The sequence below is a fragment of the Protobothrops mucrosquamatus genome, unplaced genomic scaffold (assembly GCF_001527695.2).
Source record: "Protobothrops mucrosquamatus isolate PMUCROS unplaced genomic scaffold, P.Mucros_1.0 scaffold_290, whole genome shotgun sequence".
NCBI classification, from domain to species: Eukaryota; Metazoa; Chordata; class Lepidosauria; order Squamata; family Viperidae; genus Protobothrops; species Protobothrops mucrosquamatus.
In genome coordinates, this window is record NW_015386366.1 from 425,525 (window position 1) to 489,052 (window position 63,528).

The window sequence follows — 63,528 nt, forward strand, 5'->3', positions numbered from 1 at the left end:
AACAAAATTATAAAATTAAACATGTAGGTGACCTATTTATATACTGCTATAAAAGTATTTTTTGAAGAGAAATATGCAATGAAGCTATTGCCTACATGAAATGTATATTTAAAGATTTTTTTTCCTGAGGATCAGGAATATAACAAAGATGTATTTAACTACAAAATACTGTGATCATCAAACAGCACAAACTTTCATTTCATGGTGTTAATTGGTTTAATTTAATTAAACCATAATTTTATCATGTGGGAACATAAGTTATTTGGTCAAAACTTAGACTTATATTTGTCTTTTCTGTCTTAATATATTTCTTTCAAAGTGCTGCCAATTGAAAAGGGAAGCATTATGTTTACAAATCTAATTTTTTTTAATGTTTGCCAAAAATTTTGGTAGTATCTTTAATAAACTTGTCTTCAGCATCAACTCTGTTGTCATGTATTGCTTACTAGAATATAACTTACAATAGAATTTGAGTTAGTGTATTATTTAATCTTACAAAGCAGCACAATTCTAGCCACCGTGTTTCCCCCAAAATAAGCCCTAGCTTGATTTTTGGGGGTGGGTCTAAAATATAAGCCCTACCCAAAAAATAAGCCCTAGGTAAGGCCCCGCCCACTCACCCATCTCTTCCCTTTCACTCTCCTTCTGAGCCAGATTGCTGGTGCTTTCGGCCCCCTGGCCCCCTTTGCAGCTCTGCCCACACAGCCACTGAAGCAGCTGGTGGAGCCCTGGAGGGTTGGAGAGGGTGCTGAAGCGAGCGGGTATCCTGCCTACAGCACCCATGCTGGCTGGTCCTTCCCTGCCAGAGCCAGAATGCCACTGCATTTCAGTAGATGCCGGCCTTCCATCCGGCGGGCCTGGACAACTGCTGGAGAGACAGGCCCGTTTTAGCGCCTGGCCCCCTTGGATTTGCCTTGACACCTGCTTTCCAGCTCCATCACGTTTCTCCACCACCACAGAGATAGCTTGCCCCACCACCACCTAGATGCCCTTGCTCCCCCAAGCATTTCTTCATTAACCTGCTTTTCAGCTCCGTCACATTTCTCCATTGCGTTTCTCTGCCTCTGCGTGCAGGAAAACAAAAGTTTGTGGGACTAAAAAAAAAAAGTTCGATCAGACCTTCTAACTTCTCACAAAAGATCTTGCGAAAGAAGGTCTGATTGAACATTATAATGGCTCACATTTGAGAGGAAGGTAGCAGACTTCATAATATGCCAGTTCTAAGTTTTTACCGAATCCTGCAGTGTGTTGGGTAGGCAGAAGAACGCAAGCACACCCACACAACCATCCAGGCTCCTGGCTCTGCCCAGGGAACACCAATGGAGATTTAGACAGGTATGTCAGGGCATTTTCAGCACAGAATCGTTCTGCAGGTATCTTTCCACTTATGCCATTTCTTGAGGCCTCCCTTCTGGGTAAGATGAGGATTGAAAGCTAAATCTCTGGTATCTTTCACTGGCAAGAAAGTAACATGAGGGAAAACTTGTAGCCCATTACAAACAATTGTATTTTTCTCTAATGAACATCTTGTTAAGAAATCACAATTTTCACAGCACATATTCACAATAGAAAATACAAAATATTTTCTCTCCTTGTTCTTTCAGTACCAGTCCCCAGACAATGTTTGATTTGGGAATAGGTTTGACTTAGGTATCCTTCCCTGATGCACAGTATGATACAGTATGCCAAATTTTTTATATTTTATTTTGTTAAGAAAAACTTTGATATGTAAGCTGCCTAGAATTACCTGGGTGATTGAAATGACATACCAGTTGATACAACTGATAAATGCATTTGTCTATATGATTATGAAAGTATAGGATACCTAAATTAGTAGGATAATAGCACTTTCTGATTATCAGATTGACAGTCTTCCTGTATCAGTATCAGTGTAGAGGTGAACCTATATTTATGACATTTGACTGAATTTTTGTTGAACTCAATCCATGTCAGAAACTCCAAATTAATGTTTTATTTAGGTTAAATTTTCTTGGTAATTTGTCATTTTTTTCTAGTATCATTTGAGTCTTGCTACAGTTATTGCTTTTAAGTTAATAGAATGGTATAAAAACCCAGATTTACTATTAGTTCAACTTCACAGTATTGAAAAAAGTAATTCCTTTTGCAAACATGTCCTGTAAAATTTATTGATAATCTGTTTTCTCATTGGTGGCTTTATTTTTCTCATCCCAACTGCTGGCTTCATTTGTTGTAGCATTCTGATCCCATTAAAGGGAAAACATAGCTTAACATTTTCACAATCATAGCAACTCTTATGATAGGTCACACAGATGTTTATACTGGATTTGGCATTTTTATCCCCCTACTGACTCCTTTCCAAAGACCTGGAATAGGCAAATATTGTTGCTTGATAGTGTGTTAAAGGTATCATCACAAGATTTAAACTGTTCGAAGTAAAGCTGTCTATTGTAATTGACAGATGGTAATTTTGTCAATTACTATTCTGGTGACCAGGCAAATGTACACCACCTGCATATTCCACTTTTAAGACACACATAATGTATTTGAATAATTTTGATTATAGAGATCTCTGCCAACTGTTCCTGTAAGCCCTATAGCCCAGGTGATGGAATCAGGTAACATTCACAAATGGCTTAACTTTTCCTTAAAATGCTTGAAGTGTCACCATCTTACCACATTTTTATTTTTTAATTAATTTGTTTTGTTATGAATCTAATTTTTATAATTTTATCTATTGGTTATTACTTTTTTTCATTTCATAATATAAACTTTGAAAATAATAAAATCTCAGAAAGATACAGCAAAAGAACTGTCCAAAGGACTACCACCACCCCACTGGAACACTGCTTTATATCTAATGTCCTAAAATGCTACTCAAAACGCTTCTAGAGCAGTAGTCAAAATACCCTGAGCCAATGGAGCCAGAATTGAAAATGGCAATCGTGCAGCAATTCATTATACATTTGCTTGGAACATGCTACTTTATTTCATTTAAATGACCAGATCTCAAGTTTTTTAACAATGGTATATATTAAGGCTGTACAGTGTTTTGATTTAATTTAGCTGAGGTATTTTAAAAGACATGGGAGTACAATGGCAATATATACGCAGTCATTGAGGCTGCTACATTTGCTTCTAGCATGCCTGCTATTGAAACCTCCCTACCACAGCTGCATTGTTGTGAAAAAAAGCACAGTGCTTTCATGACTTGCTGACACAAGCCGTGTTTGTTCACCTGCACTTTCAAAACATATCATCCAAATTAAATCTAAAGCATTGCACAGTCCTAGGATACAGAAGGAGAACGTGATTGATCACTAGCTCTTACTTGTCAGATATATTATCTTTGTCTCTTGCTATTTCCATCTCAGGTCCCCAAATCCTAAATGCTGCACAAACAAATTATGATGTTTTATGTATACTGTTATGATAGTACTATGTCTGCTTCATAATGAAAATACCATACTGGGTACTTACCATATGGGAAAGATCAATAATTTAATTACTCATTTTAGTGGTTTATGAGAAAGAATTTTAAAACTCTAGTTAAATTGGACTACCATCCTAATTCATTTATACAATAAGCTTTGAAGTATTGTGGAAATAATATATCTTATTACAAGAGAAAGCAAAAGAAATTTCATAACAAGGTAACTTTCCTGTGCTGTCCCCGTCCTCTAGATTCCCCTAAATAACAACTCAGCAGAACAGAAAACCACATTATGAACTCAGTGAAGAGATACATCACATTGTTTAACTCAGAGTTGCTCTTTTCTGCTTTGGTCTGATCACAACTAGAATATTACATCCACATCTAGGCACTGTATTTTAGAAAGGATATTGACAAATTGGAGCATCTCCAGAAGAAAGAACCAAGATAATCAGAGGTTTAGAAGGAAACTATGAGTTTAGCCTGAAGAAAAGAAGACCACAGGGAGACATGATTATCTGTCTCCATAAATCCAAAGGATTTCCATATTATAGACAGGACAGACTTGCTCTGCATTGTTCCAGGAATTTAGACAAGAAAAAAATGGTTTTAAATTATAAGGCAGGAGATTTTGAGGGACATCAGAAAGAGTTTCCAACCATAACAGCTATTTAACAGTGGAGCAGACTGTCTCATGAAGTGGTTGACTTTCTTGTGCTGAAAATACTTAAACTAAGACTGGATAGCCAATGACAGTGATTTTTCATGATCTCCAAGATGCTTTCCAAGCCTTGCATTCTAGAATTCTCTGAGCACAAGATAAGATATAATTCCTTTAGAGAATTACAGTCAAGAGCTATACTTATATCCCCACACATTCCAAAATATTTTTAGAAACACATTCTAAAGTGTTCTATATTATTACAAAGTATTATCAAAGTTTTAACAGAATTAAATGAACTTTGCAATTTAAAGCAACTTAAGGTAAAACTGTCATAGAAATCGCACCAATATTTGAATGCCTATTTCCCACATACAGCTAATGATGACCAGAATTAACTGCAGAAACAGAGCTATCCAAGAATGATAGTCTTCTCCTGAGGAGACTATTTTACAGCAGAGGACTATTCCCAATGTGCTTTTCCAAGCAATGTGACTTGACACTTATTTACTACCTGCCCTTTGCTCTGAATTCAGCAGCACCATTGCTTCCTCAGTTGTGGAGGCTACAGTATATTATGTCAGGTCAGAGTCTTTGGCGCTAGACTGAAGGACCAATAAAATTAGTTCTATTAAGATTTTTGTGCCTCTCTCCAGTCTATATTCTTGTTCCCACTCAGAAAGGATACATCTGGGGCCAAGACAATGATGCAGTCAATAACCAAGTAAATGTCTTAACTGGACCTACCTAAGACTATTTTGCTAATAATATCAACAATAATTGGGATTCATCAGACCATGCATTTTTTTAAGCTGGATTTAATTCTTTTTTAGTGATATAAGTAAGTTTAAATACTTTCTCCCTATCCAGCAGTCTCCAAATCTAGCATTGCCAGGAGAGAAATGAGAAAATAGAGTCATCTGTCCCACTTTTACTGGTGATTTTTTCCCCCAGAACAATTTCTACAAATGAGATTAAATCAGTTCTAGACATGGCTTATGTTTTGAGGTGTGGTTGCCCTGTTTCCCTTAATTAACCTTCTCAACCATAGGATTTTACAAAAAAAATCAGACTGATTGTTTGATATGATTTTTAGACTGTCACACTCATCAGTTTTTTAGGAATAACATATCATGGTACATATAATATGCTAATAAATGCCATTAAAGTGGCACTCTTCTTCAGTATAAAACCAGAAAAATATAGTATGTAAAGTATGCTTCCTTTGTAAAAGTATGCAGATTTTTTCTCCTGTAATTTCTGTCCCATAGCTGGATTCTTATATTTCCTGCTTCCAATTCCATCTTATTTACAGTAAATTTTGCATTGATTGTGTCCATCTACAATATTAGTGTTTTGAACAGTAAAGTGGAGTCGTACAAGATTCCATGTAATAGTATTTGTGGAGCATAAATTCCAGAGAGGTTTTATACAATGTTGCAACGGTGCTGTTTCACAATCTGCTTTTTGTTCAGTGAAGTTTACCAGAACTTTCTTAGTGCATATATATTTGTGTCTAGTCTGCTTTAGGCGCTATACAAATCAAAAATTTCTTACTGGTGCCTATTTACCTCTAGCATTGCCATAGAAAAAAGGTGTAGAAGACTTAATTGTCTTTTCATAAAGCCTGACAATCAGATCGCTAAACAGCAAAGAACCTGGTGCATACAGTACTGCTTACCAATTAATGAAAAACTGGCCTCATGCAGACAAGCTGACTGGCCATATATAATCTCTTTTTCCACCTAAAAAATAATCTTTAGAACAGAAGGACTTTTGTTACAAAAAATTGTATTCATGGATAGATTTCTCCAAAAACAGGGTTTCCTTCCATTACTCAGGGCTTTCCTGCAATACATGCCATTTTTTCCCCTTAAAGTATATGAAATAGGGCAGAAGCTTTTGGAGGCAGACAGTGTGGTTAGCTTGATTAGAGATCAAGCACAAACTTCAGACATCTTCCTGAACTTCCCTAGTTGCCTATCATAGTTGCATTAATTGTACTGTGCAATTGCATTAATTGCACTGAATTTTTTTGTCTTTCAAAATGAGCATCAGAGATGGATGTGTTGATAAAAATAAAGCAAAGGAAGGAGAATTTCAGATTTATAGATGTTCTCTTAACCTCCATGATGCAAATAATTTCAATATCTGTAATAACAGCAACCTTTATAGCAAAGTACTAACCTTGTACTAAGTGCTATACATACATTAAAATCAAGATAGTGTCGACTTGCAGAATTGCGGTTTACGAGCATACATAAACACAAATTGATGGAGAAAGAAGAAAAGAAATTAACTGGGACACAAGATTTTAATTCTAATTTGGCTTAACTTGGCTTAGAAGAAACTTGGCTTAATGCCACTAACTGTGAGAGGGATCTTGGGGTCTTAGTGGCAATTATTTAGATATGAGCCAATAGTGTGCAGCAGCAGCCAAAAAAGTTGATGTAGGCTAGAGGGAAAGATAGATAGATAGATAGATAGATAGATAGATAGATAGATAGATAGATAGATAGATAGATAGATAGATAGATAGATAGATAGATGGATGGATGGATGGATGGATGGATGGATGGATGGATGGATGGATGGATGGATGGATGGATGGATGGATGGATGGATGGATGGACGGACATAGACAGACACACAGACAGAGGGATAGTATCAAGATCATGTTAAGTTCTAGTACTGCTTTACAAAGCCTCGTAAGACCACACGTGGAATACTGCATCCAGTTCTGGTCACCATAATATAAAAAAATGTTGAGATTCTGGAAAGAGTGCAGAGGAAAGCAACAAAAATGATTAGGGGGCTGGAAGCTAAAGCATACAAAGAACTGTTACAGGAATTGGATATGTCAAGTCTAATGAAAAGAAGGAGTAGGGGTGACATAATAGCACTGTTCCAATATTTGAGGGGCTTCTACAAAGACAAGGGGGTCAAACTATTTTCAAAAGCACCAGAAGGTAAGACAAGAAACAATGGTTGGAAACTAACCAAGGGGAGAAGGAACCTAGAACTAAGGAGAAATTTCCTAATGGTGAGAGCAATCAAATTACTTGCTTTCAGAAGTTGTTGGTGCTCCATCACTGGAGGCTTTCCAAAAGAGGCTAGATAACCATTTGTCTGAAGTGATATAGGGTCTCCTGCTCCAGCAAGAAGTTGGACTAGAAGATCTGCAAGGTCCCTTCCAATTCTATTATTCTATGTTCTAACTATGGGGAAGCAGTTGAGATACTGTATCAAACCCTCACCCTCTCCTTCCCTCCCTCCATTCCCCTAACTTCACCCTGGTTTTCAACACTGAATACAAAGAGCTGAAGAGAGAGACTCTATGTACCTTCAGCTGAAAATAATTGTAATCCATGTAACTAGGAATGCAGGAAATGTATTCAGTTATATAAATTAACCATTAATAATCAAGGATGCTATAGTCCAAATCAGGCTTAATTTTGCTATCACAATTCTTCCCAATAATAGCCCCATATAGGTAATAACTGAATAAGTAATGAATGAACATTAGTCTGGTTTCTTCATTTAGAACCAACTGCTAGAAATAGGGCAGCAACTTGCCCAGCTTGCTAGGCACACAGCCCTCAGGCGGAGAAGAAATGGCTCCATGTTGGGCAGCTGAAGGGCAGGTGTGTCCATCGACCCACATTGTGGTGCCCTCAGTCCATGAGTCCACAGCTGTTTCTTCTCAGCTTAAGGGATGTCATGAAGGGCCTGGCAAGATCAACAAGCTGCTGCCCTACTTTCCTGTTGCTGTGTGTGGAAGTAAGATATTTTCAGTTGCTCTGAGCACCAAGTGAAGCAGTGCTTTCTTTTTCCTCCCTCCTTCTCTCCTTCGTTCTACTTTGCCCTCATTTCACTTCTTACACCCTCTAAAATAGGTAAGAAGCAATGATCCATGGGTGGGGGGAGGAGGGGGGGAGGAGGTTGTCACCATGCAAAAGGCACATGGTTATCAAGTTCTCCAGAGTTTAATTTAGCTCGCTAAAGAAGCACGTCTGCACTTCTGTTTCCTCTGAGTCTGCCAGGGGACAAGCTGGCAATTAAAAAAAAAAAAAGCAATGTTTAACTTTTCAATTTCTTTTATGTGGCTTTCTTTAAAAAAATATGTATCTTTATCTTTAGCCATCAGGTAATTTACTCAACATATCTCCACTCTGATATGTTTGATGGACCAAGGGCGTTTTTGCTCCATTATTCTCCATTTGTAAATAATGCAGGCTTTCATTATAAACGTATTGCAAACAAATCTTTTTTATATAAAATAAATATGAAGTTAGTCATTAGTGGGATGTGGGTAAGATTTATACTACATATGTTTACTTGGTAAACACTGTACCATATATTTAATTGGACTATAGGCCAATAGCTCATTCATGCTACCCAAGTGACTTACAGGCAAATAATAAACATTTCCAACCCAATATATTTTTTATGAAAAAGTGTATTATTAGACATTCAATTCCTGATAAGATTGAGGGGGGACCAATTTAGAGCCCAAACTACAGTTTAGGCTCAAAAAATCTGAAACCCTTGTGTTTCCCCATTAAATGTAACTGGACAACTGTAGGGAAATTATTATTTTTTCTTATGTGACAGAATGCATTTAATCAGTTAAATTACATGCTACTAATAGTCTAATAAAAAAACAATACAGAAGGGGAAACAGCCTTGAAATGCTGAGATGCTGATCAAGCCTAGGAAAAAGAAACTGTTGGCACTAGAAGAAAATTAAAAGATTGGCACACGAAATGTACAAAGCATGAACCATATCTAGATGGATGTTGAAGGAATGATTGGAGGTACTAGAAAATTGAAAATAAAATTCTAAAACATAGAAAAGAATGGATAGAATTTAACTATAATGCTTCTGAAAGTCAGATATGACTAAACAGATGAAGAAATAGGAAGAAAATTAATTTTGCAGCCCTTGGCCTAGAGAAGAAGCCTGATTATCCCAGCTCTAGAAATAATTTTAAAATCACAATGGCTGGATACTAAACCAAAACCACAGAGATTACTTTATGGTTTAATGCAAAGCATGGATCCCATCTTACAATAAATTATAATAATCTCATTAAATAATAGAAGACCCCAAGTCCACCCAGCTCAGTAATATTGGGGTTGAATTAACGACTGAAGCTGATAAAGGCATTTTTTATTGGAGAAAATGCAGTGCTTTTGCATCTACGCCTATTGTGCTTTCAGTTCTGTTGGATGTTCTTAGGTCTAACTCTATGTCAATGTCATTGGTATCCACTATTTCCTGGAGCCCCAGGAGAATAAAAATGTCAGTATTTTGTGAGATATGATAGCCTGCCTCTTCTCTTACTCTCATAATAAACCCTAACTGGAGATTGGCTCAAAATCACTTGGTGAATTCCATGGCTGGGTTTGAACCTGTTACAAACCAAAATCAAGTTCATTTTCCATCTGTGGATTCTTATGCACTTAAAATTGTCCCATCCATACAAAAGGAAACTATTGGCAGCCTTGGAAGAACGTGGGGATCCAAATAAATGCAAGGAGCTGGGTCCCTCAAAGTAACAAAATAATCCTACAGGAACTGAGTTTCATCAGAGAACGAGAATAAACAATCACAAATAAAAATACGTATTTTCAGTTTGATATCCTGTGATGGACAGGACCTTTAAGTCGGATGGCCTTTCTAGGGCAACTGATGGGATGTTCATAGCAGATGGACTCTTCATCCTTTTGCAAAAAAAAAAAGAGGGGGGAAAATTCCTTAAGAAATTCATCATGTTTAAAGGGAGATCTCATGCTTAATGGATAAGCTATGCTGGCTGGAAAGGAATTAAAACTGAGAGGGGCCAAAATGGGAGGGGTCTCCAGGGATAAAACTGGACTAATTAAGCAGACAGTACATACCGTGCACTCGACAAGTTGTGACAAGAGCCACATGTTTCATTGATTCTCTTTTACTCTTTTCCTGTGTTCCTGGTCACCTATATAAAGGTGAAAATCAGGATGGCAGAATGTTAAATGTACATATAAGAAATTAATCAAGGCAGCAGTATCATAAGCCCTTTTAATTAGGTAGTTGTAAATCTTGGTCATATAAGGCACCCTTTTTTTTCCTGGTTCATCTTCTTAAGTGGGAGGGAATCCTAAAGACTGCTGATTCATGAACTGTTCCAGAAGTCATTTGAAAGTCCTGGTGCAAAGCAAGTCTAATCATGATGTAGCTAATAGGAAGTGTTTTAACAATAACCAAGTGTTAGAAAATTAGAAGTGTTAGAAGATTCAGCTGTACATTTTAGGACCATTTAAACATAGTAACTGGAGAATTATAGGCAGTACAAAGAAGGTTCTCTGCTTACTAAATAGGATCAGCATAACTTCAGGGCATCTCAAGAATAGAATAGAATAGAATAGAATAGAATAGAATAGAATAGAATAGAATTGGAAGGGACCTTGGAAGTCTTCTAGTCCAGCCCCCTGCTCAAGCAGGAGGACCTATACCATCTCAGACAAGTGACTGTCTAGCCTCTTCTTAAAAATCTCCAGTGATGGAGCGCCCACAATTTCTGGAGGCAAGCTGTTCCACTGGTTAATTGTCCTCACTGTCAGGAAGTTTCTCCTTAATTCCAGGATGCTTCTCTTTTTGTTCAGTTTCCAACTATTGTTTCTTGTCCTGCCCTCTGGTGCTTTGGTGAATAACGTGACCCCCTCTTCTTTGTGGCAGCCCCTCAAATACTGGAATACTGCTATCATGTCACCCCTATTTCTTCTTTGCTTTAGACCAGTGATGGCGAACCTTTTAGAGACCGAGTGCCCAAACTGCAACCCAAAACCCACTTATGCATTGTTGAGTGCCAGGTGGGTGTGGCCCATTGGCTGGGTGTGGCCCATTGGCTGGGCGTGGCTGCGGTGGTAACAGCAGACTGGGTGGGCCTAAAAAGTTCAATCAATCAATTCCAACTTTGCAAGATCTTTTTTTCCCCACGAGAAGTTGAAATTGACTGATTGAACCTTTTTTTTTTCCCCACATGGTGGCGGAGGCCTAAAGCGAAAAGGTTTTATAAAACCCAGCTGAAGGCCTAGGACTGGGGCGACGGCGCGCGTGCCCACAGAGAGGGCTCTGAGTGCCACCTCTGGCACCCGTGCCATAGGTTCACCACCACTGCTTTAGACTAACCAAACCCACGTCCTGCAGCCGTTCTTCATATGTTTTAGTCTCCAGGCCTTTGATCATCTTAGTTGCTCTTCTCTGAATTTTTTTTCCAAACTCTCAACATCTTTTTTGTGATATGGTGACCAAAACTGGCTGCAGTGTTCCAGGTGTGGTCTTACTAGGGTTTTATAAAGCGGTACTAATACTTTGCGTGATCTTGATTCTATGCCTCTGTTTATACAACTTAGGATTGTATTAGCTTTTTTGGCTGCTGCTGCACACTGCTGGCTCATTGACCAAGACCTACAAAACATAGGTCTATATCCTTCCCATGTTAATTTCCTTTTTTAAAAGTAATGTGATGTACACCATAACTGAGTTTGCAAATCATGCTAGCCATGATTTATAGATTAGTACAATGTGTGAAGTTAGCTAATAGTGGCCTATTCAATAAGCCATGGCTTAGTGAGACTCAGTCAGCACTTATTTCATCGACTGCTGCTTGTGGTGGACATAGAAATCCTAAAGGTCATGAAAATAATAGGTATAAGCTGTAAGGATGTCACAGGCAGACACAACTAATGCAAACAGCTTAATCTGTAGCATGATTCATGTGATATCACTTGCTGTACTGGTCCTCCTCAAGGATCCCTGTGGAATGCAATGACTTCAGGTCACATACAGTTTGTTCCATTAGGTTAGTCTTCCTACTCTGGTATCTTCTTAAATAGATTAAAATTCTTATTCTCTCAATCAGCATTGTCCATCCTTTTGGGTCAAATTAGGGTTGTAGCACCACACAACCGAAGAGGATCAGCTTAAAGAAATTTATACTAAGCATTGGATATTGCCTAATGGCAACCATGCATTCATCACACTTAGTTCTTAATTAAGGGGTATCTATCTATCTGTCTATATCTGTCTGTCTGTCTGTCTGTCTGTCTATCTATCTATCTGTCTAATCTATCTATATCTAGTCAGTATTAACTCCTGCTGACTGACTGCATAGTCCCTGCAGGGTTTGGGGGAAATATTTTTGGAAATAGTTTTGCCTTTGCCTTTTTCCTAAGGCTGAATTAAAATGACTTGCTCAGCTAACTGTGTGCCTAAAGTGAGACTGGGACTCATGTCTCCCAGTTTCTAGGCTGGTGCCTTAAACCACTACACCAAACTGACTCTTTTTACATAAATAGTTCTCCATAAAATAAATGTTTGCATGTGTGTTTTTAAGTTGAATGTCCTATCTGGATTGTGATTGTGATGAATTATACATACACAGACTGGAGATGTAGAAGTTGTAGCGGTACTACAATTCTCATTCCTCATTATTGGCCAGAGTGTCTGATGCTAGTCCAATTTGATAGTTTAGCAATTTCCAAAGGTTGAAATATGTCTTGGAAATCCAGAAGAGCATCGTTTCTAGTTCACATGAGTAAATCTCCTTCCTCAGCAAACCCAACCTCAAATCTTATTTTCTGTGCTGCTACTCACCTCCCAGGGAGGAGACCAGTCATTAAAAGTAAGCATCAGCTCATTAAAAAGAGGGCATTGCTATAAAAGCAAGGAAGCTGATGACAAACAGTTGAGCACATTTATGAAAGCCCAACCTCAGCTTAGTATTCAAACTTGGTAAATCAGGAAATTTCACTGACTGTGTAGGAGGACAGAGGATTGCAAAGCCTGTTTGTAATTAGCTACTGGCTTGCATATAGTCTACATCATCCTGGGATATGCACAAGATTGCCACAATTATGATTCATTTTTAATAGTGTTATTGTAGATGATGCTTGGTCTCAGATTTTGTGATACTGCCTCTTTTGTTGTTTCCAGTCCTATGGATTGTAATCTCTGCAAGTTTTGACAAACACACAGTTTTACTCCACCTTGCTCCCTCCATCCCATGTAGTAGGAAGAGGTGACTTTTCAAGTAAAACATGAGGCAATGGTAGATGAAATCAGGAACTGATGTCTGAGAAGAAATATCTTTTAAATGGAAAACCATTTAATTTTAAAAAGCACTAATCATAATTCCCCATACTGGGTGGAAATTCTGGGAGTTGAGGATCCACACTCTTAAAGTTGCCAAGCTAAAGAAGCACTGCTCCGGAGTAAACCCACCATAATGTTATAGTAATATCAGTGACCATGGTTGACTGCAATAGCTGAACCCACAGACTTACAATGCAAATAAATAAATAATGGTAAAATTAGCAAGATTTCTCAGGCTCCTATAATTAAATGAAAATATAACTATTACTGTAACTATATTGTAACTGTCTTCTGTTTTTCACTAGCATTGAACTCATTATTTCTAAAAGAGTTAATAAAAAAACCTATCCCCACTACCATGAAAAATACTTGGAATCACAATTGCTCTGCAACACATACCCCATGTATATATGTCATATTTTTCCCAATCTTTTCCAAACTGCTTTGCCCTATTTGGCTGGTTCCCTAAAGGCATCCTATTGCATCATCATGAATATACTGTAAACTCTTTGAAAAAATACTATCTTTTAAAAGCAAATATTGCACACATCATGAAAAGCAAAAGTTCAGTGGATACAATTAAGCATAAAGAGATTTCACAATTGTTGTTCAAGACTGAAACAGAGGTTGACACTGAAGTGTTTTAGAAATTTTGTTTTTCTTCCTTTCTGTATTACACACACATCACAAAACTAGAATTTTGAGGGCTGTAAGGCCCAGGGAATCACTCTGGTCATGATCTGAAAGAACAGCAGTAGAATTTTTTTGTACATCAGGTTCAGGGTTTGTGATGGGGCTTCTTAAAATCCAAAGCCGTGTAAGATTATGAATCCACAGTATTTTGTTGTGGACAAAAATAAATGGCTTCCTGTCATTCAGGAAGTGTGTACTCTTCAAGGATGTACTAAATTAATCTGAGCTGCATTTTATTTATTATCACCTAGTATTTATTTCAATGCTAAAGAAGCCCAAATTCCTATACAGTGATAATACTTAATAATTATAGAGAAAGAATTAGATAATATTTAGTTACCTAACTCTGTGTATATGTTTGTTTGTATGTGTGTGTGTATAAACAAAAACTCATACATCTCTTAATTTGATTTTATTTTTCATTCTATTCTTCATCAAACAAATTCAAAAGGAATATCTAGTTGTCTTCTACCCATTCTTTTTTCTCCCATATATTCTGAGTAAACTACTTTTAGATATAATGTGTCATTTATTATCTCCTAGTGGGTTTAATTCCTGAGTGATTTGAAGATGAATCAACCTGGTTCCACACTCCATTCCCTTTATTTAAATATACTTTGAATAACGTGGCTAATTAGGATAAATTTTAGGGTTCTTTTAAAACAAAAATCCATAGAGAATAGGAAAAAAGAAAATAGGATATGGAATTTGCAGATCAGGAATTGTGATAGTAGAATAGAAGCTTTCAAACTGAGACAAAATTTGTGTAAAAAAATAAACATTTTTTCTACTACCAGTTTGCCATGTGAATATTAGAATTTTGTGTTTTATTTTATTTTTTTCTACTGTGGATTCCTTAGACCAGATGACACTTTGTTAATGTATCACTTCATATCCATGTGGGAGATACAGACATATAGACCGGCAGGTAGACTGACAGACAGATGGACAGACAACAGATACATACATGAGAAAGATTGTGTCCGGTCAAGGTACAATACTTCAGGAACCAATTATGAAAGCACGCTTAGTGGATGACAGTTTGTTTGAAAGGTTTTTTTTTCAGTGACGAAATAGTAAGATATCAGAGGACCTCTAAAATGTTTGACCTTGGTATATCTCAAAAATAAACATTATTTATTTATAACTTACTGATTGTTACCCTAATGTTCAATGATTTGTGGCTTTTTCCAATGTTTCTCTTTGCATTCTGATTCCATTTACTTATAACATACAATATATTTGCACATAAACAGAAGAAAATGGTACTTCCTACATTGATGGCAACTTCATTGTTCATTAACACTGGAATACTTCGTTGTATATTGATTGTTCTATTGATGCACAGACCTGTCTCCTGGATGTTGATAAGACTGGCAACAGAATCACATGTGTATGAATCAGAGTTCTGCGAAGACATTTTGAAGTATGTAATCATTTCAGCTTCAATATATAAGTATTTAAAGAGAATATATAAAATTGTTTTAATTAAAATAGTATTGCTCCTGGGGCTATAGTGTCAATTAGGGGCATGGGATTTCCTCCATGTAATAGAATTTTGTTTCATATCTAACTAGAGGGCATACCTCAAAGAGCAGCTAATAATCTAGGAAGCAGCTAATAATCTAGGAAGGTAGCTAAGCTTTCTTTAGTTACTGACTCATAAAGAAAACATGATTTTAGCAACACATCTCCCTCTACTTGGCATTTATAATTTTATTTATTTCATGAAACAAATATTCACAGTATTATTTTAAACTTTAAACTTAATGGTCTTAGTGAGCTCTTTGAAGGCAATATCAGCTACTGGGGCTTGGGGGTGGGGTGGGGTAGAGCTGTGCTCTATGCAGAAAAATGTAGTTTGTGTTATTAAAAAAAACTACATAGGCTTTCACCCTTGAAGAAAACTGTAATTTCCTGGTCCAATGGGGAGTACAGAAACATGATGGTTGAAGAGTACCTGGCTAAGGTGAGTACGATGCTGGACTGATAATCTAAGGCAGTGTCTTTTTTCAGAATGCCAGTCTGTTCTTGTTTTATTCAAATATAATTTGTAAATTAATATTTAAGTTTGTTGAGAATATATTTCCATGCATGCCAAAATCATTGAAACTACAGATGGATGCTGGTTAGTATTAAGTTCCTTACAGGGCTTTTTTTCTCATAGAACGCCCAGAACGGAGTTCCGGCACCTTTTTGGGATGGAACCTTGTAGGGTAGGCAAGGCGGGTTGTATGACATGTGTGAGTTCCGGCACCTTAAAAAAAAAAAAAAAAAAAAGCACTGGTTCTTTATCCTGAGGATTTTAACCTTGTATGTGTGAGATAACTTCATGTTTTCTAGACATATGGAGATAGGAGGCAGGGAGGAGAAAGACAAGGAAAACTGTATGCAACAAACGAGATTTAAGTATCTCAGTAATTCCACCATGAAGATTATTAAGTGTTGCCTGGGGCCAAACTCTCTCAACATACCATACTTCATCTCACAGAACTATTGTAAAAAATAAAACAGGGAGGATACAAATAAGGCAGGGAAAGCATTTAAAGCATGACTTCTGACATTTTCCCCAAGCATTGACCAGACATTTGTGTATATGGGTATGCTGAGAAGCTGAGGGCAGGCTGCACATTCTCCTGCTTGGATCACTTGACCAGGTGGAAGGGGCTTAGAATGGAGGAGGCAACAATATTTTAAGTCTCTTGCTAACTCCCATACATAAGCCCTGAAGGAATTTGCCCCATAGCCCTGTCCCATTCAGCCCATTTTTAAAACTTGATCTTTCTTTTACTGTTCTCCCCACCAACCCACAATCATCAAATCTGGTCATATTCTATTCAGTATTCTTCTGATGGATGGACAGACAGGAGTCATCTCCTCCTCCTTTGTTAGGTTGGAAAGAAGAAAAACAACCAATTAAATTTGACTAACCTTCCAAGCATGAGCATTGCAAAAGGTTAACTGACTGAACAGGATGAAATGCTATGTGAGAGTCTTCCCAGAGGCGTAACAATGTTTTGTTTTCTCCCGCCAGGAACAAATGATCCTATCCGGGGTGTAGAAAATCCAGATTTGCCACACCACTCACAGATTCTGCAGTTTGCTCTTAAAAGTAAAACAATTAATTTTGGGGAAGGCACATTCTTTTTGGAAGGATAACAAAAGCTCCAGGGCCTATAAGCTCTGTGTTGCTAATTTATGATGTACATCCTTTAAATAAACATATTCATTGCACTGCTTTTAGGAAATGTTCAGATGTTATACAGCAGACCTCCCCAACCTACGGGCCACTGCCCATTACCGGGCCGTGGCCTCTTGGCCACCAGGCTGCGTGAGTGGCTGGCACTTGCACCGGCACTAGCCGAGCCGTGACTCTTGCGCCAGCATTAGCTGAGGTGCATATCTCGCGCCAGCACTAGCCGAGCCCTGAGCCACCTCTCACCGGTGCTAGAAGAGCCCCGAGCCTCTCACCGGCGCTAGGAGAGGTGCGCCATTGCTAGCAGCCCCATTTGTGGAGCGCACATGCTCATGGCCCCATTCGTGCACACACAGCCACATTTGCATGTGTGCGCATGCATGCAAAAGGTGCCTGTCCCTCCCTTTCCCACTGGGCTGCCAACAAAGAAAGGTTGCTGACCCCTGTTATACAGGAAACAACTGTGTAATTACCAATTAAATTAAGAGTAGAAACCCCATGGCTCTCCAACTATGATTCAGCACCACCCATCTTTTCTTTGATCAGTAACCAAACTGGCTTTAGCTCTCCGGTGCTGGTGGTAACTTCATCTCAAATACTACAAATTGCCCACACCCAAATTAAATAGATCCCATGGCTTATAAATGCCACATAAACTCTTAATCCCTGTTTAATTTGACTGGAATCTACTGGATACTTTTTCTCCTATTATTTTCACACACAAAAAAAACAATCTATCAGCCTCTGTCTATGATATGGTAGTGAAAATTATGTAAACATTTGATGTGAATGTGCTTGCAGATGTTTACATACTCATTGGTTTCCCTGAGATCAGTGGATACTAATAGATGTGAATGTCTGTCCAGGGCCATTAATGGAACATACCAAGCATTACCAGTATTAGATCAGGAACCTAAAGAATTAGATTATATGAAACACGATTGCAACATGGATTACTATTTTCTGAATTATAAAATGTGTTTGTTCATTTTATTTGTTTTATTTCTATTTTATTTCTATCTGAATATTCGGCTGGGTAAAACTGGGTGGAAATTGGTCAAACTAAAACTCTTAATTAAACTTTGCAATAGCTGTTATTAGTAAGTTAGGTTAGTTAGCACTTTGATCAGTTGCAGTATCTTGAAGAAATTAGAAAATGTAACCCAATGGAACAATGCTGCCATCTGCAGGGCAAAATGGCATTACATAACATAAATAGATGAACTAAATCAGCATTAAATTTCATTAACGATTCTTTATGCATAAGAATAATCTATTGAGTATATTCATCTTGCCTCCCGGAAACTATGCATAAAGAGAGGAAGTTCTTCAAATTTCCTGGCCAATATATGCACCCAACTTCCAAAAAGGTTTGGGGTAGAAGCATATGATATTGTTGATTCCTCTAAGATTTTCATAGGTCCTGGGGGAATTTGCATATGTTGGCTGCAAATTCTCTTAATATATTGTCTTTAAAATATGCACATTTCCTCAGTTCTGCTTGATTCTAAATAAATATTTGTTTCACCTCCCGTGTCTTTACTTTCTTTAAATTTAGATCTGGAAAGGGAAGTCAATGGAAACCCTTTTAACCCTTTGTGATCAACCTGTCACTATTAGGGCTATTATTATTGCTACTATTGTTATTGTTGTTATAGATTTAATCTTCAATTTGATTCACACTGGGATGGGTAAAAACTTAACAGTTCAAGTCCTAACCTAACCTAAGAGCTGTTAAGGTAACTGTCAGGTCCCCAAACCTTCATTGTTTCCCCTGCATAGTTATTCTACTTTGGGGACCTGCCGTTCTGCTGGGGGGGAGGGAGAGCATGCTTTTGCTTGGGATAACTTTCGCTTTTTACTTTCCCTCCTCTGCCTCTGTCATCTTGAGAAAGGAATGTGTCTCCCTTATCAGGGAGACGGTTACAGAAAAAACGAAAGCTGGAGAACACCTTGAGATGTGCGCCAACTGTACCAGCTGGCCAGAGTTCGTGCCACCTGTAGCTTGGCTGGATTTCAAATGGACATTATGACTTTGGTGGGAGGAGGAATATTGCTAGCTTAACTATATCGTTTGCATGGGTTTTTCCCCCAGATCTCGCCTTGGTTTCCCTACTGTTACTGACCCCTAATAAAAGTTTCCTTTTGAGACAATGCCTGTTTCAAGAGTTCTGCTTTCTTGGGTGGTTAGTTGAAGTGGGTCCTTACAGTAACATCTGAGTATATAGGCAGTTCCAAGTAAGCTGGCTTTTTTGCAAAGTCAGAATATTCAGGTCTGATAAGTTCAAAATTTCCATGTATCTAGGCAGCCCTTTGGGTATTGCTTCAAGGGCTCCTATTACTATTGGTACAACCATTGATTTCTTCTCCCACAATTGCTCAATTTCAATTTGCAGATCGCAATATTTCATTATTTTTTTCTAGTTCTTTTTCTTCAATTCATGCATTACTTGCTATTGCAATATCAATGAACCAGACTTTTTTTTCTTTTCCACAATAGTCATGTCAGGTGTGTTGTGGTCCAGATGTCTGTCTGTTTGAATTCAAAAGTCCCACAAGATCTTGACCTGTTCATTTTCAAGAACTCCTCAGTGCTTTTCAGCAATTCTACTTTTGTTTTTCAAAACAGTTTTAAATCATCCGTGTAGAGCAAATGGGATGTTTTCAACCTTTTTTTAGCCAATTCATAACAGTTTGCTTTATTCAAAATGCTTGTTAATGGCACCATCGAAAATACAAATAACAGAGGTGACAATGAGTCGCCGTCGAAGATTCCTCGTTTGATTTCAACTTCACCAAGTTCTTCTCCACAGGTCATCAACTTAGTTTGCCATAGCTTCATGGAAGTCTTCAGGAATTTCTGGATGTTGCTGCTAATTCCAAAAATATCTAAGCATTGCTCAATCCGGCTGTGTGGAACAGAATCAAATGCTTTTTTATAATCAGTCCAGACCATGAACAAATTTGTTTGTCTTTTCTTTGCATTCTTCAAAACCAGTTTATCAATCATTAGTTAGTCTTTGGTTCCTCTTGAATTTTTGCAGCACCCTTTCAGTTCTACAGGTAGCAAATCCTTGTTTTCTAGATATCCATAAATTTGGTTTGCATTAATGCCTGTAAGTAATTTGTATGTTGTTGACAGGCAAGTGCTTGGCCTGTAATTTTAAGGCTTATTTCCTTTTTCTGCATCCTTCTGAATCAAAAAAAGTTCTTCCAGTTGTTAGCCATTTTTCATGTTCTGGTGTTTCCAGGACCTGATTCATCTGGTTTGCTAATCTTGCATGTAAACGTATTAGTGATTTCAACCAGAATCCATGCAGCTCATCTAAACCAGGGGCACTCCAGTTTTTGACCTTCTTTCCTTGTTTTTGCACCATTTCTTTTGTTATTTGAACATCTTCCATTCTAGTCAGTTTTACAGTGCTTTCAACCTGCTTGATCCACTTTGCATTCTCATTGTGCTTCTTGTTGTTTTCCCACAAGTTCTTCCAAAATTTCAGGCTATTTCCTTTGTTAGGGTTTTCCCTTGTGGTAGCACTATGTCCATTTTCAAGGGTCTTATAGAAATGATGCTACTTCGCTCAAAATTGTGAATTTTGTTGAAACTGCGTTATTCGGTTATCATTTCACTTTATTTTCTCTGCAATAGCTACAACTCTTTGTTTTAGCTCTTCAATCACAACTGCAGTTTCATTGTTTCCCAGAAAATATCTTGTTGTCAAGCTAATTCTGATTTAGATAAACCTGAATTTATTCTTCAGGTTTCCTTGCCTCAAATTCTTCAAATTTCTTAAATCCAATTGAATTCTCTTTATTTTTAATTCCAGACAGATTTTCTATGTGGATTTCCCCTTCTTAATTGCTTTATTCTTTCCAATTTTCAAGCCTAATTTTTCAGTAGTAACATAGTCTGCTACATACATTAGCTGGTTCGTTTGAGCTACTTTTTCTGTTGGCATAGTCTGGGCATCTTCATTTACATTACTGAATTATTCTTCAATAATTTAGCCAAACATCTCTTACTAACTTGATCCAGTTTTGGCAATCAAATTCTTTCCATGTTTTCCATCTGGGTCTTAATTTTTTCAGCTAGTTTGGCTCTGGCTGTTGGTTCTTCAATATCTAATCCAGCTCTTGCTTCTAGTTCCTTATCCACTTCTCTGATTTCCTTCCTTTTCTCCACTACTTGTTGCTCCACTTCTAAATTATCTCTATTATCAGTTATACTTGAACCTTGATCTTGCGCTGCTCTGCTTGCAATATCTTGTAATTCTGCATTAGTGAACAGCTTGTGCTTCAAAATAACACGCCTCTTGTCCATAAGTCTTTGTTCATTGATTTCCATATCTAGGTAATTCTCCTTCCAAATGTTGAACATACGGTTTTGAAATCCATGGTTTGTCGGCTCAGATCTATAATAAGCTTCCATAACTGAGTAATTTTCTTCCTTTGTCCAGATTTTTCATTTTGTTCACTCGTCTTCCAGTTGCCTGACAACTCCATGCCCTGGTTGCCTTAGCAGAGGGAGCATATTTTTCTCTGAGCACCCATGAGCCACAATGTTTAAAGCAAGTCTTGTTGAGCCGGATGACACTCAATCCAGCATAGAATTCACTTGATGTATTTTCACCATAGTTAAATGGGTTTGGAGCAAGTTTCATCTGGCTCTTCTTCTACAGAGCACACAAGCCCTACCCACCATGACAAGGTAAAGCTCCTGTTATGCCTTTCAACCCATAAGGTGCCTAAAGTTAACAGCAAATATAGCACACAAAATATAAAATTTTAAAGTACTCTAAACTAACTCAAATTACTATAAACAACCTTATTGTAAACTAGCTCAAAGAGGCTGCTATGGAAGAATCTCTCCAATGGAAACTTAGAACAGCCCACAAAGGAATACATTCTATAGAAGTAGCTGAGGAATTCTGGGAGTTGAAATCCACAAGTCTTAAACTTGTCAAGTTTGGAGACCCCTGCTATAGGAGAAGGAAGTCCTGCATGTGCCTAAAAAATATATTTTTAAGTGACCCTTTCCTAACTGATTCATAGCAAGGTAGATTGTCCCTCAAGAAGATTCCATTAGAAGAACCAGGTGTCCTGTTTCCCTCCATCACCACCACCATCTGCTTCTTTCCATTTGACATGACCTCTGATCACCAGGTGGAGGAATATAAACCTAATTAGCCTCTGAGACAGAACCTTGAGAGATCTGAAGTTCACAAGCTTCTTGAGGGTGTTGTTTTCCAATGGATATGAGAGTGTACACTGAGATCTCCATTCTGAATGGTCTGCAGAAGATCCCTAGCTGAGCTTTGCAGGTGCATGTCATCTTTCAGTTAGTCAAACCTATATATTTTCAACCATCCTTCTTGCTATCAACCTTCCAGATTTAACTCTAAAGCTGTTCTTGTTATAAACTTTTTTTTTTTTTGCTGTGTAGCAGAAAATTGCAGGGCAACTCTCATTTTTTTCTCAGTAATGAGCCCTGGGGATAATGCCCAGGATATTCCTCTTGTTTTCATTTGTCTACATTGTCTTGTACCAAGTGACCACTATAACCTGCTACGTTTGGAGGGTGTGTTCATGTTTCTCCATTGCTGGTTTTCCATTCCATACACTGATGTTGGTCTGATGACTATTTGGTAGGCTTTGGATTTAAGGTATAGGTTATTAATAAAAATATAAATTTAAAAAAGGCGGATTCTTTTGTAGAGGAACCCAACCTGAACGTTTTTCCTCTTTTTTTATTCCTTGCTATATAGCTGCTCATGTATGCAAGGCAAAAATAAATTACTGCATGTCATCTAAATTAGTTTTATCAAAACCTATAGGAATGAAAATATAGAAAAAGATTATTGACATGAAACATGCATTTTGGTTTTGGGTTCTGCTTCTCCTGTGTCTTCTACTTATTTTCTAGTTTCCATCAAAAATGCATAAAATAAATTGTATATTACATGTCATTTTCTGTCTGTTCTATTCACTGTCTCTCATTGTAGTACCAGACTAACCTGACAGATGCCAATAGGACTGTCACCACATGAAGGGAACTGAGAAATGAGAAGGAGGGGTCACCATGGATCCCTTGAGGACTGCAAAACCACTGAACACATTTAGGGAACCAAATCCATAGAAAGCGAAATGGAAAGTCACACACCAAAAGAACCTGAGAGAGAACTGAATGTGCTTATTATGCATTTTGTTTCAACAATAAGTAGTTGCAACAGCTACACTGACATACAATGATAAGTTATTTTTAGCTGTGGCAAGTCCTTGCAGCATTTTAGTTATGAGAATTGTGAGAACTAAAATTGCTCCACTGATAGATTGGCATCTTAATCCATTGCCCACATTCTCTGAGATGCTTCACCATTCCCATTCTGTCTACAGAATATTCATTCCTCCAGAATAAAGCTCAACACAGGCTGGTTGTGTTGGGGAGAAGGATTGTTTTTCTATTAGCTGTGGTCTAATTGTTAATAACGGCCAATGCATATTATGCTTTTTTATTTTAAAATTATTTGAAAAGCCTTCATTGTGACCTAAAGACTGTGAATTTTTATTTATTTAAAAGATTTCTCTTTAGTTGCTTTGAAATCAGAATTAGTAGATTCTGACTTGCTAAAAATACTTAAAAATAGAATACATTAAAATTTTCTTCAGTCCCAAGTAGGAAGGTGCGGCCACATCCAAAATCAATATTGATAATATACACAACCTGGAGGGCCCAATAACCAGGCTGGATTGAGCTGAAGTCCATTCCTCCCAATTCAGACCTAGTCTCTGGATGCTGGGTCAATATATTAACAATCTCACCTGTGTAGCCCAAGTTTAAGATGTGCAGTTGGTATCATCTGTGTGGTGATGATACCAAAGCCCAAACAGTTTCACATGCTACAAGCAAGGTCATTTCTTTCCACCAAGTCATATTTTCTGATCTCACGCAAAAACCACAGAATGGGACGTCTTTTAAATATTTGGGTTACCTTCTGATTCAAACGTGTTTTAAATGTTATTTTTATATTTCTTATTTAAGAAAAAGAAACCCAAATATTATGTTCAGGTTGAAAAACTGGGTAGAACAACCCGCTATGATTTTATATTTTCACAAGAATTCTTCAATTCTTAGAAGTATTTAATGTTACCCAGAGCTTTTTGAGGGAAAAAGAAAGTGGTATCGGATCCATTTGTCCCCCTCCTGGAAGATATTTGCTTTATTAATATATTAAAAAGAAAAAAATGTCAGTTTAAGAGCAAACAGAGATAAAGGCTAAGAAAATGGTCTTTTTCAAAAGTCACATACAAGCCAAGCTTCTTTAATAGTTTTTAAAACACGAACATTGGACATGTGTAAATCTCTACCTCAAAAGGATCTTCAGGAAAAGATTAAATTTTCTAGCACACAAGTCAAGACACTCTGGTCCTCAAGATTCTGCAATCATGAAAATTTTACTCATGTTCAAGCAAATCCTAATGTTTTCATGTTTACTAATGTTCTTGTTGAGCAAAACCAGCATGTTTTGCAACAATTCCAGTTTTACCCATCATGAATTCTCATTAACCTCTAAAGAAATTAATAGATTACTAGAAAAGTCCAAAGTTTATTTTCATCTGGGAAAGGTAGCAAAAAGCAAGATTGCACTAATAAAGCCTGAAAAATAATTATTTTTTACCCATAAAAATAATATTGAACCATAATATTATAATTTTCTGATACAGGCTATAATTCCTAAAAGGAACTCCTTTTTTATTTCCTCTTTTACCACTTCACGTATTGCGGGAGATACAAAATTCTGGTTCTTGCTCTTCTGGCAGCCTCAACCATTGTTATTTGGTGCTGTTATAGTGTGGACACACTTTGTCTCTCCATCTTCTTCTGGGTCTGCCAGCGTTCTTTGACATTCTCCTCTTTTTTGTATATGTCTTGTACGGTATGGAATCCCATGGCATTCTCTCCAGGTGAGCAAACCACTTTATTTTCTGGTTTTGTATGTAGTTTAAAATTGTTTCTATGCCAATTTTTTCTCTTAAGATCTCATTTCTGATTTTATCTCTTCTTTCCTCAGACATCTCATTTCCGTGGTGACTCACTTTCACTTATGTTTTATTGTAAGTATCTGTTCTGGCACTGATAACATAGTGTGGGGATGAATATGCTTTGTATGAGATGATTCTTTGTGCTAATCGGTACTGCCTTATGTTGTGGGAGTGGAGCTTCTATAAGGAACAAACCAGATATTGTGATGTGGCAATTTTGTTACCTTTTTAAACTTTGATCTGGGGGACAACAAACTTTCAGTTGTATGCTTCCACAGCTCAAGCTTCCTTTATTTATGTTATATTATCTAAAGGTCTTACTCGCCTATCAATTATTAAAATTTTAGAAAACTGCTATATGGCTTGAAACATAATATACACATTGTTCAACTCTGCATGCTTCTTTCTCAAAAGGCAAGGTAGTGCCCTATTGATATCTACATTAGCGTAAGAGCCGAATGTCTCAAGCCACACTCAAAAAGTAGGGCAAGGAGAAAAATTAATGGCAATTGCATTCTCATTTCTATTTAACCAAATTAAATATGCTAATGCACAATTATATGCATTTCATCATTTCCCTTATCAGTGATATAACAAAATACAATTTACAAATTACATATTACAATATGTACAATATGTACATATTACAAGTAGTCCTCAACTTACATTTAATAATAATAATAATAATAAAGTTGGAAGGGACCTCGGAGGTCATCAAGTCCAACCCGCTGCTCAGGCAGGAAACCCTATACCATTTCGGACAAATGGCTGTCTAGTTTCCTCTTAAAAACTTCCAGTGTTGGAGCATTCAAAGTTACAACAGCACTAAAAAAAGTGACTTATGACTGTTTTTCCACAACCATTGCACCATGGTCATGTGATCAAAATTCAGAGGCTTGTATTTATGACTTGTATTTATGATGACTGCAGTGTCCCAGGGTCATGTGATTATCTTTTGCAACCTTCTTACAAGTCAATAGAGAAGACCGATTCACTTAACAACCGTGTTTTTAATTTAACAACTGCAGTGATTCACTTAGCAACTGTGGCAAGAAAGGTCATAAAGTGGGGCAAAATCCAGTTAACAAATGTTTAGCTTAGCAACAGAAATTTTGGGTTCAGTTGTGGTCGTAAGTCGAAGACTACCTGTACAATATTGCAACTTTTGGAGCTCTCAGGAAGTTGCATCAAACTACTTGCTTTGAAAACTACTTGCTAACCTGGACTTATTGTCCAAATCTGCTAAGCTTGCATTTCATTTGCAGATGAAACATGAATTTTCAGATCTAAATCAAGTGGAGAAACTCCATGAATAAATCATTTCCACTGCAGAAAATATCCTTCTATCACAAAGAAAGCTCTGCAGCTGCCAACAGAAGGAGGTTGGACCAACATATTCTCTGTTGCTCTCAACCTCATTTGATTCTAATCCTGAGACCGAGGAACAACTGAAGTCTGAAAAAGGAAGCTGTGTATATCTAGCACTGAAAACTGAAACCGTGACATTTGCCTTAAATAATTTCTGTCCAGGAGCCAAATATGCAAAAAAAAAAAAAAAAAAAGCTTAGCCTACCAGGGGAGAGTATTCCATTTCCTCTCACACTTGAATCAGCCTGGGAGGAAATTTCCAGGAGCATCTAGCTGTTTATTTAGCTAGTCTTTCCTTCTGAATGAATGCAAAAGATTTGATCCTCCAGATTCGGAGCAAATTCTTTGTAACTGTCCAATAGCCTCTCTTCTGATCAGGATTTTCCCAAAAGGGACCAGGTAAACAGGTAGTTGCCTGCAAATGTAGTAAATTGCAACTGTACATTTGGGTGGATGAGCAATAAATTAGAACCTCCTTAATTTATAATCTAATTAGTCATAGTGATAGATGCGTATATTTTCTAAATCAGACTACTACTTTTGCTCACAAAAAGTTTCACATCAGCTATATTCAATTTAAAAGCAAATGTATTGCAGGTTGATTCTACTACCAATTCTGATATGATGAAATCAAATCTCATTTATTAAGCTCTATGTTTATCTCTACTTCCAAACTGCTTATTGATGGGGAATGTATTTTATGGGTGATATACACCATACATCTCGATCTGTCACTATTCTCAAACTAATCTAATATTTCCCATTTCAGTTTAACATTGTGGGATGTTGCCTTTTAACTTGCCTTTTATCCTATTTTTATTGTGACGATCAAGTGGTTATTCTCATGTTTGTTTAGCTGTGAATTGCCTAGAATTTCTAGAATTTTGCAATATGCAAAACTGGAATAAAAATAAATCACCTGTTTAAAATTAAGATTATAGTGTTCTTCCTATTGGTTTTTCTTGTTCGAAGTAATCCTGTGATCATGTATTGCTCCTCAATTACCTTGGATTGCCTATTATAATTTGTTTGATCAGTAGAAGAGACTCAATGCAGATGTATTTTTCCATGATTGTGTTTGCATAACATTAAATTAATTGTGTTTTCTCAATTGCCCCAATGGTACCCCAACTTAGACAATATATTCAGTCATAACTAAGCACAATTCCATGATTCCTGACTTTATACAACATTCTAGGCTAAATGTTTATAGTTCAGCATCCTGTGCCAATACAGCAGCCACTGTGGAATGGTAATCAAATAATCCACTATATTCTTCCACAAATGTCATAAATCTATATCCATAAGTAGATAGGCTATATTTCTTCCCAGGAATCAAACTGAGTACTTTAAACAATCTAGCAATCTAGCCCATGTTTATTTAACAGATGAACTACAGTATAGTTAATGTGATTATTTGCTCAGAGCATGTGTTTAAAATCGGGGCTAGTAAAAGTCTTAAAGATTTCCCCCCCAAAAAAACTCTGCAACTCCTCTGACTGCACCTCTCAGGTGCAATTGCTAAAAACTTCCCACTATCAAAACTGCAACTTCCTGCAGTGTAAATCTTCACATAGTTTAAAAACAAAAATTCTACCTTCAAAGTACTTCATCCTGGTTGGCCCACTCTTTTATCTTAGTGCTCTGCCCACTGCGATCATTATTCCCTTCTTCAAATATTAAGCTGGTCATCAAAATTTCTCATTCCTACTTTACAGTGTAATCCACCAAGTATTAAAAACATATTAGCAATTCCAATTAGTATAGTATTAGTTTGTAATAGCCAAACAAATGCATTAAGGTAAAGGGGCAGGGTTTCATCGTATATCTTCAATTGTATTTATTGGACAAACTGATATTCCACCCTTCCAGTAAGTTCCCTGTGCATCTATCCATGGTTAGATTATACAGATAGATCACCCTGTCAAACTTTCATCCTGGTGAGTAACTGCTGGTTGCTATAACAGAGTCTGTCTTAACAATAATAAAGCAGACAAATCCAAACGCAACACAACCAGCAGTAGTTAACTGTGGAATTTGTTAACACTCAGTTACCAAATCATTTCACACCCTGAGTGGAAAGCACCTACATGCTTCTACTAAGCAATAGTTCAAAGATTAAGCAATCATTGTGTGTATCTCTTTAACAATAAGAAACGGAGAAGCAACTCCTCCTACAGGATGTTGGCTCTCAAAGGAAGGAGGAGGCTTGGAACTCATATAACCTGACTTCTGCAGTGCTTTTTTGCTTTCTGTTTTCACTTCTCTCAGCTTTAGAATTGGGCCCTTGTTGGGAGCTACTAAGAAGTTTAGGATGGCCCAGCAATTTGTAGTTAGTCATATTGCATCTGATAAAGTGGTTGTATTTGGAAAGAAAGGCTGTCCTTTCTGTCACAATGCGCTAGATCTTCTGAAACAAATTAATATCAAGCCTGGGCACTTGGAATATATTGATCTCACAAGCCAAAATAATATGGATGCCATTCAAGACTATCTTATGCAGTTAACAGGTGCCCGAACGGTGAGTTTCCTTTAAAAACAGAATGAAAGAGAAACATATCTAAGAGTGAGATGATGTGTTTTGCCTTCTGAGTATATAAGGAAAAGAACTGTGTTTTCATGTGGCTGTTTTCCAATAATATAACCCACATAATATGCTCTTTTAATAGATGAACTGTTGGTACAATATTGCTTTTCCAACAAACTGAAATGTGGGTGAGGAAATAGCTGACTAATTATCTGCAACAAAGTCACCAGCTATAGGATTTGTGTCCATTATTTAGGTGGATACAATGGGTTTTGGGCTGCATTCCCACATGTAAATGGGGTTTATTTGGAGCTAGTTTAGTGTTATGAATCAACCCAGTTTCTGTTTGTAAACCATGGTTTGGGTTTAGTGAGATAGGAACCTAATCCTGAAATAAAATTTGTGATTGCAAAGGGAAGCAATACTGAGCTCTTACAGCTATTGAACAGTAATATGGGTTGTTCATAATCTAACATAATGGGGGGGGGGGAGTGAATTATGTGCTCTTTGCATCTAAATATAGCTTATTTCTTCATCTGGCTCCTGCTCACAATGTGTAGTGCTCAGGGCATTGCTCCCTTCTGTCCTTGCAACATCCTTACCTGGTATCTTAGACTGGGAGGGTAAAATTTTAATTTCTGGATCTATCTTTGCAATGTCCTTTTTAAGTTACAGGAATATAAATGACTAGACAACCCATGAGCCATTGAATCATTCTTTCAGAGATAAACCAAATGACCACAGGCAGGGGGAAAAAATAGTGGGAAAGGGATGAATTTCTGACTTCCTGTTGGCTTCCCAATTAAGGTTGCTTGTGGGAAGCTGGCAGAGAATGTCAGAAATCATTCCTCCTCCTCCTCCTCCTTTGTTAAGCTGTGGAATTTCCTGCCTCTTTCCTGGGGAGAAACAAAAGGACTGAGGACTATAAGGACAACTGCATCCCTACTCCCCATCCCTCCAGGGAGAAAGAGGCTCACCCATTGACTGATAGCATCCCCCAGTCAGCCTTACCTTGCCAGCAGCATCCAAATCACTGCCTTGCCCTTCCCTCACTGTCCACCACTATTAAGAGATTTCAAATTTTGGTCTCAATTCCAAAGCAGTTAATCACTCTTGCCTGTTGGATCATACCAATTCCACAGCAGGCAGAGGGGGGGGCAGAAAAGAGGATATACCCCTCTCATCTTCCCTTACACTGTGTAGTCTATGGGGCTTTTGGAAAAGTAGCCGGGAGAAGCAGTGGTGCTGAAGCAGCAACAACTTTGCCAAATTTCAGTCCTATGGTGGGTTTTGGATGCATTCTTTAAGTCAGCCCATTTGTGGTATGTTGATTCGAAAATTGTTGCACTATGATATAAGGATTTGTCTAGTTGAAGGTTACAAACAGTGAGAGTTTTAGTAGTGTATAAACTAATATATTGCTTTTAACTTTCACATACATACATACACACACACATACATACATACATACATACATATCCAACTTTCTTAGTGGTTATTCTAGGAGTTGTCTACTGTATGCTACGCTGATGAAGGTTGAGGTACATTCACATATCACTGAGTAAGTGCAAGTATCATTTGGGAGGGAAAATTGTGTTGCTTTTTCCTAGTCATGGTGCACATTATTTAGAACAGTTGAGAAATCTTTTACAAAATAGGGTTTTGTTTCTTTGTGGAAAATATAGTGTGATCACTCCATAATCTTGGAATTCTACAACTTAACCGTGAGCAGTATGCAGCGAAATAGAGAATTTGAAATACTCTCACACAGCAGACATACTTTAAAGGAAAATATCATATAAGTGTTCCGAACTAGCTGCATTGCACATAAGTTTTGTACTATATAAGGATGAGGTTCCATATAAATTTATTTCATATTGCAGCAGAGAAAACAGAAAACCGGATTCCTACTTCCTGTTTACAGCTATGTAACTAAAATGTTTCTTTATGTGCAAAGCAAGGGCCAAATAAATTTCTCAGCCTTCAGAACACATGATAAATAGGCCAGGGAAATTTCTGCCTTCCTGAGAATAGCCCCAAGCAACAAATGTGAAACCAACTTGATATCTTTTTTACTCTGTTGCTTAATGGTTGAAGTATCTCTTCCCTTTGCTTGTCCCAAGAAGGAGGTACTGTGGAGTGAAAGAAGCTAGTTTTACTTAATAAATCACTCCATGTAAAAGGCATAGAAGCAGTGTGAGTGAAAATAGATCCACTGGGCATCTCCTGAAAGCCTTATAGAAATGGAAGCATCTTTGGCAATTTATGGTAATTCTGAACTTTATTCTGTTTTGCATTTACTGTGGGGAACCCATATATTTCTAAGAACACAAGTTTATTTAAAATCAACAATTTGTATTACAAAATAGAATGTCATGAATATAAAAAACTGATGCTGGTTAAATGGAGCAGAGTCCCAAAATCAATGCCTTCCAAAAGCATGGCTCATTTCCTTCCTGCTTTGTTGTTTGGCTTTTGTAAACTGATTTCACAATGTTTTGACATCTTGGGTAATTATTCTAGATGGGCAACAAAGATGTTTCACAGTGAGCAGGTATATCTTCTTTAGCACAGAATTTGGTGTAATGGTTTAGGTGGTAGTCTAGAAACCAGGAGATTGTGAGTTGTAGTCCAGACTTCACAGGAAATCCAACTGGATAACTTTGGTCAAGTCACTGTCTCTCAACCCAACCCAACTCACAGAGGAAATTTTTTTGAGTATGTTTGCTACCTTGAGTTACTTTTAAAATAATAAAGGCAGGATGAAAATCTGTAAATAAAATTTGAATGATGAATCTTAGGTCTTATGACAGACCGTTGTAGTAGTGGATCGACTTGTCTGCCTTTTATCTCCATTGCAAAATATTTATTTTGGAGTTTTTCAACCCAACTTAAAATATATTAGTAAAACAAAATATATAGACTCTTACGCTTGAACTCCTTCTAAATATGGTGAACTGCAGCCCCTATAATCTCAACAATGTCATATTGACTGGGAATTGTAGGAATTGTAGCATTTTTAGAGAATTACTAAACTGAAAAATATGAAGTTGATGCAGACACAGCTATATGTAATTCTAAGAGTTCTGAGCAAGCAGAGTTAATCTGCCTTGGGTTCTCCATATCCCATTTCCTTCCATTATTACACTGAATGCTTTCTGGCATATATCAGAGACAGGAAACCAGCTACTCGTCTGTCTGGTCCATCTGACCCACAAAGTCTTGTAAACTTTTTTGTCACCTCCAGCTAGAGCTATACCAGCAGGTTTTCCAGCATGAATGCTTGAAGTGCAGCTCTGTCCAAAGGGAACATAGGAAAGAAAAAAAATGGCCTGAATGTTCTTCACAACTATATGAAGAGTAACATAATTGGCCACGGAATGGATTATGATCTGGGACATTCAGGCCCCAAGTGATGAGCGATTTACTTATTATTATGGTGGTTGATTTTTGTTTGTTGTCTTTTTGTTCTTAATGTTCTTACTGTTTATTTATTTTTTTAGATTTTATAAGCTGCCAGGAGGCTATTGGGGTGGACAGTGCTAAATAAATAATAATAAAATGTCTAGGCTTTATTTTATTGGCATGCCTTTTACTCATAGCTAATGACACAGCTTATAGCCTGTTCTTTTTTTTTTTGTACCTTATCATTTGTTACTCTAACACCAATATTCAAAGTTCCTGTTTCAGAAGTCTAAAGAGATTTTGTCTTCTGATTAATAAGTTATGCTTGCTTTTTAGGTTCCTCGAATTTTTATTGGAAAATCATGTATTGGTGGTTTTACAGATCTAGATGCTCTAAACGATAGTGGAGAACTTTCCACCATGTTAAAGAAGATTGGGGCACTGTGAAGGTGAGCATCTAGGTGTATTTCCAATTAATATGGTGGGATAGAGGAAATCAAGATTCCCTTCAAGAAAATTAACATCTCAGAGAGGCTTTTTACTTATAAGAATTTGCAAAGTCCCCATGTACAAATAAGCAGCATGGTAGTGGCTGCTCTTGCAGATAGCTTAATCCACAGAACTATACTCAAGCAGTTGCATAAAGGCCGAGTTGCCTTGATTAGCACATACCTTACTATTAAAAACATGATTAGTCCTTGATTAGCATAGGTACTTTTTTTTACTACCCTGCTTTTGCCCTTTCTTGGAATTCTTCAATTGGCTTCAATGCAATACCTTTCAGATATGTTAGCCTGATACTTCCATTACTCCTTGCCAATAAGATTTATGGGGACATTAAGATGACAGTAGGCTAACTGTACTAACTGGCAAGTTGAAACAAAGAGGCACATAGTTGCCAATATCTTGAGTTGGATGTTGACACTAACTGAGTATTCTACAGAAACATGTAGTTCCTGGCTTCCTGTAGAGCAGGGCTATGCAACTTTTTCAACAAAGAGGCTACTATTTCTCCTTACATCTTGCAGAAGCCATGTTTGATGTCATGACATCACTGAACTGGCAAAGGTTGACCTTTTCAGTTTCTTCTGTCTCTCTTTCTCTCTCTCCATTTTGGAGAGGTTTGGATGTTAAGCTGGCAACACAGGAGCTCTAAGTCTTGCAGAGACTGAGGCATCTATTTTGTCTCCTAAATCACTACAGCAATTAGAAGTGTTTGCCTAATTCATAGTGAGATTCACTATTTTAAGCTGGGCAGTGAAAGTCCCAAGCCTTTAAAATATTAAATATGGTTGAAATATTTGCAATTTTCTAGTATTAGCAAAGAGAAGTTGTGTCCCTGAGATGAAAATTGGTGGACCTTTGAGTTATACTTTCCCCCAAAATTTATAATTTCCAGTGAGAGTTATAAAAAGCAGACAAATATCAAGTACATCCACAAGGAGAGTTAAAACAGGAAGAATAATCATACTGCCGGACTGTTCCTTAAAACCAAACAGGAACTTCTGAATCAGGATTAAGAAATTATTGTTTACATTCAGTGCAGAATGTGAGAAGTGCCTAATTTTGCATTTTCTAATAAATATTAAAATTGGGTAATCTCCATTTTCCACATTTCACAAGTACTTTGTCAATTAAATTTAGGCATTTTTGTTGATACTCTTCTCATATTATTTGGTTAAAAATCTGTAGTATAAACAAAACTTGCTGGCAAAATTAGGAACATTGCAAACAAAAATACATATATTTGGTGAAACATGCACCAGGTACATACAAAATTACCAAGTTCAGTTCACAAAACATAACAGATGTTACCTTAGAAATTAAGGAAAAAATTAATCTATGAGTCACCCATTTATCTCAGCAGTTTAACATAAGCATATTAAGCATTTGCCTTTTCTCCCTTTCCCTCTCCATTCTTTTTCCTTTTTGTATTGTGACTTTTCTGACTGAAAACTAGAAAGCAATTATTACCTTGTCTTCATTAACCCATAAACTGTTTTGGCAATCTTTAATTAAATAGCAGACTAAAAAAATACTTTAATAACAACTGAGTTATATCAGTGTTTCTTAAAGCAAAGCTTTCTTTTAACATTCAGCTCATTTTTTTTAATTTGCTCATTTTCCTTTTTATGGAAATTCTTTAACTTGTTTTCTTTAACTTTCAGAGCAACAATAACTACAGGATGGAATTACCCTGAAGATGCACCTATAGCATTTAGGATTAGATTAATTGCCTGTTCCATCTTGTCTTCATCCATTGTATATTTCTGAAAGGAGGCAATACAAAAAAAAGTGTTGATTACTCTCTGGCTTCTAAGACACAGCTTTACCCTACTTTTATACCTGTTAGTATGACAGTTTCTCTGCTAATAAAGTACTCATGACCACAATGGATCACAAAAAGAATATTTGTTTCTTTTATTGTTTTATTGAGCAGTTGGTTTACTTCTACTCTCTCTGGGTGAATTCACCATTCTGTTAATCATTTCAATTTATGTAGCTGTCCAGACATGTGACTTTTTGTGCTTTCTCTCTTTTTTGTAATTATGCCTGTCATTTACACTCTCTTTGAATCCCTGCAAATTTTTTCTCTCTCCACTTTTTATCCCTTATTGAAGAGGCATCTTGACCTTACTCCAAGCTCTGACAGCTCCTCCTGTAAATCAGATCCCATATAATTCTTCAATGTTATGATGCAGATTATCTGTCTCTGATTCAGCCAACCTGCATGGCACATAAAGGACAATGATTTTGTGACCACTTATGATATTAGCTGGCCACCTTCTAAGAGGTCAACAATGAGCAAAAACACACAATGAGCATAGAGCATTGGGGAACTACTGGAGGACTGGAAAAGAGCTGATGTAGTTCCCATCTTCAAAAAAGGGGAAAAAATGGATCCAGGAAATTACAAACCTATCAGCCTGACCTCAATACCTGGGAAGATTCTGGAAAAGATAATCAAACAACAAATCAGCGAACACCTAGAGGCAAGCAAACTCATTACCAAAAGCCAATATGGGTTTGTCAAAAACAGATCATGCCAGACAAATCTTATCGCATTCTTTGACCAAGTGACAAAATTAGTGGACCAGAGGAATGCTGTGGATATAATTTATTTGGACTTCAGTAAGGCATTTGATAAAGTAGATCACAACCTACTACTTGATAAGACAGAAAAATGTCGGTTAGACAGCATCACCACCAGATGGATTCGTAGCTGGCTGACTGGCCGTACTCAGTGTGTGGTCCTCAATGGAACTGCATCTACATGAAGGGAAGTGAGTAGTGGGTGCCCCAGGACTCTGTTCTGGGCCCCATGCTCTTCAACATCTTTATCAATGATTTGGATGAGGGATAGATGGGGAACTCATCAAATTTGCAGACGACACCAAGCTGGCAGGAATAGCCAACACTCCAGAAGACAGGCTTAAGATACAGAAGGATCTTGACAGACTTGAACATTGGACACTATCTTAGAGAATGAAATTCAATGGTGAAAAATGTAAGGTTCTACATTTAGGCAAGAAAAACCAAATGCTCAGGTATAGTTTAGGAGGTACCTTGCTCAATAGCAGTAACTGTGAGAGGGATCTCGGAGTCCTAGTGGACAATCACTTAAATATGAGCCAACAGTGTGCTTCAGCTGCCAAAAAAGCCGACACAGTGCTAGGTTGCATTAATAGAGGGATAGAATCAAGATCACGAGAAATATTAATACCACTTTACAGTGCCTTGGTAAGGCCACACTTGGAATACTGCATCCAGTTTTGGTCACCATGATGTAAAAAAGATGTTGAGATTCTAGAAAGCGTATAGAGAAGAGCAACAAAGATGATTAGGGGACTGGAGGCTAAAACGTACAAGGAACGGTTGCTGGAATTGGTATGTCTAGTTTAATGAAGAGAAGGACGAGGGAGGACATGATAGCAGTATTCCAATATCTCATGGGCTGCCACAAAGAAGTCAAGCTATTTTCCAAAGCTCCTGAAGGCAAGACAAGAAGCAATGGATGGAACCTAACCAAAGAGAGAAGCAACCTAGAACTAAGGAGAAACTTCCTGACAGAACAATTATTCAGTGGAACAACCTGCTTCCAGAAGCCATGAATGCTCCAACACTGGAAGTCTTTAAGAAGAGATTGGACAGCCATTTGTCTGAAATGGTATAGGGTTTCCTGCCTAAGCAGGGGGTTGGACTAGATGACCTCCAAGGTCCCTTTCAACTTTATTATTATTATTATTATTAATAATAATAATAATAATAATAATAATAATAATAATAATAATAATAATAATAAGTATGTTCTAGACTGATGGCCCTCTGGAAGAATGTTTACAGCTAATGAAGGTTGAGCATCTGGTAGCTGTTCTGTTCCTTCCTATAATCCTGAGAGACCCCTGAGATGATACAACTATCAATAAATTAAGACAAAAATGTCTTTTTGACATTCTTTGAGTAGATTTTGAGTTAATAATTGCTCAGAAGACATTAAGAAGAAATGCTTAAGAAGAAGTAATTAAGAAGAAGTTCTCCAGTCATTTTTCAAGGGCAGAAAATAACACCAGCATAATTACAGGAAAAGTACAACAGACGGGGGATTTCCTTACGATCATATCCTGTAGAATTTAATAAAGTCCAGGAAGCCAGAAAAAGGGCAGATCCTGGAACAATTATTGCACATTGACTAGCATGCAGCTCTTGGCTAAATAAGTGTGAGAACAAACCATTCCAATCATGAGAATTTCTGATTTTTGTCCCCTTTAAAAGAATTTTTAAAGCAAATTATTTCTGGTCAGGTTGAGAAGGAGGAGCAGATTTTTTTTTTGTCCAGTACTAGTAAATGACATATACATGACATATAAATCCTATGGCATAACTTTGTTTCCTAAGGCTGTGGTATATCTATATTTTAATAGAGGTGACTTCAATTCTGAAAACTTAATTTTGAAAAAAAAATAGGTGCATTCAAATTTATTACCAGATTTATATCTTGCACCCATCCAGAGAGTCTAAGTAAGTCATGGATTATAAAATTATAATCCAAGAACGATTAAATGCAATGATAAACCAGTTACTGTTTAAACCAGACATGTCAGACACAAGGCCCGGGGGCCGGATGCAGCCTGCAAGGGGGCCGGATGCGGGTGCCGGATGCGGCCCACGAAGCCATCCTGGAAACAGTGAGGGAACGGCCCCCGCTGCCTTAGCTCTGGCCCAGGCCAGCTTGGAGCCAATGTACAATTTTGTGGTGGCCATCTATGCTGAAATGCATTCAGTCTTAGCTCCCCCCCTGCATGGCCTGAGAGGAACAGTGAGGGTCCTCCAGTGGACCATGCCTTGGCACTTGCCCTGGTCCCACCCCCTTCTGCCAGAGACCCTGCCAGAGATCTGTCCCACTCCTGTCCAGGCCCCCACAGGCACCCTTGACGCAAACAATGTAGAGCTGGCCACACCCACCCAAGTAGGCCACGCCCACTCCCACCCAGTAGGCTGCACCCACCCTGGCCACACCCACCCAGCTCCCCGAGGGCAACCGCAATGCAGATGCAGCCCTCAATTAAATTGAGTTTGACACCCCTGATTTAAACTGAGCTTTGAACTGTAGTGCTGGAGTAAATTACTGTGTATACCATGGACAGCCAGAGTAACTAACAGATCATATAAAACCAGACACATTACTGGAAGCTAAAATCATAAGACAACATCTGATTTACTTTGGCCATGTTATGCATGAAAATTCATTGGAGAAGGCAATGAGGCTAGGAATGGTTAGTGGACAAAGAAGAAGGAGCAAGCAAGCACACTGGCTTGATAACATCAGATCTGATTCAAAGTTGAAAATTCAACAATTGAAAGAAGCTGTGCTTGACAAGATAGCATGGAGAGCACTTGCCTATAAAGTCACCAAGAGCCAGACATGAGTAAATGGTTAAAAACAACTTAAACTGATACCGTAATGAAAATCTTTAAAATCATTTTTTTCACAAGAATTACTCTGCTTCCCCTTTCCACTGCAAAATTAACCATTAGTAATTTTTTTTTTAAAAAAAAGGTATGTATTAAACAATACATTTGTTTAAAGGGTTGCTTTTTTAAAGGCATTACATTTCTGCTTTGCAGAAAATGTAAAATTATATGAACACACCAAGATGTAAAGAAGAGGAAGATCATCCTTCTCAAATTTCATTTCTACTTATGTAACAACTTCTCATATGTAACAGTTTCTCCCTTACATATTTAGAACCCAGATTCAATAACTACAGTGAAGTATACATTCAAACTTGTAATATGATTGTGCATATAAAGATGATGTTAATTTCTGTTCTCCTAGGGTCGTGGTGGCGAACCTATGGCACGTGTGCCACAGGTGGCACGCAGAGCCCTCTCTGTGGGCACGCGCGCTGTCGCCCCAGTCCTAGGTCTTCAGCTGGGTTTTATAAAACCTTTTCGCTTTAGGCCTCCTCTGCCGTGTTAAAAAAAAAAAAGGTTCAATCAATCAATCAACTTCTTGCGGGGAAAAAAAGATCTCGCAAAGTTGGAATTGATTGATTTAACTTTTTAGTTCCACCCAGTCTTCCATTACCACCGCAGCCATGCCCACCCAATGGGCCAAGCCCATCCAATTGGCCACACCCACCCAATGAGCCACGCCCACCCGGCACCCGACAATACATAAGTGGGTTTGGGGTTGCAGTTTGGGCACTCAGTCTCTAAAAGGTTTGCGATCACTGTCCTAGGGGTTCATCAAACACAATCTGATCCTGCTTTTGCATACAATTGTGTAGGGTTTCTAATCTATTGAGATGTGCTCTGCTACCAAAAAAAAAAAAAATCTGGCATATTTTGAAGATTGTTTCCTATATTTCTACAGAGTGTGATCATAAAGTGACAGAAACCGCTTGGATTTCTGAGTACAGTAATAATAAGCATTAATGTCAAATTAGTCTGCTGAAAGGTTTTTTTATTACTTGACAAGCATATTTTCTTGTCACAGTTCAGGCATTTATGAAGTTTAATTTTTCAAAAAAATGTTATTTTGAAAGGAAGAGGGCATTATTTTAAGTGTTGCTAAGTGGTATAATAGCAAGTTCCTTTTTGAAGCTGGTGTCATTAGATACATGTATTAATATGTACAAAATAATGGATTTTTAAACAACAAAAAACTATGCATGTTTTTTAGCTGCTTCTCAGCTATGTTCTGTCCTTACAAGTAAATGCATGATTTAAACATAAACTGCTAGAGCAGAGGTCCCCAACCTTTTGGGCACCAGGGACTGGTTCCGTGGAGAAAGGTTTTTCCACGGACCAGAGAGTGCGTGGTTTTGTGTGCTGTCTGCATCCCATGGATGGGGCTTTGCTTGTTTGTGTGGACCGATTGCTGGCATGCTGCAGCCTGGTACCAGGCCATGGACCAGGGGTTGGGGACCCCTGTGCTAGAGCATACTTATTTACTGCTCATGGGAATATACCAATTTATAATATAAAAGGTTACCATTGTTACCTTATTGTTTCAGTCAACAAACAACATAGATTTTCAAACACCATTTGAAAAAGGGTACAAGTGCTGGAAAAGTGTGGAAGAAGGAAACAAAATGATCAGGAGAATTGAACATCTTCCCTATAAGAAAAGTTTAGAATGTCTGAGCCTTTTTATTTTGGATAAAAGACACAGAACGTGGGGGTAAGGATAAGATTGAGGTACATAAAATATCACTGAGGTACAGTGACATAGACATTTTCTTTCTCTTGCAAGATGTTAAGACCAACCAAGACTGGGAATAAACAAAATAAAGTATTTCTTCAGTCAACATGTAATGAATCTATGTATTCGTTTTTGCAAGGATGATGGCCACTCACTTGTATTGCTTTCAAAGAGGGAAAGATAGATTCACCTGGGTCAAATCGTAACTATTCTGGATTGCAGGCAGGATATTTTCAAATACCCCTGGTAGGAGAAGCAAAAATAAGACAGAAGAATGTCACCATCTCCTATTTACAAGCATAACAGAGGAACCTAGCTGGCCACTATGAGAAACAAAATCTTGGACTAAGGTTGGCCTTGATTAGGAACATCAGTAGAGTTTTCTGAACAGAAAGGCAAACATCTCCATTCAGACCCTCATCTCATTATCTAAATCCTTTGCTGGATGTTAGGTGTTGGTGGGGTGCTTTGGGGTGTCTATGGATTTATTGGGGAGCATAGAAAAATATGAGTTGTGAATTGCATCTGAAGCTTTTAACTAACATTAAATATAAAATGATGTACTGCAAGGGTCTCCAACCTTGGCACTTTTAAGACTTGTGGACTTCAACTCCCAGCATTCCCCAGCCAGCCATTCTGGGAATTGAAGTCTACAATTCTTAAAGTTGCCAAGGTCGGAGACCTCTGCTATAGTGTAAACATTGAAAAAAATGCTAAAATATATTCCTTTAATTGATTTAAAATCTACAAACGCTGCAAAAATATTTCATGTTGGGAAGAATACCATGTAGCAAAATGATGTAGCATAAACCCTTGTTCCAGAGTCATCAAATTTTGCCAAAACTGCTTGCTTTTTCACTCTCTTTTGTTTCACTAAATAGCAATTAAATTCTAATAGAGATGTCATACATAAAATTTACTAACTATAATGGACTGATCTGCAATTTGGTAAACTAGTTCTCCTTTAGTAAAATAAAATAATTATTGCATAATTCTTTCCAGGTTTTCAAAGTATATGTCTCAGATGTATTAGATGAGTAACAACAGTTACTTCAATAGGGGTCCACTTATTTATATTGGTCATTAGCAATTCCGGTAGTAAGTAGTTCACCCAAATGTGGCACAGGTTGAAATACCTATTTGGAATCTATTGCAAAAAAACCCACAACCCAATCTATTACTGGTATCCTTGGTCACAATGTCTTTGCTCTCCCCTCCCACACACAAATATTAAGACTGCTTTTTCTGGCATACAACAGTGGTCCTTCCTGTGAAAGAAGCCATCTTTGTATGCCAGAAAAGCATTGAATTCTTCAACTTAGCTGCTATAATTAACTATTGCCAAAGCTTTGGGTGGTTTTTTTTGCCCCTGATATGATAGGGCATCGAGAGAGGGAAGGAGGGGGGGAGATTGTGACAAAGGATCTATTTACCTTTCCAATACAGGTGTAGTCATTGAGTTATAACTGTAATGAAGCCTGTCATTACCATTGACCCACCGATTTTATGAGCTTTTTTGTGGCATGCTTTAAATATTTCTATGGGCCAGTTTTGAATAAAATTGCAATTGCTGGTTTTGGGGAAACCATCACATGATTGCAGGACACTGCAATAAATACAAGCTGAAGTGTGATCATATGACCCTTGGAGGGAGTGGAGGTCAGAACTTTGATGTACCCCCAGGGCTGTCCTTCAGAACTCTGAATGGCTGCCACGCAACCAGTCACAAGTCAAGAACTACCTCTACATCTTACAGGTTAGTGAGCCTTTTCATCTCTTATTTGTTTGACTGAATGAAAGTTTGTCTTTATGATTAAGTTTTGAGGTCTTTTTTTATAATATTTTATTGATTTTCCAATTTTACATTTGAGTATTTAAAAAGCAACGCGGTGACTGACTTAATCAATAGTTCAATAACAAAATCTTTAGTGCAAATCTCAGGTTACAACATCAGATATTTCTTCTCTTTTTCCCTTAACATTTACTATCTCGTATTCAAGCTAGTACATTTCTAATTATATCAACTCAATTAAAACATCATTATTACATTTATCAATAAAGTTTTAGCTTATACATATCTTAATTACATTCAATAGTCATAAACAATCCATATCCTGTTATTAATTTTACATAATTTTTAATTTCTCGTCAATATTCCAATTTAACCTTTGATATCCATAATTTTCAGACTTTGGGTAACCAATATTTCCCTTATTTCACTTCATAACAAACTATAATATCCAAAATACACATTTTATTTATTTAAATGTAATCTTGTTCTATTTCCTAAAAGTTATCTGTTTCCCACTATATTAAATCATCTACTTAATAATACAATATCCACTTTAATAAATCAAAATCATTATATATATTGCCTGGGTTAATCAATAAATCAAACATATTCATGATAATTTTCTTTTCCCTTTTAGACCTAGTTTTTCAATATTAAACAAATTGCATCCTTATTTTCAACTGATTTCCAACTATTTTAAATCTAATAACCAAAATTCCCCTTATCTCAACATCTCCCTTTAACCCTCTAATTGACAATATAAAATCCCCTCTAATGAATCAAACCCCCATTTTTTTCAACCTTATTCTAGCTTTCTTCCTTTGCCAACTAGGCTTCCATATCAGCGCTTTTAGATCATCAAATAAATCTCCCTCTATTCTTATATATGTTATTTGAAGTAAAAGAGATTGATTGCCAGTTTTCTGGAAGGACTAGCCCATTTGTATTCGTTAAATTGTTGCCCTGTTATTCCATTCCCTCATGTTTGCTCTGATATATTTGTCTTCACTTCAATCTGTTCTTCCTCCTCAAATTTCTTCTGATTTATATAGAAAGTCATTTCCATTTTCAGTGTTGTCACTTCCTTGTCTGGATTTTCGATCAGCTGTACTTGTTGGTCAATTAAGTCCTCTGTCTTAATATTTGATTGTTCCACTTCTTCTGTTATCGTCTGCATTGTAGTCAAAATTTGGCTTTGTGCATTTAAGCTGGCGTCTTGATCTTTTATTTTAGATCTCATTTTATCACAAGCTGAAAGAATAGTTTCATGTATTGCTTTCAACATGGAAAGAATCTTTTCCTGGTCTTCATCCATCTCTTTCACGTATTTGTAAATAGTCTTTCTAGTAAAAGTTGTCTGTTAAGCAAAAGTCAGCAAAGGTTTACATCCACAGTTCAAGTAGGCCAATTTTACTGCCCAGCTGTTCTCTTACAGTTGAGTCTCTCACAGATAGTGCCAAGGTCAGGAAAGTCTGGGCTTTGACCCAAGTTTCTTTTTAGGAAATAGCAAATTGCCATACCAAGCTTCACCACCAGATGTCACAGGTGCCATTTAAGGTTTTTTAAGTCCCAAATTTTTCTAATTTTTTCCAATTTTATTTCTTTTTTGTAGATAAAAACAAGAGTCTCCAGTAAAAATAGGAAAAATTTTGGTCACCAAGTTTCAGGAACATATAAATCCAATTAGATTAAAATTGTTCTTTTTAATGCTTTGGTTCCCCTGGGTAGTCAGACGCCACTATTCTTAGAGGGTGGGATAGAAATTCCCTTCCCTCTTTCCTCACAGGGGGAAGATACTTCAAAGAGCTTTTACAAGAAGAGAAGGTACTTAGGGTAAAGAGAAGATAAGATCTCACCCAGTTTCATCCACGTTGCTTTCAAAGTGCTTGGTAGTAAGTTTGACTTCGGCTGTCAGCAGCTTAGTGACGAGCCATATTGCTATGGCCAGTCTTTCCCCCATCAGTTTGAAGAGCTGCCTCAGATCAAGTGGAAGAGCTGCTGCCCTTCTGCAATCAAGTGGGGGTCCTCTCCCTGCTTGTTGCCCCTACAGGGCGACTTTTGACACTTTCCAGGGTCCCTCAGCGGGATAAAACCAGATGCTGGAGAGGGAGCTCGCCTCCATGCGGCCGCCAGCACTGCGATGACAAACTGGAAGTCCAAGTTTTGAGGTCTTTTAATATCACTGGACAGAATAGTTCACCAAATCCCTAAATCATTTTAACTGAAAGCAATATCAGGATTGGCTGAATTTTATTTTTTTAAGACACAGCTCTCATTTTAACACAGCTCTCATTCTCTTTTAGCCCAAGGTAAGCTACTTCTGAACTCTTCCTGAGGAATACTGCAGGGACTTGTCCAGGCAGTGATCAGGAATCAACACTGGCTTCAAGGCATTGAAAAAGGGAAATATAAGGCTGCACAGTGCTTCAGAAAGATTGCTGTGTCTGTTTCCAGCCAGGCGCTGCATTCACTTTTCTGCACATTATGACATACCTCTTCCTAGTCAAAATCTGCACTTTTGCATGCCAATCAAATACTTATAAATAAGCATATACAGTGCATGATAACTTTTTTACTTTAAATGCTAAGATGAAATCAAATACAGACAGCTTAAAAAGTGTTTGGACTGCAGTTTTTAATGGATCGTCACATGAAATAAGCACTTAATAAAAATGTCATACTACAAGGAATTAAATAGCATAATTAAATATTGTGAATTTAAGAACCTGTTAACCTGTAAAATTATTACATACCCAACACATGCCAAAATAAAGGGGCTTTTTTTGCAGCGAAGCCACAATCATTCATGTGATAAATTTCAACAAACATTTTAACTGCAATTTTAGGGTTGCATCTCTATAAACTTCCATGCTTGATATTGACATTTATTCATTAAAAAACAGTAACAGTGTGCAAATAGAAATACTTTTCTTATAAAAATAGATTTTAAAGTAATGCATTCAATATGTGATGTCTATAGATTACTACTTATCATTTCTTGGGTATTAATAAATATAATGCTATCAGAAATTTAGAAGCCACTGCAGATTATCTTTCACAATAGACATAACTGTCCATTAAAAAGTTTAAGAAATATAGTATACAACTTAATCCTATGAATCTGAAGGACTATGTATAGCTGTCATAATCTGAGAAGAGATTATAGTGCAGTGCATGTGCATCCCGAACAAACTATGAATGCTGTCATTTTTATGAGCTATTTTGCAAAACATGGCATCCAAGGATTTGCAGGTTACTAGTTGCTATGCATATCTGCAGGTGAATTCAAAGATGTTCAACAATACAGTATTCCTATCTGTGTAAGAATTCATGAACATAAAGTACTCCATATGTGGTTTCCCATTCTGTCCCTATACACTAGGTTTCTAACAGCATTCTCATTTTTCTAAGTTGCAGAAAAATTAATATTTCTGCTTCATACTATCATCTATAATTACCTTTGTCTACTTTGCTGCATTGGAATGTTAATATTTTGAGGATGAAATGTAAGTCATAATTATTTGTATACACTTATCAACTTTCAGATAAAAGGAACATTTACACTAAATCATAATCTTAAAACAGTTGAGTCATTTGAAAAATTATGCCTAGATAAAATCACTAATTAAATACCATATTTGTTTATGATTTATTGTGGTTTTAGTACACAATACTGTGCCCACTTACTTAAAAAATAGGCATTTTATATGGGAATGTTCATTTTTATTGTACTGATTTATAAAAAATATATACTGTATTACCATTTTTAACTTAAAGCAAAGGAACGGGTTATAAACTGATGTTAATGTATCTATTTCCATGGAACATACACTCGTACAAAAATGCTGAAAATGTTTTTAAGTTTCCTTAATAAAAATTCCACTAGTAGAAATAAATTAGTTTGTAGTATTCTACTTGACATTTTAAAAAAAAATACAAAACATTATATAAAACATTATTTATAAGAGCCATTGTAATATATGTGGGTAAAATAGTGCATTGTCTCTGAAAGTGTGTGCTATGGGTCAGATAGTTCCTGATTCAAATGTTGCTTCAATTAACATTGGAACATGCTAATACCACCTTTGTACATATGGAGAATACAATGTGGAGGTCTCTGCAGGTCCATGTGGGTTGTAAAACATTTACTTAACCACATGTAAAGATAGAAAATACTACAATTTTAGTAATAATGTGCACCTACGCAAAAATGGGAGATACTTCCTGCTTTCTAGGAAGATACGAAATTCTCAGAAACCTGGCCAGATCAGTGCACACCTATCTGGAAAAATTGACAGGAATGCCTTAATGGATAAAATATGTCTGGGAAAAGTGGACATGCACCACAAACCCCAGTTGAATTCTTTAGTGAAATGAGAAGGGAATTATAGAAATCAGTGGATTTGTGTGCTTATGCCCCAAGAGCATAAAAAGTCTGGGATCCATATGATCAAAATAAGTAAATTTAGTATTTCCTTCTTTTTTCCTTAGCCTCTCACATACTAAATGTAGGAAACAAACTATAGCATAGCTTTCAGGGATGAATTAAATAAATACAAATACACAGAGGCCACTGTTTGAATTCACACACACCTTTTTAGGAATAATATTCTTTTCAAAATTGTGAAATGATTGTTAAATTATTTTCTACTTGATGGGAAGAATTTAAAATTGTTATTGTCAGAATATTGTAAATGGGACAAGAAAAAACTTAAGAAAAGACTTCTATATATGCAATTATACAGGAAAGAAACCAAAATATTTTTCATACCTAATTTTGTTTTACAGTATGTAGAAAAACCATAAAGGCCTCTTTCACTATACTAGATTCCTCATTGAGGGGGAAAGTTAAATAATTTTCTGAGATTTTTTTTTCTAGAAATTTGATGCAGATTGGGAGGAGGTACATTTTTAATTCCAAAATAGAATGTTCTTTTTACAAGCTCTGTGTTTTTACAAAATATAAAATTTCTAAAAGCTCATAAATAACTTACTAAAATATTCAAAAGAAATAGCTAAAAAAAGTGACTAATGGATGCAGAATTTCTCCTTCAAGCTCCTGGAATCCTAGATACATAATAGGCTAACAAATATTTCAAATTAGTACATATTCTTCTAAAAAACTTGACAGTATAGAATCAGACCTAACAATACAACTGAAATTCATCTTAGTAAATGCATATGTTACAATATGTTTCACATGCTTTTAAACAGTACAGTAGTTATTCATTAGCAAGTGCAATATTTAAGCTAAATATCAAATTTCATTTTTAAGATTTCTGAAGCACAGCTTTCAATCATTCATAAATAAAGATCATTTTTTACATTATTAGACAATGACATTTCCGAGAATGAATGTAGTTCCTGTATTCTGCAAGCTGTCTCAGGTACATACTAGAAGGCCATCTGTGCATCTCTATGAAATTGCGTTCTTCCACTGAAGAAAAAAAGGAAATGATTGTATATCTTTTTAGTACTAGAAGGCTGCTTATCCAGCCTAATAATTCTTTAAGTCTAGGATTGTTTTTTTTTATAAGCCAGAAATCTGTGTTGTTTATCTTATCAAAGTATGACTGATCCTTCCTCAGTCTGACAAGATGACAACATTTAACTGAAGGGACCTGGAGTGCACCCACCAAGCCTGATGGTATTGGGATGGGTAAAAACAATCTGAGACAGGTGATGCTGCAAATAATCAAGGGCTTTTATAGGTAATGATTAACACCTTGAAATACACCGAGAAGCTGATTGGTAACCAGCTCATGTACCACCTATGACGCATGGGCATGGGAGGCAGGCGGCATACATATTTAATAAATTATTACTATTATTATATTAGTGTCCAATATTGCTTGTGCCACTGCCTTTTGAACCAGCTGTAGCTTCCAGATGGTCTCAAGGGAAGCTCCATGAAGAATGTGTTGCAATAGTCCAATCATGAGATGTCTAGGGCATAAGTGACCATTGTTTTAGGCCTGGGTTTCTTTAATCCCTCCAAGTCATTCTCTCACTTCCCAAGCTTTTTGGAATCTCCCCTGCAACCTTTGACAGTTTTGGAAAGATCTGTAAATCTTAAGTATCCAAGAAATTGTTTCCATGCAGTATTTGCAGAGCAAGCCTCCTTTCTTAAGGATTAGGACTTAATTAAATGTAGAAAGACAGTTTCCACTTGATTTAAAATTGATGGCAAGACAGAATCCTACTCTCTTGCTAAAAGAATCTCAATTTATACATCTATTTGATATGGAAAACAACATAATTTGTCTCTTTAAATAGCATCAAATTATTTAGAAAACAAGTTGTCAGTTACCTGAAAGATCTTCAAACTCAGGTTTCTGACTGAAGATTAAGTAATTAGAAGCAATAAAATGAAGCAGCCAATTTGAAAGACAATCTGAGTTATGAAACTGGAAAAAAGATGTAAAAACAAAGGAGTATTGGTACTAAAGCAAGGAGTTTGGGTCAAATACAGTAACTAGAACAAATCTTTAATTTGTAGAAAGATAATGGTGGTCTAACGGTTAAGATACTGGGCTGTCGACCAGAATATGTACTTGGTTGGAGACCCAAATACTATGTGACGGGATGATCTCCTATTCTTGCCCCGCTCCTGGCTACTTAGCAGTTTGAAAGCATGCAAATGTGAGTAGATAAATATGTACTACTTCAGTGGGAAGGTAGCAGCTTTTCATGTGTTTTGGTGTACAGTCATGCCAGCCACATGACCACATGTCTTTGGACAATGCTAGCTCCCTCGCTAAGAAATGGAGATGAGCACTGCCCTCTAGAGTCAGACAACGTAATGGATAACCAATCTATGTCTATATATGCTGCATTTTGTGACTATAGTAAATATCTAGAGAAACAGGTTCATATTTCTAAAGTTGCCTAAAACTGGTGAAAAGTCTACACCCACTCCTCATTTAGTGATTGAGTTCAGTTCCAATGACAAGATTGTTAAGCAAAATGAATAAGTGAATACATGACAGAAAGTCACTTGTGGATAACTGTTGTTGTCTCAATTCAGATAAAGTATTAGCAGTTCACACTGTACTTTGCATGGGAAACAATGTAGCATTATGAAAATAACTTCAAATTAATATTAGTATTGACATCTTTCCACAAATCACTTTGTTAATAATCAAAAAGGGATATATTTTCAACTATCCTTTCCCCTTGGAATCAAGTTTATACAGGTAATCCTCAACTTACGACCACAATTCAGCCCAAAATTTCTGTTGCTAAGCAAAACAGTTGTTAAGTGAATTTTGCCCCATTTTATGACCTTTCTTGTCACACTTGTTAAGTGAATCACTGCAGTTGTTAAGTTAGTAACACGGTTGTTAAGTTGCTAACTAGAGAAAAGATGCAGACAAACAATATATCAACAGGGAGCACTTACCTTTGCTTTCTGAAGCAAGCTGACAACACTCAGACTTGTAGATGTTAATTCTCTACTAGGCATGCTCTGAAGTTGTGTAATTATATAAAGTTCACAGATGTGCTGGAGCCTTGAAACCTGGTACATCTCAGCACATATTAAAAGTGACATGGCTTGCAGAATGCTGGCTGATTAAAATATCAAACTCGGATTAAAATTGATGTAATAATTATATACCAGTTTAAATATTGTATTAGTTTGTAATCCCTTTACTACTGATTCAGAATTAGTTTTTTAAAACACTCTGCCACTAAATTTGATATTTGTGAAATAGACCTTCATCCCATCCCTTCAAAATGGCTACCAAAAGGATGAACACAATACATGTTTAAATATGTTGCTTTCACCTATTCACACCCAAAAACATATATCCAAGTCACTTGCAAATTAATAAACACAAAGTGTCTTTCTTGATGTAAAAACAGGTTGTATAAAAACTATTTTATTCAACATACTATTTTATTCAAAAAATTATTTTATTCAATTTAGCTGTCTGAATTAACTAAATTTAAATCCATTAATTTTATTTCAATTAATATTGATTCAGACTTTTATGAATCTCATTTTAGAATAAACAGAATCAAGCTTTAAGAAGCATCTGTTTCTGACTACTGTTGTTAATATTTTGCTGAGATATTTTACCATCATTTAATAAAAGATAACAACATAACATTCCAAGTTATTTATATCCAAATGGATAAATCAATATATTTGCAGCTCTCTGAAAAGCCAAGACTTTCAGTCCAAAATTCCTTTTTGGGCTATCATAGTATTTAATGCTATTTAAAACGAAGCCCACTATAATTTAATATTTGCATACCTGGACAACAGGAGTCTGTGTATAGGTACTCTAAAAAAGATAGAAATGTATCTTTGGAAATTCCATAAACTGGAACCAAGAAACTGTTTGATTCAATATAGTTGCCACTAAACATAGCAGCCATTACTTCACAGCGAGCCACCAGGACTGCTTTGTGAGCTGGTACTGTAGCACCTACAAGGATAGGATGAAAACAGAACCATGTGAGTCAGGCATGGTAAGAAATAATAATAATAATTTATAATTTATAATTAATAATTAATTATAAATGTTTCTGCTGCAAAATATTTATAAACGACAAGATTGTTCAAGCATCAATATTTCAAGGAAAGCATCACACTTCAACTCAGAACGAGAATAAATGTATGGTTAAACTTGATTTATGGTAGTATATAATTGCCTTCCCAAATATCATAGACTCCAGCTATTTTGGGACTGCAAATTTCAAGCCAGCAAGTCCCATGCTATGCTGACTGGGAAATCTGGGTATTACATTTCTAAAACATCTCAAGGAGATATTTTGGATTTTTTTATTAACACTGAAATCATATACTGTAAGTTTCAATTTGTCCTAGATAAATATATATATATAGGAATTTAGATTTAATGGAATCTGTATCCATCATCTGTTTAGCATAAAATATTCTGATTTGTGAATCTATTCCAACTGCCTTTAATATATATGAAATTAATATCTTCTACATGTTAACTGAGTGATTCTTATTCAATTTGGTGGATTTTTTTTTAGTAAACATACTTAAAACTAAATCATACTATGGTTCAAAATCCATTCCTAAATAATACTGCTCCTGTTCAAGTGTCTCAGATCCAAGATTTATACTGTATTGCAAAAACAAATTGGGTTTGGAAATGTCTATTCCCATTAATTAACACAGCAATAATGCCTAACTCAAATTCTACCTCTTTCTTTAAAAGGAATAGACTGAAAGACATTTATTTTGCAGGTGTAATGGAAAGCTCCAATTAAGCAGATTATTTCTTTGAAAATGAAGTTGCCAAAAAGCACTTAGACATTTGATCTACTGTTAAGAAAAAAAACCTTTTAACATTTCCTATTTTTTAATGCATTATTCTGCAGCAATATTTTCTGGCAAGGTATTTATCTATAAGCACATTCATGCATGGTACTCGCTAATGACTACTTAAGAGCTATCATCATTTATTCATGAAGAACAGAACAATATTTTGCATATCCATAAAAGTACTTCCAATTATCCCTTCACATATTCAGCTGAATCTTATCATTAAAATGGTTCTGGAACTAATATACTGTCATGAATCCACCCCCACCCACAAACCCCTCTCCAGATGTCAGTTCAGAGGAAGAGGGCAAGTTTGAGTCTGCAGAGGAAAGTGTGGAGCCAAGTACTGGTCAAGATCAGGGCTTATAGAATGCTGGCCTGATGGAGCAGCCTCAATTGGGTTGATTGGACATGGGACAGGTTGAGGCTGAGGTGAGCCACAGCTGCAGCAATTTGGCCAGGAGGCTCCAGGCAGGCCTGGGAGCAACTGCCACCCGTTAGAAATGAGGAGGTGGAGTCCACACCTCCTCCAGATCCAAGGACAGATAGAGCGGAGAGGAGACAGGTACAATGCCAGTTAGCTAGACCAGTGGTTCTTAACCTGGGTGATATCACCCCCAGGGGGCGATTTCATTTTTCAGAGGGGCAATGGAACAAAAAAGGGGCGACGTGGGGGCGAAGGAACAAAAAGGGGGCGATATGGGGGCGATGGAGCAAGAAGTTTTGGGGACACTTTTGACACTTTTTCGTACAGTGAAGTAAGGTGGCTTTCAAAAGAAAAGTTTGGGAATAAAGTGATGGGTGGCACCAAAATTTTTCACACAGTTGAGATATGGGAAAAAGACTGGAAATAAATTATTTGCATCGATATGTCCAGATGACAATTTTAAAGAAAACAAAAGAAGTGTTTGCATAAATTGAAGAATTATTTCCTATGTTGTGATTGAGAGGGGGGCGATGACAACTTCCTCATTGGTTCAAGGGGGCAATTCATTAAAAAAGGTTAAGAACCACTGAGCTAGACTACTCATGAGGAGGTGTTGCCTACTTAATCCTGCCTGAGGACTTGAATGTTGTTATGCCCAGTTCTATGCCTTGTGTGCTCATGTCATGTGTCCCGTTTGACTTGTGGACTGCTTTCCTGGACTTTGTGTGTGCCCATTGGACTCGGTTACCCAATGACTCTTGCTATACTGAGCTTGGAATCTGGACCTGTGCAACGGGGGTGCTTTCTGAGAACCTGTTTGGGAGGGGTTGAATAAACACCTATAGAACTCTGGCCATACAGGGGGGGAATGGGCCAGCACATATATTTTTTGCCAACAATTCAGTCATCATAAAAAATATGCAGTTTTCATTCATTTGTGCACTACATTCTATCAGCCCCACAAGGTAGAACAAACCAGAAAATCAACTACATAGAAAGATTAAATTACCTTTATTGAGATTAACTATAATAACAGAATCTTATAAATTTGATTGTACTGACCCTTCCCTCACTCCCCCTCCCCACTTCTTATATACTCCAGTGAGTCAGGGAGATGTCTGCTTGAATCACTTTTTATCATGTGTCTCAGGGCTTAAAAATGTTTCATTTGCCTAGATAGCAGTTCTTGCCTATTTCTGTCAAGATCATCTTCCTTACTCTCTACACATTCTTAAGATATATTAAAAGAGAGACTCCCTTTTTAATTTCTTTAAAGAGGAATTTCTTTAACATACAAATGAATAATTGTTTTCATTGTTTTTGTGAACCATGGCACTTTGGTTCATATCACTTTATTTCTCTTTGGAATTTTGAAACAAGCAATGACGCCCATTGTTCCTCCACTTCCTACACAAAATGTCCAAAGATTAACATTTAAAAGCAAACTGTTTTTATTGCCAAGTTATGTTGCTGCATTTCAAAGACCTGTTTGTTTTCAGTTTAGCTTATGGATTCTTTTCATAATAAAGCGATATCTAGAAAATAATTTATTTGGACACATAAGGCTATTTCACAGATTCAGAAAATCTAATACTTTTTGTTTTACCAAGCATCATTTAATTAAATAATAATTTAAAGTCAATAAAAGCCATTTTATTACTCGTATTTATGTGTATGTACAAAAACAGTTAAAGACAGAATTTTTGCCTACAATATGTTTAAGTATCACTAAAGCCAATGAAGATGTAATAATGCACAGGGTTCCCTTCCCCTCAGGTCTCTGATTGGAAACATAACAAAGTAGTGCAAAAATATGTACCCAAGGAAAAAGATTTTGGTTTTCAATTAAGTACTCAGCTTTGCAAGATTTTTAATTTTTTTTATACTAATTTTTAGGCAGTGTTGGACTCCTGGCAATTGCCTGGACTTAGTCCCTGCAGTTTTCTTGGCAAGGTAGTTTTGGTTTTTGGTTTTTGTTTTTGCCATTGCTTCCTTCCCAGGACTGAAAGCCACTGACTTGCTCAAGATCACCCAGCTGGTCCTCTAGTGAAAGGAAAGGATTAATTTTTCATTTTTATGTTGATATTGTTTCCTAATTAAGTCAAGAAAATGTTGTCTTAAAGGTTCAGGAGATATGTTCCCATTATTTTGTATTATTTAAAGAAAATATGAAAAAATCGGTGATACTTTATCTCATACCTTGTATTTTGAACATGACATCAGCTAACATCGTTGTGTTAAAGAAAAGTCTGAGAGAGCTGTTACATAAATGTAGCGGTCTTTTTGAAAAATAAGTTCTATAAGTTTGGGAACTGTTAACCTGTAGAATGAGAAGATGGTTAGATACATAGAGATTTTTAACTGAAGTTTTAATTTTTTTTTTACCTATGCTACTGCTATTATACCAACTGAAATCAATTTTATCTTTGGTCCTTAGAATAAAATAACAGAGTTGGAAGGCACCTTGAAGGTCTTCTAGTCTAACCCTCTGCTTAGGCAGGAAACCCTATATCAGGGGTGTCAAACTCGCAACGTCATGTGACGTGTCACAACATATCGCAACTTTTTTTTTCATTGCTGGCATTGGATGGGCGCGGTTTCGGCATGATGCATCCAGTCTGCGGGCCTGAAGTTTGACACCCCTGCCCTATACCATTTCAGACAAATGGTTGTCCTATCTCTTCTTAAAAACTTTCATTCACAACTTCTGGAGGCAAGTTGTTCCATTTCACTGTTTTATAAATATCACTTCTATAGCACTTGATCTCTAGAACTTCCTTAATAATTTTTCTATTATCATATTTTTGTCTATAAATTATGGGAGGCACAACCTCGGTGGACAATTATGATACAATATCTATTGCAAGAATCAACCTTCCAAGGGAGAAAGAGTGCTGTAGGCAGAAGCTTACCAGGCAAGGTGTTTGTACATATTCCTAAATGAAAATTCAGGGAATTGGAAATCTAACTTCATAAAAAGATGTCCCTGAAAAAAACCGATTGAATGCTGGACTCTTACCAGACATAAGAGGCTAATGAAACAAATTCAATGAAGCCTATGAATTTAAAGGAGTGCTGCCAACAAACTGAGCACAGAGCTGGGCGGAAAATGTAATAAAAAAGGCACCAACTGAAGTGATGGAATTTACAAGCAGGCTTGAGACCAATTGGTGAAGGGTATAATTAATGCTGAGAAATGCAAGGCAAGACAAGAAAAGAGTGTAAATCATTACCAACAATAGAAAGCTTTAGTACACCACAAACAAGCAGAGCCCAAGTCCTAAAAGATAACACAAAGGAACTGTAGAAAGGCAGTTGTGAGAAAAGTCTTTACTATAGTAATATTGTTTCTGTAAAATGTACTTATTCTTCCAAAATCCTATCTCCCTTGGAAAATGAAAAATATAGAAGTATTTGACTTACAGGGAAGAATTTAGTTAATAATGTTATAATATCTATGCTTTAATTGGAGTTTTCCACTCTTTCAATCAACACAATTCTCATTCTCTCTCTCAAACCAAATTATAATTTTTAGTAATAATGACTAAACGTGTTTACAATCTCAGTCCACCTTACTTTGGTCAGTATTTTATCAAACCAAATTTATATTTCATTTTTCATATTTTTTTCTATTATGTTTTATTCCATAGTTTAGTGGTGGCGAACCTATGGCACGGGTGCCAGAAGCGGCACTCAGCTCCCTCTCTGTGGGCACGTGCGCCGTCGCCCCAGTCCTAGGCCTTCATCTGGGTTTTATAAAACCTTTTTGCTTTATGCCTCCGCTGCCGTGTACAAAAAAAAAAGTTCAATCAATCAGTCAATTTCAACTTCTCTAGGGGAAAAAAAAGATCTTGCAAAGTTGGAATTGATTGAACTTTTTAGTCCCACCTAGTCTGTTACCACCGCAGCCACGCCCACCCAATGGGCCACACCCACCCGGCACTCGATGATGCATAAGTGGGTTTTGGGTTGCAGTTTGGGCACTCAGTCTCTAAAAGGTTCGCCATCACTGCCATAGTCCATAGAACAGACAGTTTTGATGTTTGACTTAACATATTGTTACTAATATATTAATATTAATAACATGATTTCCTCAAAAGTGTATGCCACAAAATATTAGGTTAAATGTATCAATAGTTCTGTCCATACTATTTTAATTGGTTTTATTATTTACAAGAATATATTAACTTATACATCAAAAGTGTCTGTTCTATTTATGGAATAAACAAAAGAGGATGCCATTTGTATTAGTCTCAACTTACGTCACAGCAAATTGGAATTATTTGAGAAAAAGAGGAGTGATACCAAAATCTTTGGCACATCTTACTGATGGTTATTCCAAAATTCATATTCTTTCTTTTTCACATTAAGTTAACATGAATGCACTTATAAAAGCTTTATGGATTTATATTTCTGTTCCAGTATTCAGGAAACAGAATAAAAGATCTTTCCTTATTAAGCAAATACTTCTCCCCATTAAAAACTACTGTTTACCATGATCTATGCAAATCTCTAAACTTTTAATTTGCTTTTAAGAATCTTAACAATGCTTTCTTATTATAAATATTAATGCTTTTTCTAAATAAGTATAAGCCTCTTGTTTAAGGGATAAAAAATAGATCTCTTTACATCTTTTCTTATAATAAAGGTAAGATTTCAACTTGCCTTTCCTGGAATTTTCAAGATACATTTTACTCTGTCAAGAACAAGCTCAACATTTCCAGGATTCTTTAGTTTCTTTTTAATGTGCTCTTCCAATAGGTCCCATTGGAAAGCACCTAAAGATATGAAACAAATACTATTAAAATGGCATACAGGACATCACTTTTAGCACAAGATATCTTTATTAGCAATATGATGTGCGTACGTCTCCGTTAAAGATTGTAGCTCGGTTGCAAACAGTACTTAACTTTTATAGATTCCACTGCATTGTCTTTCACCAAATCTAATAAAAGGCAAATTTTATCCATTCACCCATATTGTGTCAGAGGGCACTGCCACACTGCCATCATTTTTTCAGACACAGCAATTATATGTTTGATTATGCTATACAGTTCAACATGTAACTTTCAAGGCAGATGCATCTCTGAATAGCTCTCTGAATTTATAAGAACTTTTCAATACATTAGAACATCTACCATTGTTGAAGGCATTGAGGAATCTGGTAAGGAAATACTGCTATGATGACCCAACGGGTCATGGGTTGCCTGCTGACTTTTAAATGATCAAAGAAAATAGAAAATACTATGTGATATTCTTCAAAGTCTGCTGAAAGTTCTCTATAATATGACCGGCATTCAGATGGCTGGGGTCCTACATGGTTATAAATCTCCTTTCTGGATTTGGCAGTAGAGAACATTTTTGTTCTGAAGCAACTTACATTGAAAAAACTTATCCTCACGTGTGTATCCAGGTATCTTCAATATCAAATTCTTTTACATTCCCATACTCGTCTTCTGATGCATACACAGATCTATTGGAAAACATGGGCTATCCACTTAGGGAATAAATCTAATAAGCACGTAAGTGGACGTTGGTGGGCAATTCATGTGCTTACAGAAGCAACCCTATGGTAAAGGAGCCTTTTTATAAGAATATCACGGCACAGCATATCTACGATTTCTTTTTTAAAATGGACTTCTCTGGAATAGTTTGATGGACTAGGCACACATGTCTCCACTTGTACTCTGAAGTGATATTGCCAAGGTATACCCTAACTCAAAATACATAGGCTTCAATATTAATAAAATAATATGTAGTTTCCTTGCAGTAAGTAACCTCTTCCTTGTTAACAGACAATAAACAGCTGGAACTATTGTGAGAGGATACCTGAATAAATGAAGTGCAGAATATCTGTCAAACAAGAGCAGAAGAATGAGTCCTTAACAATGACTCTTACTGGTGAACCACATGATGTGCCATGTTTTAATATGGGAAACAGAGTTTCCTGAGTGGCTGCAAAGAGAGACTGAGTAGTTCTAATGATAGAAGAATCCTGAATGTCAGTTGGGTTCTTCACATTAAAAAGCAACATGAAGACATGGCTAATAGAGCATAAAACAATCCTGTGTGCTTTTGCTACCTCCTTCAAGTCTTCAGAGTAAAATATCACATCAACACACTGGCAGCAGAACAACAAGTTATGTAAATCAGAGTCATAATGTGAAGTTTCGCCTTTTAAGATAGGCATTTTTTCTAAAAAAAAAAAAAGAGAGAGAGAGCATATATTAGAAAAAAAATAATAAACTGTTCATAAAATCATTGTTCATAAAATTATCACAATTAAAACTCTATCCTTACCTAAAATATGATAATCCACATGATTTGTCTTGTCTTGGAACAGGGTGACTGCTTTTATCATTTGTCCACCTTCTCATTTTACATATTTGCAGGAGAAACTAAAACTCACCAGACTGGCTGATTTCATATAAACACTAAGTTAAAATGTGGCTGTATGCTACAGAACTTAGTTTGTCTCATAAAAAAGAGCTTTATGAGGAATTTTTTAGACAATTCTGCTGCTAGATAGGAAACTTGGAATATCCAGGCTATAAAAATACAGAACTACATATTTGTTGAAATAGCATTTCATAATATGAAATGTTATTTCAACGAATTTCATAATAATTTCAAATATGGAAGAACTGTGAATTATTTCATAATATTTGAATTAATGGTTTATTATAATAAAGACATGTTCTTAGACTACTTTTAAAGTTACTAGATAAAAATGTAATAACTGAAGCAAAAAAAATATCAATTTGACCAGAAAAGAACTCTATAAAAGAATTGGTTGTCCAGCATCAGACTAAAATTATAATTAATGTGAGGGAAGATGGAAATAGCGGCAGAGAAAAGTTGGGGAAAAAAGCCATTAGCTACTAGAGCATTTGGCAAGCTATGTGGAGCTGTTGCCCAGACACTGGTAGCTTATTATACATTTTTGCTCCAACTACATTTATCCCGAAATCTTGAAGACCTTTACCCAGAAGTTAAATCCTCATAGGCAATAGCATTAAAAAGCATTTCCAGCACAAAACTGCACCATATAGTTCAATTTGCTATTAAGAACATAATTTCACTTCATATGCAACAATTACATTTCAAATCTAGTTTTTCATATTGGTATTATATTCAGAGTACAAAGAGTGTTTGTACTCCGAATAACGCGGCAGACATTTTTGCTGAATTAAAGACCATTTAATTTACAAAGGCAGCACAGTTGCTCAAGGTTTTATTTTTTTCTGACTGAATACCTTCTAACAGTTTTAAGAATACTAACAGTTCTTAAAATAAAAAGAGCTAAGATGCTATCTGGAGAAGAAGAAAAAACTAAAGTTGCCACCGTTATTCACATGAAAAAGAGGCAGTTGATAAACTGAAATCATGAATGGAGGTTGAGCACCAGGGCAATATAATTCTCACCCCCTTTTTCTGCAACTTTCAGAAACTTCTCTGTCGGCAGAGCTGTCATTGTCAGCCCTAAAATAGGCTTAGGATTAACATACTAAACATACTTGCATAAACATACTTCTTTCCTCCAAATCCTAGGAAAAAAATAACTCCTGACTCTCCCATGTATGTGACATGACTCTGCTCAGTTTGCCTCATTATTTCACCCACTATAATCTATGCTGTTATCAGGCACAAAAGGGTTGCTCAATCCTGTATGAAAGGAAAAATCTAAGCCCACTTCTTTGCACCAATCCCATTCTATATAAGACTTTGGACATTAAAATCAGATAATATCTCCTTTTCTTTGGTGCCTTCAAGTCAGTCTTCGTGCCTTCAGGTCAATCGTCCCAAAGGTACTTTTTCAAAAGGGAATTAGACTTTGTTTTTCCTTGAAGATGTTTTGGTTCTCATCCTTCTTTCTTCCTTCTTGGATGAGAAGCAAAACGTCTTCAAGGAAAAACAAACTCCAGTTTCTTTTTGAAAAAGCACCTTTGGGACAACCTTGACTTGGGTGACCGAGAATCTCCATAGACCTTCAAATCAAACTCTTCAAGTCAGTTCTGGCAACTGCCTATACTAAATTCTTTAAAACTGAGATGAGTGAACAGAAAATGACATCTATATTACGATACCAATTTATTGTTTTGCAATTTTGTAATCAGACACTCTATGTTTATCCTAAAAAAATAAAAAACATTTTGAGATGTCCAATTTACATTGGGGAATGGAACATAAAATAATAATTATCTGCTCATAATTCGGCGATACTTTACATCATACTAAATTTCTGTCAGAATTATCTGGACTGATAATTCTACATCAACTTCTTCCTGTATTTTATATAATCAGAGAATATTATGCCCTATGTAATTGATGGAAAACATGCCCATATCCAGACACAAGTATCCACACACTGATAAAAACTCTGGACAATACTATTATTATTTTAAAAAAAACATTCAAATGGATGTTCTAGTTTCCATCTTGTTACCATTTTTTCTTTTGAATTCTTATGGAATCATAAACCATAAAGTTGGTATATGACTAGAGACCAGTATTTTGTTTTAACGCACTCCTATCCATCTTCAAGAAAAAAAGAAGGCAAGGACTAACTCTACTGGTAGTCTCAACTTACAACTTATTGTTTCTGAGAATGAGATATTTTATGAGAAATTATATTCATGACTGCAATCATTTTAAGAATGAGCTCCTCTCATGAAAGTCATTTTGTAATGCTGCCTTGTCCATGACACCCTATCCCTGGCCCAGAAAGGGTGGAGATTCCATTAGGAAATACAATTTTAAATTCTAATTTCATGAGCTCTGTAAGTAATATTATACAATCCACTGCAACAGACATTGGAAGGCACCTGGCTGATCAAGCTGAGGTGGCTTAACTCCATGACATTTATGGCTTTTCTTCCTTTTCTTCATTTTTTCAGATGATTTCTGATTCAAGCTTTGTATCATAAAATATTCCAGCTAAAATCAAACAAAACACATATCACTAAATTTCATAATCAAACTCATTCAAGAAGATGCAGTTGATCAGTGTCACCCAAGTATTTCTAATTATTACTGTTGTTGTTAATCTAAACTTTCCTGTATAAATATTCTGAATATAAATAGTTCGCAATCCTGCTTAAAAACTGTTTAATTCTCACTAAAGCCAGCAGAAAGTAATGTAACAAGATTATATATTTGTTACAAAAATGCAGCTGACTATAGAGCACGGGTGTCAAACTCGCGACATCACATGATGTGTCGTGACGTATCACGACTTTTTTCCCATTGCCGGCAAAGGGGTCGGCATGGTTTTGGCGTGATGCATCCAGCCTGTAGGCTGGCAGTTTGACACCCCTGCTGTAGAGTACTAAAAGGGTTATAAAGTACTTTTTCATAGTGTCAAGTATGTTTGAGCAAAAATGTAGGGAAAATCCTGGTACCTGGACCAAATCATGTAATTTCATTTTCTATGAAATCACATAAATGCCCAACTAGAATTGCCATTGAGGTTGTACATCTGAGAGAGCAAGAGACAAAACAGCAAATGTTCAGAGTTCCTGAGGTGACCGTCCATAACCTTTCAAATAGGCAGAATGACTTATGATATAAGGTCTACTTTTTCCTTCCTGATTTAATTACACAACTTTCTAAGACCACTATAATAAAATATTAAAAACTCATCATAACAAAATAAGAAATTTATATAAAATTATAATGTTATAAAAGTTATATAAAAAATTATATAAGATAGAGTTAATGATCCAAACTCACATGTGTGATTAAACCCATATTATTATTGATTTAGTCTTGTGGCAGAACTAGGAATAATTAACCATTGCAACTTGTAAGGAAAGATAACACCAAAACTAGTGCAAGTGGAGTATTAATATGCTTATCCTCAGAATACAAGTTTTCACAAATCGTGTTTACTACTTCACAGAATTTTTCTGTGAGATATAAATGCAATGATAGTTATATGACATTATAAGAGAGAGATATTTTAAAAAGTGGCAATAAAAACCATTTCATTTTTATTTTACCAGCACTTAGAAATGTTGCAATTAATTTTTTTTTATAAATGAGAGACATCATGTACTTACAGAAAAATATAGCACACTTTACAAGTGAGGATCCTTCATACTTTTTTTAAAAAAATTGAGGAATAAATCTAGAATAACTTTCCTTATTATTCTAGCTTATTGACTATCCTGTTTTTTATGTGAAAAGCTTCATACTCATTGAAGCCCCTTTTTAAAGCAGCTGAATCAACAAAGTTGGTGGCATATTGGTTAGAATGCAGTATTGCAGGTAAACTCTGCCCACAGTCTGGAGTTCAATCCTGACCAACTCAAGGTTGACTCAATCTTCCATCCTTCCGCAGTTGGAAAAATAAGAACCCAGATTGTTGAGGGCAATATGCTGACATTGTAAACTGCTCAGGGAGTGCTGTAAAGCACTATGGAGCAGTATATAAGTCTAAGTGATATTGCTATTATTATAATGGTTTATATTTGAAAACAGATTAATTGGAGAAAAACAACTTATTTCCAAATTAAGATTAGTGATTCTACTTGTAGCAGCACATATTATTTCCCAGAAATAATTTGAGAACTATTGTTTATGTTTTTAAGACACTAATTCATTTGTGAATGTTATTTATTCCATGCCTCAGTGCATCTCATCTAAGTCAAATTAATTTAATGGTGATTCTATTTACGTCTAATACTGATTTAATCAATGATCAACTGAATTTAATAGTAGAAATGAATTAGCTGTCTTTCCAATAGACCCCACATGATGTGATAACACTGATCTAGAATAGTAACTTCAGGTCATTAGATTCTTAAGTACCTCATGCTATTCTTTAAAAAATGTATTTTAGAATATTAAATATAACAACCATGGCTAGAATGTCTGCATTGACTTCTATCAGATGACTATCACTCCCTCTTTCTATAAGATTCTGCAGCGTACTGAGAAAAAAATACCAATCACATTTCCATCACCAAATTTATGGTTATAAAAATAGTTTATACATAAACTGAGGTAATAAAATTTTAAATCAGCTCTCCCCAAATTATCGACCTTCTGAGGTAGGATTGTACTTTTCGGTAAAAATCATGTTGGCTGAGAATTCTGAAAGTTTCAATCCAAATGTATCTGAAGGATGCCAATTTGCAGAAGACTGACTTATCCAATCAGATCAAAGCATGGGCCCTGATTTTGTGTCATGTAGCTTCACAATTGTTCCCACTAACATCTGAATTTTGCAAACTCAAAAGAAAAAAAGTAAAAGAGTTTGCATCTTAACATATTATACTTACCACCCCACCAAAATATTTTCCTATGTAAAAATCATTGAGGCTATGCAGTTCCAAGTAAGTGGCTCCTAATTCTTTAGCAAGCTGAATTCCTTCAGAAGCTGTTACACAGCTACCTCTGTCTGAGATACACAAAGGACAAGTGCAGGGGACTTCTGTGAAAACAAAAAATTCATGCAAAATAGTTTAAATAAATTGGTTCTTTTTCAATTATTCTAAACTCTACTATGTTAGTTATGCATTAAATCATGGAGTATTATACCCATAAAGACCATACTTGGACAAGAATTATATTTTTATAATTATGTATTTTAACTTGAAGTTTTATTATTAGATATTACTTTTCTCTATATATATTTAAAATTCTTCATGCTTAGATTCAGGGCTTTTTTTCTCGGAGAAAAGGTGGCGGAACTCAAACCTGGCCACGCCCTCATCAAACCCTAGGACCGCCCCTTTAGAGAACAGGAATGCAAGTAAAATTTGGGAGGGGCTATTTCCGGTGTGGGAGGGGCTATTTCCGGTGCGGCCGGCCCGGAAAAAGGTGCCGGAACGCGGTTCCGCCGCGTTCCGG

At 36.4% G+C, this 63,528-nt stretch overlaps 2 protein-coding genes across 2 annotated transcripts in view; one reads left to right on the top strand and one right to left on the bottom strand.

The window, feature by feature from the left end:
* The first annotated feature begins 28,715 nt into the window (after positions 1 to 28,715).
* Positions 28,716 to 34,850, top strand: GLRX (glutaredoxin). Its single transcript, XM_015831942.1, has 3 exons — positions 28,716 to 29,030; positions 32,778 to 32,890; positions 34,610 to 34,850. The coding sequence occupies exons 1-2, from the start codon at positions 28,824 to 28,826 to the stop codon at positions 32,886 to 32,888; spliced, it is 318 nt and encodes a 105-aa protein (XP_015687428.1). The 5' UTR covers positions 28,716 to 28,823; the 3' UTR covers positions 32,889 to 32,890; positions 34,610 to 34,850.
* Positions 34,851 to 47,110: 12,260 nt separating this feature from the next.
* RHOBTB3 (Rho related BTB domain containing 3) overlaps positions 47,111 to 63,528 on the bottom strand; it is a 27,908-nt gene continuing 11,490 nt past the window's right edge. Inside the window, exons 4-12 of the mRNA XM_015831943.1 lie at positions 62,958 to 63,109; positions 60,498 to 60,609; positions 57,502 to 57,867; positions 56,338 to 56,450; positions 53,872 to 53,992; positions 50,203 to 50,376; positions 49,344 to 49,510; positions 48,252 to 48,348; positions 47,111 to 47,378 (exon numbers count right to left, since the gene is read on the bottom strand). Coding sequence (XP_015687429.1) covers positions 47,263 to 47,378; positions 48,252 to 48,348; positions 49,344 to 49,510; positions 50,203 to 50,376; positions 53,872 to 53,992; positions 56,338 to 56,450; positions 57,502 to 57,867; positions 60,498 to 60,609; positions 62,958 to 63,109 — 1,418 coding nt within the window. The 3' untranslated portion in view covers positions 47,111 to 47,262. The remainder of the gene's footprint in view (positions 47,379 to 48,251; positions 48,349 to 49,343; positions 49,511 to 50,202; positions 50,377 to 53,871; positions 53,993 to 56,337; positions 56,451 to 57,501; positions 57,868 to 60,497; positions 60,610 to 62,957; positions 63,110 to 63,528) is intronic.

What these genes read in the sequence shown, in the direction of transcription:
- GLRX (XM_015831942.1), top strand. Translation starts at nt 28,824, where the DNA reads ATGGCCCAGCAATTTGTAGTTAGTCATATTGCATCTGATAAAGTGGTT. An exon ending in AGTTAACAGGTGCCCGAACG is followed by an intron (nt 29,031 to 32,777) that starts GTGAGTTTCCTT and finishes CTTGCTTTTTAG; the next exon opens with GTTCCTCGAATTTTTATTGG.